This window comes from Denticeps clupeoides, chromosome 7, assembly GCF_900700375.1.
Source record: "Denticeps clupeoides chromosome 7, fDenClu1.1, whole genome shotgun sequence".
Taxonomy (NCBI): domain Eukaryota; kingdom Metazoa; phylum Chordata; class Actinopteri; order Clupeiformes; family Denticipitidae; genus Denticeps; species Denticeps clupeoides.
Window position 1 is genome coordinate 19,330,289 of NC_041713.1, and position 72,089 is coordinate 19,402,377.

Here is a 72,089-nt window from a genome sequence, read left to right on the forward strand (position 1 = left end):
CGCTTGATTGTTCGATGACTTTTCTGAGCCTGTCAAGTCCTTCTTTTGACCCATTTTGCCAAAGGAAAGGAAGTTGCCTAATAATTATGCACACCTGATATAGGGTGTTGATGTCATTAGACCACACCCCTTCTCATTACAGAGATGCACATCACCTAATATGCTTAATTGGTAGTAGGCTTTCGAGCCTATACAGCTTGGAGAAAGACAACATGCATGAAGAGGATGATGTGGACTCATTTGCCTAATAATTCTGCACTCCCTGTATAGATCTAACTATATCTTTATTTCTTTTTATTTCTGAAACATATTTTTGGTCTGTAAGGCTAAATTGCAAACTGCTGAGCAGTTATTAGATGCCGCTCCAGCCAGAATATCCTACCACCCCCTCCCTCTGTGGCAAGCAGCAGACGCACCTTGCCAAATGAGGGCATCTTTACTCCCCACAAATGACAAAAAATCTAATTATGCTTTTTTTTTTGCAATGGGAAGAGAAGGTGAAGTAAGCAGTCTGATTTTTAGACAAGTAGGGGCAGGGAGGAACCTAAATGAACAACTACACTTCAGAATCAAAACAAAATAAACACAACTAATGGTTCCTGAAACAATAAAATAATAATAAGCAAATGTAACAGTGGCATCCAAAGACGTGGAAAGATTCTCTTCACTCTATTGGAAGTACACCAACACCCAAATCTCTTTATTAATACTAACCTAGTGCTATTACTGAGTTAAGAATTTTGGCACGATGTTCAGTCTGACATCTACAGTGACATCTTCATTAATCTCTGTCTGCCTCAATGTTTCACCCTTGTGGTTCTGTTTTAACAGATATGCATGCTGATGAAGTACAAAACATATCTCTATCACATCACATCTGGTGTGATTAAACCAATTCAGATAATGTGGCCTATCACATATGAAAATGCTAAATTTGGTCCCGTAAATATATATTCTTCACAACGTAGCTTTGTAGTCTGAATGTGATAATGAACCGCTGTTGTTATATTTAGCTTTGGACAGCTGACAGCATTCTTCAGTATAACAAAGTTGGATGTGTTTTCAGCTGCAGTGATTTATTTTTTTTGTAAGTGCTTCTGAGCACCTTTTGTCTCAGAGGCCCGAGTCTTAGAGCCGCCAGGCACTTTGAACTCTTTCACCATGTGAGCCTAAAATGGCCAGAACTAGAGCTTCATCCTTGAGGGGTTCTACGCCTTTAACATAGCCCTTTGGAATGAAATAAGGAGTGAAATGTGTTTGAATTATTGATCAGTTTGTGATTACAACAGGCACAGCAGTTTCACACTGAGTAACGAGCAGCAGAAAAGCATTGTCGTTACATAACAGTGTTTTTTCTTTTGGCTGCATTATGAGACTCTTCTGATAAAGACTGAATATAAAGCCCCCTGACCCCACCACCAATGTTGCGTTCCAGGTTATTGGGCAGCATGTATGCCATTCTGGTATTACTAAGGTCAGAAACATAATGTGCAGAAACAGCCATAATCCAAAAAAAAAATAAAAAATCGCCCTCTTTCCCTCTTGTAAAAAGCTAAAGGGCCTCTAAAAATAAACTACACCCTTGAGATGTGATCCTTCTAATCAGCATTGGCTTTTTGTGACAAGATAGACCTCGCTGCACTGAAACGTAATAACTCTCATTTTGTCTGTTTATCAGCTCTGCCAAATGGGGTAAAAGTGGAATATCAAGGTGAATTTTACTCTGGTACCTGAGAGACCTTCCTTTGTCTCTGAATAGTCCCATATTTTTAATCTCCTATTGCAGGAGGTCTATAGAGGAGGTTTGTAAAGCTTCTGAGAATGGCTTTAATAAAAAAAACTCACATTTTTAGATGATCACTTCTTTAAATCAAGAGTTCTGTTGTTGGAGCAACGGAACAGTCAACTGTGATGTGCAGAGTAATATCTTAGTAATGTTCCCTTTTAGTCAATTCACTCAGTACAACACAAGAAGTATGGGATAACCCCGCCTCTGTGTGCCCCACTGAAGACACCTTTAATCTCGCCTATAGACAGGAGATGGGGCAACATGAGGGCAACAATAAAACCACCATATCCCCTTCAGTTCTTACGGTCTTCACCTTGCTAAGAACACTTTTATCAAAATGAGTTTAGCTACTGGTAACAGTTTTGGATTTAATGACTCAAGGTTTTACCTGTGTCAGCAAGTGGTTCCAAAAAAGGTTTTGAGAGACAACAGCCTCTCCTGGGTGAGTAATTTTTCTGAGGAGTGCTGATTTCTGGGAAATTCTACAACAATGTCTGTTTATGTTCCTGTAGTGAAAGGGAAGTCCACTATTTGTCCCTGTCCTCAGGGCTGTGGCTTCTCTATCCACTATAAAGATCGCCATGAGGCATGCCTGGTCTGTCTTGGAATTGTCCATGATCGCTAGACTGGTGCTGTCCTTGCCAGAGTTTACTTTACTTTACTTTATTTAGCAGACGATTTGATCCAAAGCGACTTACAAGAGGAAGACACCAGCAATTCTCGTTCGATTTCTATAGAATTTGAGTTTACAAACTAAGAGCCCTGATAAGGCTCAACTTGTCAGCGAAGAGATTGTTAAGTGCTAGACAAAGAAAAAATTATAATGTATAATATATTTTGTATTGTTTTGTGCAATGTGTACACATGTGCGTATGTAAGTGTTAGATTTGTCTGTAATACTTTTTGAACAAGAGGGTTTTCACCTGCTTCTTTAAAGTGGTGATAGTCTCGGCTAGTCGTGTGGAGGAGGGCAGGTTGTTCCACCAGCCAGGGACAACAACGGAGAACAGAGTTGATTGGAATCGGAGACCCCGTGAAGAAGGAATTTTCAGTCTCATTTCATTTGCTGATCTGAGAGAGGAGTGTAGCTAGGCAGTATTGTGTTGATGTAGGAGGGTGCAGTTCCATTTACAGCCCTGTAGGCAGCATCAAGGATTTGAACTCAATGCGAGCAGCTACTGAGAGCCAGTGGAGAGAGGTAAGAGGAGGTGTAACATGGGTGTATTTTGGCTGATTGAAGATGAGACAGGCTGACATATTTTGGATCATCTGGAGTGGTTTTATGGTGACTGCAGAGGCTCCAGCCAGGAGAGAGTTACAATAGTCGAGTTTGGAGATGACCATTGCCTGGACGAGGAGCTGCGTAGCCTGTTGCAAGAGAAAAGGTCTAATCTTGCGAATGTTGTAGAGAGTGAACCTGCAGGATCTGGAGATCGCAGCAACGTGATGGTTCAAACTCAGTTTGTCATCTATCCAAACTCCAAGGCTTTTTGCAGATGCCGTGGGTGTTAACAGTAGCGAGCCAATTTGAATTGAAAGGTTTTGCTGAGGGGAGTGGCTGCCTAGTGGTTAAGGAAGCGGCCCCGTAATCAGAAGGTTGCTGGTTCGAATCCCGATCTGCCAAGTTACCACTGAGGTGCCACTGAGCAAAGCACCGTCCCCACACACTGCTCCCCGGGCGCCTGTCATGGCTGCCCACTGCTCACCAAGGGTGATGGGTTAAATGCAGAGGACAAATTTCACTGTGTGCTGTGCTGCTGTGTATCACGTGTGACAATCACTTCAATTTCAATTGTTGCCCGGAAAGATCTGAATCTCGGTTTTGGATAGGTTGATTTGGAGGTGTCGCTCAGACATCCATGCCGATATGTCTGAGAGACAGGCCGAAATTTTTGTTGCTATAGTAGCATCTTCTGGTGGGAATGACAAATAGAGCTGGGTGTCATCAGCATAAGAGTGATAGGAGAAGCCATGTGATTGGATGATGTGACCAAGTGAGCGAATGTATATTGAGAATAGAAGGGGGCCAAGGACAGAGCCTTGTGGAACCCCTGTGGTTACCCTAGAGAGGACAGATGTCTCACCACCCCATGATACCTTGAAAGACCTGTCATGAAGATAAGAGGTGAACCAATTTAGTACGGTTCCTGTAACTCCTAAATCTGAGAGTGTGGTAAGAAGAATTTCATTGTTAACTGTGTCGAAGGCAGCAGATAGATCAAGTAGGATAAGGACAGATGATCTGCGGGCAGCTCTTGCAGCAAGGTCATCCATCATTGCCAAGAGGGAGGTTTCAGTTGAATGCCCTTTCCTGAAACCAGACTGAAAAGGGTCGAGAAGATCATGCTCGTGGAGAAATGAGGAAAGTTGTGCCAGGACTGCTCTTTCAAGAATTTTTGAAAGAAAAGGAAGGTTGGAGACTGGGCGGTAGCTGTCCAATAGAGATGGGTTTAATGTGGGTTTTTTGAGCAGGGGAGCAATGACAGCCTGTTTGAAAGCAGTGGGAAATGTTCCTGTTGTGAGTGAGGAGTTTAAGACGTGTGTCAGAGCATATACTATGGTGGGCTGGATGGACTGAAGGAGGTGTGAGGGGATTGGATCCAGGGAGCAAGTGGTGGGGTGACTAGACTGGAGAAGTTTAGATGCGTCCGATTCAGAGAGGGGAGTAAAGGAAGACAGTGTCCAGGTTTCGGAGGTAACAGCAGGATGGGGTCTGGGGTTAGGAGGTGAGAATTGTTTGCTAATGTCAGCCACCTTCTCTGTAAAGAAGGTAGCAAAGCCTTCAGATGAGTGAGAAGTGGAGGGGGGAGGGGGTGGAGGATTCAGGAGGCAGTTAAAAGTAGAGAATAGTTTGCGGGAGTCTTTGCAGTTGCTTACTTTGTCCTGGAAGTATCTGGTCTTTGCTGTAGTGACAGCAGCAGAGAAGGATTTCAGGAGAGATTGATACTTATTAAGTTGAAGCGGGCACTTGGATTTTCTCCACTGTCTTTCAGCTGCTCTAAGATGGGTCCTGTGGCGGCAAACCTCCTCAGAGATCCACGGTGAGGGTGGAGTCGCACGTGTCAGTTTTGAGGTTAGAGACCAGAGTCTCTCGAGGCAAGAGGTTAGTGTGGAGCAGAGGATGTATGTGGCACAGTTAGGGTCCTGTATAGAGAGGATGTCTAGGGGGGAGAGCTCAGAGGAAACAGCAGAAGACAGTCGAGTAGGGCAGAGGGTGCGGAGATTACGGCGAAATTGTGTTAAGTGTGAGGTGGGTGTGGTGCGTGCCAGGGGGGATAGTCTGAAGTGAATAAAAGAGTGATCGGATAGATGTAGAGAAATGACAGATGTGTTGGCTGTGGAGCATTTGCGTGTGAGTACGAGATCTAGTTGTTTTCCAGCTCTGTGCGTTGCGGGCGTGCAGAGAAGTGTGAAGTTGGAAGCAGAGATGAAATGTTGGAAGTCTGCTGTTTGTGGCTTTAGGAGATCGAGGTTGAAGTCTCCTAGTAGCACAAGGGGCAGTTCCTCATCTATAATGGTGGAGTTGTGCGAGTTTTGTAACCAGCATGGACAGTTGACGCTGGAACAACGTGTGACTTTTGTCAAGCTGGTAATGGGGCTAGTCGCAATGGAGATCAGTAACCACCTGCTCTCCAGCTCTATTGGGCCTTTCCAGGCTGAGCAGGAAGGAACTGCTGCTCCGGAGGGGCATCTGGATCGGGCCAAGCCCATGGCGATGTGTGAGATGGAGGCTTCGCCCTGTCTCGCGGCCTCGGCCCAATGGGCCTCTTTTCAAGGAACACCTTCTGAAACTGGACTTCAACAAGCTTGAGTCTTCTGATGAGGAGGACATGTAGGCCGCTCAGCCGACCCCTGGTGTTTCAGGGGTTTGTCAGAATGCTTCATTGCCCTGTTTTATGGAGTGTCCGCTAAGTTGGAGGTGGAGTGGCCTCCCTCCCCAACTGCACAAAAGCCGACATGGTTTGTGGGTTTTTTCTGTCCCCTGCTCTGACGTCCACATGATATTGTTTCCGTTGTTTTCAGACTTAGTTACAGAGCTCACCTTGTCCTCCATCCACCCACACCACAGCTCCGAGTTCTTCGCAGTTCCTGGACCTGGATGGAGCGGAAATACCAGGCCTGGTCATTCTCCCTACAGTAGAGCCTTCACTGGCCACCTATCTCACTCCGAGCCATAATCAGGGGGTTTCGGGTGCTGCCGCGCCTCCTCCAAACATAGTTGTTTCTCTCCGCACAGCTGGAGAAGATATCGGTTTTAGGTGAGTGTTACTCGTGTGTTAAGTTCAGTCACACTGCTGCATACCTACCAGGCAACGTGCTTGTCTGACCTGGGCAAAACACACCCTCACGGCACTCATCATAATCTACTGTGATTTACTTTCTCTGCATATTACCCTGCATAGCGGTCTCGTTTGGACAGGGCATGGCTGCTAGCGGTGGCTCAGCGGTATCTTTGTCTGACTGTCAGACATGCCAGACTGCGATTGGGTCTTTTCTCGGTGGGTTTATTTGGCCAGTCACTTGATGCCATTTTGCCCAAGTTCGAGTTGTGGAAGAAACAGACAGAGGCTCTTCGCTGCTCCTTCCCAGAAGTGATGACAAGCCAATTACATCTGTGAAAGTGAAGTAATTGACATTGTGATACACAGCAAGGACAACACATGGTGAACACAATGACATTTGTCCTCTGCATTTAACCCATCACCTTGGTGAGCAGTGGGCAGCCGTGACAGGCGCCTGGGGAGCAGTGTTTGGGGAAGGTCCTTTGCTCAGTGGCACCTTGGCGGTTTGTGATTTGAACCAGCAACCTTCAGATTATGGGTCCACTTCTTTACCCACTAGGCTACCATTGCCTTGGTCTAAAATCAGTCGACTATCAGGCGGCCTGGAGCACAGGTCCCCCACCCCCTTGTTTTATGCTCCATTTCTTGTTCCAGGACAAAGGGATGAGATTCTCATGTCCCTTCCCCCTGTTGCCCCATATTCTGCCGATAGGTGAGATTATCATGCTATTAGACCTTTAATTCAAGGGATGAAGATGAGAAGTACTGGGAGCTCCTTCGTTCAAGCACCTTAGACTCAGAGTGTGAGCTGCATAAATTGTTGGTCTAGTTTGGATCTGCATGACAAAGTGGGCACTGCTAAGTTGCTAAGGGAGGACTGTCATTTTAGAACCCACCTCTTACCGCTGTGGGTAGGACCCACAGACATTATTGAGGGGTGGGTGGTAACACCTATGTGGGGAAGTTGCTTGGTCCCCATCAAGATTGTCATCCCAACTAAAAGGATGGTGGTGCTGTGGCAGAACACCAAGGTAGCAGATATCTTGCCCTGTGTAGCTGCAGAACCTCTTCCTATTACCCAGGGTGTGAGTTGGCTGCGGGACAGCCAGACACAGCATCTAACTCAGATACTGTACCTGACCCTCGGCAGCAGCTCTGTGGACTGTACATTGACCTTGAAAGCTGTGAGGTGGGGTACAAATGGAAGCCTCAATTAGCTAAGCTTGAGATCACTTACCAGTTATGTCTTTTCCTTGGAATGGTTATGTATTGTAAAATTAGAAATTCCTGGTCCATAGCATGTTATGCTTTTTATCCTTAATGTATATTTATCAGACAAGCCGTCTCCCCCAAGTAAGCAAGGACAGGTGAGTGCTGTTCAGTGATGGAGATTATTGCATGTGATTTCAAGGCGTTTTGCTAATTGCTGTTTTAGCTGTACACTATCTTTCCCTAAAGTCCCATAGGGGCTCGGGGGCATGTTCCTGTTAAACATTTTCTGTGTCACAATATCAGGTATTGTGTTATGTATGTACCATGCCATATGTATGTAATGCCCTTTGTCCACCTGAGATCTGCCTGAGATCCATCCCCGCCCAGAGCTGTGGAAGCTCTATGGAAGAGGAACGAGGTAGTTGGGCAGTGGTGGCCTAGCGGGTAAGGAAGCAGACCTGTAATCAGAAGGTTACTGGTCCGAATCCCAAACTGGTGGCACTGAGCAAAGTATCGTCCCCACACACTGTCCCCCAGGCACCTTTCATGACTTCCCACTTCTCCCTCATGCTGATGGGTTAAATGCAGAGACCACATTTCATTGTGTGCACTGGGTGCTGTGCTGTGGTGTGTCACATGTCAGAGTATATCACTTCACACATACAACACTATGTTGCCCCACTGCTTAGCTCGTCAAAGAGTGGTTCTGAACTGAAAAGGATATGGCAATATCTTATCCCATCTCCTACCTATAGGTGTGTGGTGGCCTAGCCGTTAAGGAAGTGGCCCCATAATCAGAAGGTTGCCAGTTCGATTCCCAATCCGCCAAGGTATGAGCAAAGCACCGTCACCACACACTGCTCCCCGGGTGCCTGTCATGGCTACCCACTGCTCACCAAGGGTGATGGTTAAAAGCAGAGGACACATTCTGTTGTGTGCACCCATGCACTGTTCTGCAGGGCAAGCAGAGGCGAGGTTATCCCATACTTCTTGTGTTAAACCTCGTTCCTCTTCCTCAGAGAACAGTGCTTTTATGCATAATCTGATGTTTCTTTATATTGACATTTTATGAAGTTCTGATTTGGTGTCTGAAATTCACATGCAGATTCAATGCATATCATTATTATTATATAATATTTTCAGTTTTAAGACAAAAAGGGAACAATCTGTCTTTTATACTACCTGATTTAGCATTTAAATAAAAAAGGTTGGTCACAATGGAAGCAGTGTCATGATCAGCATACGTAACATAATGATCTACTTCTGAATAAAATACAGCTTTTATTCTTAAGTAGGTCTAGACAAGGTCATAATGTTCAGTCTTAGACAAAGAAAGCTAAACCTGGTGATTTAAAAAGAAAAAAAAAAAGCTTTAAAATTCCGCAAAATTACCCAACATCTTTCCAGAAGTGGCAGTGATAAAGCTGTGGCTAATCTTCGAGAGGGTATTCATGTCGAGCAATTATCAGGATCCTTCTTCAGAGTCAACAGCAGGCAGTGATCAGAGGATTCAGTCAGTCCATACTCTCTCTCTCTCTCTCTCTCTCTCTCTCGCACACACACATGTATATATACACATACACACACATGTGTGTGTGTGAGTTTCAGATTTTCAAACATTCTGGTAAATTAGAAGGTTCATTAATTGTGCCTTTCATTCCTTCTTTTTATGAAAGGATAAATAAATCCACAATGTGAGCTTTCTGCCTCCTTTTTTGGGGCCGAGTGTCTTCCGATCCTCATTTCCCTCACGCCTTACTGGAATGATTGGATTATCCATACACATTTCATCGGCAGCACACTCCCATTGCCATGCAATTAGTCACTCAGAGAGAGTCAGCGAGAGAAATAAAACCAGCAAGCAGCCATGACTGGAGTCGCGCTTATCACCGGAGTCACACCACTGCAATCTGCAGAGCTGGGGGTCCTGCTTAGCTTTGTGCTAAAGGGAAACAATGGCTTTTAGTTGTCTCGACAATTAGAGGGGAGAGCGTGAACTGGGTCTGGTTTTGATTGCCTGAAGTTATTAGCCGCTGGTAATTAAGTTTTCATTATTCTCTCCTGACACCGGTGCGGCTTCTGCAGTCATCTGTCTTCTGTAATTGCGGACGGGGCCACAATTCTCTCTGTGATCCAACACCAAGGGACACGCAGGCCCAGTTACAGCTAACCTTTCACTACATGGGCTGAAAGGCACTCAGCCCTACAGAGAGGGGGAAAACGACCAAGGGAACAGGTTGAGTCATGCAGAGCAAATTTGAAGCAGCGTTCTGCAACTCTGGATTAAGAACACTGACCTGTTTTTTGGGGTGGTGGAGGAAGGCTAAGGACCCTTGTTGCTTGTTAGAGCACCAGTACATGGCAGTTTTGATTTAAACTCAAATTGCTGCTTGGATTCTAAATGTTATTTAAGTGGCTGTTTTTTTCCCCTAAATTCATACCAATGAGTAATGAATGCATTGCTTGATAGTATTCTTTGTTTCCTTTCTTTTTTTAAGTAAAATAAATCTCACTGTCATGATTACAATCAGAGCCAAAGACCCCTTAAGCCTGCTGCTGGACACAGGTCAGAATTGCCACCATAACTGGTCTGCACTGCGATGCACTGTTCGTTCTTTCTGTCAGGGCCAGTATGAACTTTTCTTGGCTACAGTAGATTCTATTCTATTGCCACCCATGACCCTGTTGCTGGTTCACAGATTTTCCATCCTTGGACCACTTTCCTTCCTTGGATCAAGTCCTGACCACTGCAGAGCTGGAGGATGCCTTGAGAGCTGCAGGTTCGGAGATGCTTTGACCCAGCAGTCTTGCATCATAATTTGTTTCTTGTCACATTCGTTCACTTTCGGGTACCATTTAAACAAGACAATTGATGATATTCACAAATCTAAAGTTTCTCTTGCTGCTTGTTTTGTTTGTTGCAACATACATGAATGAATATTTATTATTATTATTATTACTATTATTATTATGGTGCTACTACGTTTTCAGTAATCTGCTTCTGACCACAGCACTTTCTTAATTCTCTGTATAATGTAATATCATATGCTTTGAAGTCTCATGGACAGAGAACTAGTGTACAGACCGTTATTCATCATCATGGTGGTGACATAGGCTGCAGTTAATGTCAGTGACACAACCTAGAACAAACATTGCATCATACACTTCAAAGGGTCCTGGGATGCCACAGCACACCCCCATGGAGGCCTTATTAATTTCCCTGCCGGCCTCATTCAGCAGTCTTCATGGCATTAACGTATTGTTACAATGAGGTCATATACTTTTTGTGAGCATTTATTAATGACCATATTGGTTCATGTTTTATTGCAAATGTTTTTAACATTATCCTAATTATTATTATAATTTGCAAATTTTGGTCCACTGAATGTATTTTAAAGGTTTGTCTTGGTAAGATTAACTTTTTATGTTTTCTGTGCAGAGCCAAGAGAGCCAGAGCATTTCTATTTGGCAATAATAGTATTAATAAAAATAATCTGGCAATAAACTTGAACTTGAAGAATGGAGGCACTTGGTATTCTGTTTTTCTCTTTTTTGGGCTCCTTTCCGCGAGTTGTGTTGTTATCATCATGGTGTTATGACCATCGCAAAATTGTGACTGTTGCTCTAATCTGCATAAGCATTGCGGCCCCTATTGTGCTGCAGTAATTAGACAGGGCGAGCGGATACCCTTTAGCATTTCTCCTAGGCCAGCCTGTTCTACTAGGGTTCTGTTTGCAGAGCAAAAGTTCCTTGCTGCTGCAGAATTCTCAGCACACCCATGGGTCACTTCCTACTTTTTTTTGCCCCAAAGCTAATCATAATCGACTGAAGTTTATCTGCTCTTCACATGCAATTCCTATTGTTTGTGCTGTTCCGGGTTCTGCGTCAGAGAAATAATAGCTTTTCCTGAACAATACTGACAGTCCGGCAGGCCCTGCTTAGTGAGGACTGACAGAATAAATTTTGCTTTTACACACACACACACACACACACACACAATGAAAGTCCTACTATTCCTCAGGACAAGAGCCCTGTGTACTTACATGAACATTTGTGGCATTTGGTAGACGCCCTTATCCAGTGCAACGTTCTTTCATGTTACCATCAATGAAGTAATCAGTTTACTAAGACCCCAACATGAAAATAATCATTTAATTCACTCGGTTGTAGTTTTCCTTACATAAGTCAAACTATAAAAAAGTTACAGAAATTCTATAAAGAGGAAAGTCATCTTTATGGCATCTTAAGTTCTGACCTCAAAGGGAAGTTCATTCCACCGCCTAGGGGCCAAGACAGAGAAGAGTCTAGATGAGTGTCTTCCTTGTACCTTCGGAGGTGGAGGTACCAGATGAGCAGTAATGGAGACTCAGAGAATGCGAGGTGCAGTGCGAGGTATAATAAGAGCTGTGATGTAGGATGGTGCTACCCCATGTTTGGCTTTGTAGGACAGCATCAGCATTTTTGAATCTGATGCAGGCAGCTACTGGAAGGTAGTGGAGGGAGCATGGCAGTGGGGTGGTGTGAGAGAATTTGAAAGGTTGAAATCAAGTTGTGCTGCGGCATTCTGTATTCAGATTCCTGTCCCATATAAAGAGTCAGTACCATCAAAATTTCAAATATCTTTCTCAATTGATTTGGCTTATTTGCATTCACTTAGTGCTGTTGCATTAAGCACAATACCATGTATCACCTGTGAAAGCTTGTATCTCTCCCAAAACAGTTCACCAATGTGTCAAAACGAAATTCCTTTCTCATAGTAAAAGGTCAGTGCCCCCAAAATGCATTGTCGCTATGGCATTGTATAAGCACTGCAAGTCTAGATGTTGTGTAACCATGGTACAGATCTGGCTGAATGTCCAAAACTGAAGACAAAATTATTTTATGGTCAGAGCAGCCTCCAAAGTTTGACATCACACACACTTCACTCATACTCACACTTCACTTACAGTACATAAAAAGAAAATGTATACAACATTTTACAATATGAACAAAATAGAAACACAAGCAATATATATGACCTAAATATATATATGACCTCACAACTACAGCAACATTTTCACTGGTTGCTGTCGTCACCCTTCTTCTCCTGGCCACCATCCTCATCCTCCTGGCCATCCATGTGCTGCGCTCTTGGCCATAGATTTTCATCCACATTGCAGACAAAATTTTCCATTTCAATCCAGCGAGGGAAGAAATGTCTCAACCATCCCCTACATCGATCCCATGTTATGACCTCATACGCAGCATACAGGTCTTTAACCCAAAGTTCATATGCACTCCGCCTCCAAGAGGAAAAAACTCCTCAATCGGATTGAGGAAAGCAGAGTTTAGTGGTAGTGGCTCATGCTTGGATGGTAGTAAACCAGGCCCTGATGAGCAGTGGATATTCAGCAGAATGACCATCACCTGCCCCCCAAGGGAACCCAAAACTATCACCGATTGACCATGAGTAAGCTAATGCTAGCACAATACTTAATAATACTGCACATTACACTATCTACCTTTGGTAAACGCCACACAATTGTTAGACCTAGGCAATGCTACTGTTTACAGACAGTAACCAAAGGCTAGATTCCTACCTTTCCAGAAGAGATCGATACAAAGATGGATTTGAAGCACTACTTTCACTGGTGCCAAATTTTAAAGAAATTGAACACATAAGAGATATGAGATACGGATAAGAAATTTTACCATAGCAACCTGTATCGTTCAAGGTTGCTTTAAACGTAGATAGACAGACAGATACTTTATTAATACCAGAGGAAAACTCACATGCCATTTTGTCGTTTTTGAGAGGTCTTGTTTGATCATATGCATAGGCCAGTTTTGTTTTCTCATTTCATTTGTTTTACACATATCAGAGTGCTTACCTGCAGAGTTAGGTTAAATATCTAATTTCATTCAGTCATTTGCTCTTAGGGAGGGTAAATGTCTTCAGTGAAATTGCTCTTCATGTCAAACTGTGATCCACTGAAATGAAAGGTATTGTTTGGAAGTGGGGGCAGGTCCATTTTGGGGAAAAAAAACATTACCTAAATTACAAAACGGTTTTACATATATCATCTGTTTGGTTTCTTGAATAGACTGTAAATTATACTACTTAATCAGTCCAAAAATCTTCATTTCTGTTTGGTTCTGAATATTAATTTTTCATGTACACATACAAATGTTTTTAAATGAATCAGATAGATGTCTATTATAAACAGAATATAGCGATCAAGGTGCAAACATTTCTGACTGGCTCTGTTATCTAATGGGCTAAGAAAACTGAATAAATTATATTTTCTTTTATTCCTCCTCAACCAAGTTTTAAAATCTCCCAAGTCTACGCCACTCTGATGATTTATAATTAATGACAGCTTCTGGTCTATGGCTGAAAGGGTTTTCATTAATGTAACAATGGGCTCAATCTTCTAACTCTAGTCCTTCACTGTAGTCATCAGGCCTGTCTTTTAGTGAAAGTAGATTTAAAATTGCATTACATCACTTCACCCACAACCCAGCATGGCAGGACTCGAGACCAGACCTAAACAACTTTTACCTGGAAGGTCGAAGAGTCCGACTCTGTACTGGACAATTTGTAACACAGCATATTACATGAATTTGAAGGCCAATAAAATTGTGACCTTTCAGCCATTGGCAAACACCTCTACTGGCTACATGTTATTTAATTTAATTGATTTTTAATTCCCTGTGTTTCAATTTTTAGTTGGATATTTTTATTTCTCTGTGATTTTAGTTTTAAATATGCCTGTAGTTTTGGTTGTATTTGGTTTAATTTGGTGCCTGAATTATTTTAGATCTACTTTCAAACAAGGATGTTCCTTATTTCATTTTTTCAAATTAAAAGATGTGAGAGTGGTTACTATGGGGTACTCCAGATCTGTGTTGGTGTTGTCCAGCAGTGGTGCATTATTGCACAATGCAGCATTGTGATGGAAACCTTTGATGGGACGGTCGGCCATAACTAAAATACGGGCTGCAACTTCCCTAAGGCAATAATGGCACTGACTTTTATGCCACACTACCAGGCTTAGTCTGGTTTATGGTTTATGGTGGCTCGTGCCTGGAAAAGGAAAATGTTGCATTACAGGGACTGCACTCATCTTAGTTCCCCATGTCAGCAAAAGGTTACGTTTAAGAGAAAGTAAAGAGCGCTGGAGTAAGTCAAATCCCACCTGTGTCATAAGGATGAGTAGTCCCTGTGGCCACTATAGTTCTCATTGGAACAAATTAGACTTAAAACTGGGCTATACGATGTAAACTTCCTTAAAAACGTACGTGTGGACAAGACCTAAGAGTTCTGCATTAGATCACCAATATGCTACCACTATACTGGAATATATCTTCCCCTGCTCTTTCTGGGCACTGGGTGAACAATGTCCATGCCCAACTGATCTTTTGGCATCAATAATGATAATAATAAATGAAATAAAATAGCATACTTTTTTCCTGAGGAAAAGAGCAGCCCCAGAAGAAAGCAGCTACAGAGAGCCATGCTGATGATCTAGCTTTCTCATTTTTAAACATACCTAGAGGGTGATCATGAAGGAATTCACAGTTGCCTGAAGAGACTCATTTGAGAAATCCAGAGAGAGCAGAAGCAATAAGCCAGCGTTGCAGTCCAGTACCTGAGAACAGAACATTAATAGCAAGGGGCCAATATGGTTTTAAACAACATACAGACTAATTACAGTAATTACATAAGAATAATAAATATGGCAAAGAAACAGCATTGTGAATATGAAGCCCTGTCCATAGGTACAACTGTACTGTGGGGAATTTTGTATTTCTTCTATCCATTTGAAAATACCTGTGCACACGTGGAGTATAAAGTATAAAAATGTGTCAAGTGTCAAAAAAAGTGTCTTCTTTAATAAACATAAGCAAGTCAGTGGGGCATTCTAGTAGTATTCCAAATACAAGAGGTAATACTGCTAGAAAATAAAAATAATTGATTCTGGTAATTCAGAATAATAAAACAGCCTGAAAAGCGAGAGCCACCAAAATCCGCACAGTACAGATGACTCAGGGACTCCCCGAGTCATCACAAGGTATGAAAATATAATTTCTTACACATATGCATTATCATGAAGTGAAATATATCTCTATAACGGTAATATATTGCTTTAGCCCAGAGAAAGCCTGAAGAGAAATTACTGACATAATGGTCCTATATTCCCCATTATTTATATTTCCCATTTTCAAGCACAGTTCATCCAGAGAAATGGCAACGTGTCAAGCACAGTACAAACATTAAACCAATCCCTTGAGTCTTTTATGTGGACCTGAGAACCATTTCATAATTCATCTTCACCTGAAAATGTCCTTATTAAAAAATTACATCACCTTCAAAGGTGTCTTTAGACCCATGAAAAATCCTCACACCTCCAATTTGCAGGTACTAACGACAGCAGGAAGAGAAGAAAGGCCAAACAGCCTTCCATGCCTTAAGAGCGGAGTGTCGGCTCCAGGCCTGATCACGCCCGGAGGACAAATACAGAATGTATCGTATTTAACAGTACTACACTGAGTAATTGTGCAGGACATTAAGAGGGCTTTTTCCTCTGTGGTGCAGGGTGAGATAAGTAGCCCTGCCATACCTACCTGTCACTGGGGTAAGTGTGAGCGATGACCACTGTGGCAAACGGCTCTGGAGCATCTCCTTCACCCCTGCCTCTGTCCTTACCACTGAGTCCTGGCACTGTGAACAATGGCCTGGATTGGCTTGCCTAGTTTCGCTTTTTCTTTTTTTTTTTTTTTAGCAGCGTCCACAGCGACAAAAGCAGGCATGACATGAATAAACGTTTGCATTACATGCATGGGCCAGTCCAGCAATCCATCATGTTGTTGTTTAAATATTAAATAAACAAATGTCTGTTCTAATCAGCAATATTTTCAAGCAGAAAGAAATATATATATACAATTTACAGTTACGATTTTAGTTACAATTTACAGTTACTATTACAATTTTCATACTCCTCTCCCATGTTGAATGTTGAATGTGAGGTTGAAAATTTGCGTCTAATCTCAATAGACCAAACAACATAAAACCAAAAGCAATCTGATGCCAACAAAAGTAGGACAAAGAACAAAATCGCTTCAATTGACTTCCATAGGTATTTACACAGAAATGAACCTAATGCATTTTTAATAAGTGTTTACAGAATACCAGAGTAACTGTTGATACAAGTCAACCAGTTTTACTTCATGATTTATTCACATGAGCTAATTAATTCTTCTGTCAATTGTTGTAGGGGGGTGGGCGGTGCCCTTTATTGACTGCTATCGGAACTCACCAACGCGGCATGTTTCTTAGACCTCAGTGGAGATCAGAGAGGCGTTTGTAATAAATGACAGGAAAGTTAAGCTTGGTGAACTCTGTAAGGGCTGACGCTCGATCTGACTCTGTAATTTGAGGCAATTAAAAGGCTTTGATGAGCCAGTCCTCCTTCGGCTGTCATTGAGGGCCAGATAATGGTTCAAATTTCTGTTTACTGCTTGGCCTACTGGAGGCAAACCACTCCTCCCCATCCCCAACACTATCACGTTTCACAGCATCCCTTTCTTTTCCTCTCTTTTTTCCCGGCACTTTCCCCAGGCATGAAGCCCCTCTGTTTTTGAGCTTGTTTTTGATACACTTGGAATGAATGGCTCACACCTCTGTACACACAACCGTCCCTTGGAGGTGCAAGAAATAATCAGGGAAGGATAAAGAGTGACAGATGGACTGCTTCACAAAGCGATCGCACCTATTCCAGTGGTCCTCTGTACACCAGACCTCGGTGCACTCACCGCCGCGGCGAGAGCACAGCTTCGGCAACAAAGCATGCCTAATATGGGAAGGAAAAGAGGAGGAAAGGGTTTAAATGAGCCAGAAAATGTAATGCATCTGCCCCGGCCACTCTGATGGGAGTCCATAGACTCGGATATTAATGTGAGGATTTATGCAGCCATTTATGTACGCTGCGTCACAGACGAGGAAGCAATGCTGTGTTCAATTACATGGGTTAACACTTTGGGAGAGCTCACCTGAGACCTGCAGGATTCTTTTTTTCCTCTCTCTTTGTACACTGTCTTATCCACTCCGGGCTCTTATACTCTGCTGTGTCTGCTGAGTGGCTCGGCTGTCTGCAGTAATATGATCGTATTATCCATGCTAATTTAAATCACCCAGGCACAAGCAAGCAATGGATCATTTTACAGGAACTGTGCATCTCTCATTGAGCTACAATATAAAGAGCATAACGGAATTTTGTTTCGATTGGAATTTGTTCTCATACTGAACCATGTGTAAATGTTCATTAATGTGTCAGAAGGTTCATGACTGCCAAGGATGGGTAGTTGTTAAATGTAATCCACAGATAGTCTATTTGCATATGGGCAATAAGCATGATGTTATTACAGAGGAGAATGTCTTTCTCATCGTGATCTCATCGTGATCTTTGAACTGCAGATATTTCACAGGGATTCAACAGACCATTTTCTCCATATTAACAAAATATTGAGATAAGAAAAGCCGAGTAAAAACCATAAGTGATTCCATATATCATTCAGGAAGATCCAAACTATTAAATTAGATAGTTTATTTATTTACTACATCAATATTTTATTTAACATATATTACTATCTATTAATGCAAGTAAAGGCCACAGTGCTGGGAAGTGCATAGATAGGTTTTTACAAATCACAGAGGCTGAAAAAGCACTACTACAGTACTTGCCTATCATCCTCAATGTATGTATTCTTTTGCAATTATCAAGCTGCAGCGAAACACTAGAAGGCCTAATGAGTTACAGCATAAGCAGATTTTTCAGAGCCAGCTCATTTCTTTGCAAAGGGATGAAAACAAGCGTTAAATTGGGTTTTTCTAAAAGACACGAGCACGATTAATTACCAAACTTCTGGTAAAAAAAAAAAAAGAAAAAGAGTTTCAGAACTCAGCAAGCTGGACAGTTGGCACTGAGGACCAGTGTCGAAGTAGCTGTATCTCGGTTAAGGTGAGAAATCTAGCCGGACTCCAGGAAAAAAAAGAGAAACTGCACAGGGTACTAAAGGGGTTGCAGCTAAGAGAACAGATTGCTCCAATTATAGCAAACCTCACGCACAGAGGTCCCCCAGACGCCTGCATGCATGTGCTGGTGTGGGATTTGGGAGTGCGGCAAGTTGTTCTGGAGCACCCGGGGCCATCGGATCCCCGCGTCAATCTGTATTCCGCGTGAACCCGGCGAGCGCTGCTCTCCACTCGTTTCAGATTCAGCACAGAATGGGCATCCGTACATGCCTGTCCAGGTGATTGGCACCCTCTTCGTGAATTTAGAACAAAATCAATTCTGTGACAGCGTCCCACGCCACAGCAGTCTGAGGGAGAAGCAGTAGTCCCCCTTTTTTTTTTTTCTTTTTTTTTTTTACGATTCATGCTACGAATCCCTGGGTGCTCCGGCAAATATAGTCTCGGAGCAGTGTCACTGTCTCTTCCTTTAATTGCCGCCATCAACTAATGCGTCACATGTTAGGGAACTGGCAGTGCTGGGAATCGTTGTGTTAATTGTGGGCCACAGTTGGGCAATTGACTAATTGATCAAGGCCTTTCCAGGGTTGCTAATGCAGGGCAGCAGTGGTGTGGAGGAAGGGTCTTGTCAGACATGATTCATGTGTCTCTTGGAGGAGAGGTTGTCTGCACAGGCTTTTTGGTTGTTGTTCAGCAGACCTGGCATTAGAGGGGATTGTATCGCCGCCAAACTCTGCCCGGCCCCTCCATTTTACCCCCCGGCTAAATCAGCATTAGAGAGGTGAGCCCAGTGTTGATAGGTTGCCACAAATGATACAGTGTGCACGTCTTCGAGCTTCCCTGGATGAAGGCAGCGCTCCCTGTACACTGCAGACACGCATGGAAGATGTATGACCCTGCTTTAATGAAGGCGAGGAGAGACCCTCAGCCACTGAGGAAATGTCTCTGTTGCGCAGGTAGTGTAGTAATCATGCCCTTGTGTGAGGGGTGTGTGAGAACACACCTAAAGCTCAGGAGAAAATGAACCTGCACTATGCAAAGCGCCACGAGTCCATTACTCCATTAACTCTGTCAAACAGTTCCCTGGAAGGAAACATGGAATCGCCCTGAGGGACTTCCCAGTTTATTGCAAATTTACAATTGTATGCACTGTAAAAAAATGTGACTAATGGTTACTTAAATTATGGCAACAAAGTAATATAATTGAATAAATTTGAACTTAATAGATTTCACTTAATTAATTAAGTATTTTAATTATATTTTGACAATGTGTTAGAAATAGCATGCAAAATTTCTATCTCAAAAATATTAAGTAAATAATTATTTTAACAATTCACTAATTATCTGAGTATTTGTGCTTACTAAAATATAGTATATATTTATATATATACATATATATACACACACACACACACACACACACAGTGGGTATGGAAAGTATTCAAACCCCCTTATATGTTCCTTGTTAATGTACACACCCCATATTAACAGAAACATTATTGCGAATGTATTAACAAAGAAAAACCGAAAAATCACAAATATAGTATTTAGCACACTTTTGATCGAATACAAGTTTTTCGCACCTGGATTCCTCCTTACAGATCTTCTCCAGTTCTAGCAGGTTGGATGGTAAATGTTCCTTCATTATTTTAGGTGTGTGCTTAGCGTCATTGTCTTGTTGGAAGGTAAACCTTCAGCCTAGTCTGAGGTCCTGAGCACTCTGGAGAAAGTTTTCGTCCAGGATATCCCTGTACTTGGCCGCATTCATCTTTCCCTTGATTGCGACCCGTCGTCCTGTCCCTGCAGCTTCAAAACACTCCACAGCATGATGCTGCCACCACCATGCTTCACTGTTGGGACTGTACTGGACAGGTGGAGAGCCGTGCCTGGTTTTCTACACACATACCACCTAGAATCAAAACCAAAAAGTTCTATCTTGGTCTTAAGTTAATCTTATTTCTCAGTATCTTAGAGTCCTTCAGGTGTTTTTAGAATGCAGGCTTTCATGTGTCTTGCATGTGTCTTCCCTCAGGCCACTCTTCCATAAACCCACAAAAATATATGTCAATATCTGGGAGAAACTGATATATATTTACTGCAGAAAACCAGTACTGCAACAGGTTTATTCAGAATAAATGTCTAAATAAAGTAAATTCACTAAATAAAGTAAATTACATATATATCCGTAATTTGACACACATATTTTTTCTGTTCCTGAACTATATGAGTGTCAAGGGTAACTGGTATTGAGAGGTCAAAGGATCACCATGTATAAAAAGAATGCGGCATACATATTTATTTATGTACCCCTTGTTTATTGAAACTTACCATGTTTATCATATATAGTTTACCATGATCTTACCATGCTTATTTAACTAAAATATGTTTTTTTATTTCCACTACGTGTTTGAAACATGTCATAACTGGATAGAATTATTCTATTAAATTATATCTCAACTATAATATATAACCACTGTCTGTCCCATTGCAAAGTCAAAAACATGAACATAAATGTATGAATTGGAATGCTTTAACACACATTTAGGTTCTCTTAACCCATGTGATCATTGTTGAGTCATTCTCCATTGGTATATTTTCTTTTGCTTAGTGAAAGACAATTGTTCTGAACAGTAAGGCAGTCTTGTTAAGCCATTATCTTATTTTTGAGGCTTGGAAGTTGGGTCTGTAGAGGTTCAAATGTAAAGAATTTACTCTTGGGGACACTGGGCACTTTTTTTTTCTTTCCTTTGGGAACTTGGGGGTTTTCCCTCCAGTTTCTGGGCATTTTCCTCTACCTATTTTTCTCCTGGACCACAACCTCTCTGTAGCTTGGCTCCTGGCTGTTCTCTATCTTTCTCCTTTCTTTTATTTTGGGTTTTTCTGTAACATTGGTGCCTTTTTACATAAAATATTTACATGTAACTGCAATAGTAATCTACTGGTGTTAATAAATTAGAAACTGTTTTTTCTTTTAACCTCTACTGTGCCATGTCTTTTTCTACCAGGGAACATCAGATTGGAGTGTTTTAATACAGTGCTTTGGGTAGAGTGTTTTTACTTCTTTTTACAGGTTGTTCAATTTTGGGACGATCTTGAACAATCCAGCAGTTTTGCTGGAGTTTCACCTTGAGATAGGCAAGATGTCAGGGCATACGCCAGCTTCATGCATTCGCTCGCTAGTAAAAAATAAGCGCCGCTGTCCACTATGGTCTTTTACCAGACCATTTTATATCATGTCTATTTGTGTCTGTTTGTGCAGGGTGACCAGATTAAAATGTGACTCGACACAAGTTAAAATGGGAATGTCTTAATAGTCCATAACCAGCAGGTAAACGTGCAGCAGCAATCGCCCACGTCATGCTAACTTGCTTGATTCCTTGTCGCAGAGTCTTTGGCCCAGCATGATAAGTCGCGTTTATGTATTTATAAAAGAAATGCATTCATGTTTAAAAGAAGGCGCCATGATACATAAACTAAACCGGTCAACAGGACTCGCACAGATTGTAATGGCGTTCCTGAAACCTGAAAGTGTTCAGACTAGCCTGGAAAGACAGTCTTGCCAAACATCGAAAAGCCAGAGGTGTGGACTCAAGTTACATGACTTGGACTCGAGTCAGACTCGAGTCATTAATTTGATGACTTTAGACTCGACTTGACAAAATGTAAAGAGACTTGCAACTCGACTTGGACTTTAACATCATTGACTCGTGACTTCACTTGGACTTGACAAGACTTGCTGTTTCCCAGAAAACCCAAATTTTAAAACGTATGTTATTACCGAACGCTCTGTATCTTTCAATATCAATGTATATGTGCGTCTCGGCAAGACATCCAATCAAATTAGATCCACGTTGTTTTGAGCCAACAGCATCCATCCAATCAAATTACAGGACAACCAACGCAGTGGAACTCTCAAATAAAGCGCCAGTTAGACAAAATGATACCAAAGATAGTTTAGTTCGGATATAAAAACTACGAGGTGGTCAACAAAAAACGAATAGCAGTATGCAAAACATGCGGGTCGAAGATTACAGACGGAGAGGCAACAACTTCCAACTTCGTTCGACATTTGAAGTTGCACAAAGAACGGTAAGTTCTGAGTGAATGCTAACGCTTATTTGCTAACTTTTCTTTGCTGTGTAGTTAAATCAGTGAGGCTGTAAACTCACTGTTAACGTTGCAAACTGGAAAACTGTCCACTGCAAGTTCACTCTCTTAATTCGTACCCTTATTAAAGTGATTTTTTTTAAACCTGGTAGGATGAGGTACTTATACATAACATTAGTCAATGTACAGTATCGCACACAGTAGACGGCGGTCAGCAGCAACGTGTATTTTAGCCACCAACAAAGACATACAATACATACATATTAGTGGTGGGCCATTATCGCTGTTAACGTGCTATGTGAGACTCTTATCAGGCGATAAAAACGTGCTGCGTTAACATGAGACTCTTATCGGGCAATAAAAAAAATATTGCCGTTAATCTATTCACAAAGTTGGGTTGGGAGCTGGGTCTATACTACGCAAGCTATTGTGCCGGAGTTAAATGGTTAGATTTATAAGTATATTTCTTCTTTCTTGTGTCTTTTATGTTCTTATTTTGTAAAGACTTTTATTTTGTTTTTGAGACCCGGTTTAGTTCTCTTGGACACATGGCGGGAGTTGTGAGGTGCGTCGGGTTTGTGTGCAAAAAGTTATTTCTTTCATTTTAATTTTTTGCATGTGTGTTATTTTGTGAATATTTTTTTTATGTTCTTTTAATACTGTATATTGTAGAGAGAGGTGCAGAAAGACGCAATGTTCTGACGCGACCTTGCTTTTTGCACAGAATACACTTTGCACAGAAAATCTCTTGGGTGTCAGCTCATCATTTGTGGTTCAAGAAATGAAATCAAAAAGTTACACAACGCAGAAGAAGAACCGCAACACTATGATGACTATGTTCATGTATTTGTTACAGGACAGGACAAACTGCTGTGGAAGTAATTGAAATGCAATATGTCATGGAAATACAATGTTAGAACTTTTTGTTCAAATAATTACAGTTGCACTTGTTTTTTCAGATGCGTTTATTCTGTAAAGCAGTGGTTTAAATTGAAGAATATTAAAAAACATGAGTTAAATGTTAAAAATGAAGTTAATAGTGCAATGTCAGCACTATTTATTTCTGCAGTTTCAATTGCACTTGTTTTAATAAAACAATAGATTTTACACGATCGGTGAAAATATATTATTATTTTGCAGTTGAAAAGACCTGAAAGGACTCGAAACTCAAACTGCAGGACTTAAGACTTGACTTGAGACTTATCAGTCTTGACTTTGGACTTGACTCGACACTTGCCTGTCTTGACTTGGCACTTGACTTGGGACTTGAGGGCAAAGACTTGAGACTTACTTGTGACTTGAAAAGCAATGTCTTTGTCCTACTTCTGCGAAAAGCTCTTTCCTCTGATAGTGCTGCTCATCTGCCATTTTTGATTGAAGGAAACAAAAACAATCCTTGATTTTTATTTGACACCATTGCTAGACTAACAAGACCTAATGAGCATTCCAACAACGGCAATAAGCAGCAGCACTTTTATGGATTACTTTGACAATAAGATCAATCAGATGAGAAAGAACATCTTAGGTATGTGGCTGAGCGGTAGTAGCCTAGAGGGTAACACACTCGCCTATGAACCAAAAGACCCAGGTTCAAATCCCACTTACTGCCATTGTGTCCCTGAGCAAGACACTTAACCTTAAATTGCTCCAGGGGTGACTGTCCCTGTAAGTACTGATTGTAAGTCGCTCTGGATAAGGGAGTCTGAAAAATGCTGTAAATGCAATATGTATTTTCCTGAGGACCTCACGGATTAGTCTGCACCTTAACTTGATTTTTTTGCCCTAATTACACTCTTGTCTAACTTGGTCTCCTCAACTAAGCAATCAACCTGTATTCTTGACCCAATACCTACTAGATTACTGAAGGAGCTACTACCAGCTTTAGGGCTTAACCAACTCATCCATTAAAGTGTGAAGTGATTGTCACTTGTGATACACAGCAGCACAGCACACGGTGCACACAGTGAAATTTGTCCTCTGCATTTAACCCATCACCCTGAGCGAGCAGTGGGCAGCCATGACCCGGCACCTGGGGAGCAGAGGACACATTTCATTGTGTCACCATGTGCTGTGCTGCAGTGTTTCAAAATGACAATCACTTCACTTTCACTTCATGCTTTCACTTTGTTGGTTTGGGAAGCAATTACTCTGCCAAAACAGAGTGAATTACAGGGTTCTGTACTGGGCCCTTTGTTATTTCATTGTAGATGCTGCCACTTGGTCATGGGGTAAATTTAAATTTTTATGCAGATGACACCCAAGTGTACATCTCAGTCAAGTGGGAAATTCACCACCTCCCTGAACTAGAAAATTGTCTGAAGTACATCAGAGACTGGATGACCCACAATTTCCTCATGCTCAACATGGATAAGACAGTAGCTCCTCTGCTTTTAACCATCACCCTTGGTGAGCAGTAGGCAGCAATGACAATTGCCAGGGAGCAGTGTGTGGTCATGGTGCTTTGCTCAGTGGCACCTCAAAATTCTAAATTATAATTTTATTTTTCATATTTTATTTGTCCTTAATTCCCCAAATACCTTGTTAAATACTGTACAGTACCTGTAATTCTGATATTATTGTATCTCATCACCATTACTGATGGCTTGGTACCAGATACCACAGCGGAGTCCAGGTCAGTGGTCATTATATTGCTGAACAGTATAAAAAGGCTGATATGGGCATATTGGTGTAAGTTTGTGATTTGCCTGAACCTGTGCGGGGTGGGGCAGAGGCAATGCTAAAATCACTATTAATTCCATGCCCCTGTCTGCTAATTTCCATTTCAGTTTGATCTCCTTCACACACACTGAGCACCCCGTCAGATAAGATTGTTTGACATGTCTGTGGAGACAAAATGGAGTCCTGTTACTTGCTGAGATGCGTTGCCACAGTGGTTTAAAGGCACAAGCCTGTAGTCCACACGGACAGATTCGAGAGATAGGATAGAACTGAAGTCATGCTCTGTAAATCTGTTTTCTTTTGCCTTTTTTTTTACGTTTCCCTGTAAGACTGTAAGGGAAGACATCGGGAGGAAAACCGACAGAGCTTGCCATTTTTTCTGCTTTATTGTGGGAGGATACAAATTGTTCTGGCTGGAGAGAACTTATATTACACATTTAAATAAATTTCTGGATTCAGTCTGAAAAGCACAGCTTCATAGTCACCCACAATCCCAGCTGCTATCAGATGTGTTAATATTATGGCTTTTAAATTCCCCAATGCCACCCTGCTTTCTTCTTAACTTTTCTTCGGGTCTATCCTCGCAGACCTTTTAACAGCTTCCTGACAAGCAACACCCGGGTCCAACTGCTCGTGCATCGTCACACTGTAGCAGCAGAGGGAAGAACAGATTGCAAACCGTTGTGTCAGGAAAGCATGACAGATAAAATATATCCCCTCACAGGCCCTCCTCAGGCACCCTGAAATTACAAAGGAAGGTGTTGATTAGTCAGTTGGCCCCAGGCATTGGAAGAAACACTGTACAAATAGCAGCATTTCGAGACGCGAAGGAAACATGTTTCTCTCAGAAAACAATATTTCTATCATTATTTTTCGGGGTATTTTTTTTTAATGTGACTTGCTAATTTAAACTTAGTGTAATTATAGCACATACTAGTTTAGCTGGTTGTGTATGTACACTAAAGTTTCGATTTAGAAATGACTTCATTGTTTTGTGCATTAAAAGTACATTGTAAAAAAAATCTACACAGACATACAGTACAGGCCAAACGTTTGGACACATCTTCTCATTTAATGTGTTTTCTTTATTTTCATGACAATTTACGTTAGTAGATTCTCACTGAAGGCATCAAAACTGTGAATGAACACATGTGGAGTTATGTACTTAACAAAAAAAGGTGAAATAAGGGAAAACATGTTTTATATTCTAGTTTCTTCACCCTTTGCTCTGATTACTGCTTTGCACACTCTTGGCATTCTCTCGATGAGCTTCAAGAGGTCGTCACCTGAAATGCTTCTCCAACAGTCTTGAAGGAGTTCCCAGAGGTGTTTAGCACTTGTTGGCCCCTTTGCCTTCACTCTGCGGTCCAGCTCACCCCAAACCATCTGGATTGGGTTCAGGTCCGGTGACTGTGGAGGTCAGGTCTCCACTTTTTGTTAAGTACATAACTCCACATGTGTTCATTCATAGTTTTGATGCCTTCAGTGAGAATCTACCAATGTAAATGGTCATGAAAATAAAGAAAACACATTGGATGAGAAGGTGTGTCCAAACTTTTGACCTGTACTCTAACTATCGCAGTTGTTGGTGTCATGCTGATGATGATATCTGCATGAAATCATAGAGAGACCCGTTGTTAGCGTCCATTAGTCTTTAGTTTCAATGGAATGCTGTTTTCACTAATGCATATCTGTCACTTTAAAAGCTTGGTTAATTGTTAGAAAACCCTTTTTTGATGATCTTTCATCCATGAACAGTTGCATCGGTTAAAGAGGCCATTAGAGCCATTGAGGCTTGGTACATAAGCAAATTTCTTTCTTTTTTTTTTTTTATTCCGTTAACCTGGTCATTTAGTTGTTTTTTTGTGAGACGCTGTAGTTGCCTTGTTTTCTTCAGAACTTGAAGCTCTAATGTAAAAAAAAAAAAGAAGAGAATCAATCAGCTGAACAACTCCAAACACCGACAGTCTGCCAAAGGCAACTTTCCTCTACAGTAGAAACTAGAAAATAATTAAGTTTTTTTTTACGTTTTTGGGGGTGAGGGAAGGATGTAAGAAGCTTACAGAGCACTGCCGTCTGTCAGCCAGTTCAATTATGTTTCTTACCCGTCACCATACTTCATTTGTGACGTTTTTTTTTTTTTTTTTCACAGTTGAGCATGGGCATAAGTCTCTTAACAACATGGAGTCCCTAAGCCTCCATGGAGAAATGCATCCCTTTTGTTCTCGCTCTGTGCTACGGATTGAGCCATTTCAACAGTCATTGTTAGGATACAAGAACAGTCCCGTAAAAAAATCCATGAAGGTCTTAGCAGTCAGGTGACCAGACCAGAACACACATTGTCTGGAACCTTTGAAAAACTGCAGAACGTCACACATTATTCTGTATACAAATAAGTCATTGTATACTGTACACAGTGTGTCGACATCTGCATGTTTATTGGATGGTTGCATGGTATAAATATGCATTTATGCTTAAGCAAGATCTATGAAATTTAAATGATGTCTTGTTTACAGATTGTAATTCAGCCTGTTCGTGTTATAAACGACCAATTTTTAAATTCTTACTCTCGTTGTTGCCTAGGTTACCACACATAAGCTTTTATTATCTAAAATTCTGATGGGAGAAGCTGGGAAGAAGTCACAATGTCAGTGCTGCAGAACTTTTCTTTCTTTTTTCCAGATATACTTGACCTTTAGAAAGTAGCATCTCCTTATTAAAAAAAAGTGGGTTTTTTTTAATGTGACTTTTTACTTTTTTTGTTTATGGCCATCAGGAAAGATTTGGGATCAGCATTTCTCCCCTCTTTTCTTTGCTCTTTTTGTCAAAAGTGATTTGTTTCAGGTCTAATGGTCCTTTGATAACTGCAGATTGGGCAAATATGCAGATAGGCTCAGATCACTCTGGGCTATGGTGCATATCTCAAGAGATCTGATGAAATCTTAATCCAGCAGAATTAACTGAAGTAAAAGTGCACACTAGTCAATACAGAATGAGAATTCAATTTCATTTGACTGTTTACTGTAATTACTTTCTTCATGCCAAACAATGACAACAAAGACATAATTATTACTAATTATACAACATAGAAGCATGTATGCAGAGTTCAGCAGTTTACTGGAATTGTGGGTGGTAATGATTCTTCAGTGGCAATTAAAAGCAATCCATTACGATCTTGAGGGCACGAAGTAGCAACATCAGACAAGCTAGAGTGATGTCTGAGTGGTGGTGCTCAGGGCGTGATTTTCAGAGAGGGGAAGGATATGACGTCACACACTCATCAAGAAAAAAATCGTTCAGATACGACATTTTGAACGAGCTCGGTCACGTGACAGGGAGGTTGCGACCCTCACAAGCGTTTGATGTCACCAGGCAGTTGGTGTAGGTGACAGGGGGACCGGCAGAAGGTCACAGGTGCCCGAGGAATTACCAATCCCTCGCTCTCACCAAGAAACAAGATACGCTGCTTTCCCCGCGTACAGGGGAGCGCGGCGACGCATTCGCCATGGGCATGCGGTTCTTTAACTGAAGCAAAGAGGCAGCCGCCTCCTCATGAGCAGAAAGGACCGGCTGACCCGCGTGGAGAAAGGGAAGGGGTCACAAGGCCGCACGCCCACCCAGCCACGGGGTTCTGTTGGTTTGCCTGCTGCCAGAGCCTGGCCTTTGTAGTCTTCCCACGGCGCCAGGTGTGAACGGAAAGGCGAAATGATGGCATCAACAGGCAGAGCGAGTGCCGCTGTGGGTTGTGCCGGGTACGTGGGGGAGGTTTTGCATCGTTCACGTTTCATTTACTTCAAATGCTTAAGTACCTGAGGAGTGATGGATTTGCCCAGTACAGTAGCCACATAGATAAAGCCGCCAGTGGACTGCGTGTAAAGATAACGGGGCGCTGTCGTTAGCTGTTGCCTGTTTCATAACCGTATGCAGTGTAAGAGAGTCCTTGGGGCTTTTATTCAAGGCGAGCTCGCCACCAGTTCAGCCCTCCCAGAATGCTCTGTTCAAGGAAATGTCAGGGAAAGGAGACAAAACGAAAAGAAAAAAACAGGTTAGAATTGTCTTTCCGATTGATATTAATATTAAAGGCATTTATTAGACACTGGAGTGAGTCCTTTCAGTCCCTTCACCCACGTGACGGCCCTGCAGGCTGCTGGCGCATGTGGCACCGCTGCCACACCAGTGCCCTCTGCTGGACCTTCTCACAACTCGGCCGTTAAGAGCTGCTGCAGTCCACGAAGTAGTGAACAGGCTTATAAAGCATTATGGGCTGGAGTGAAATTCATTTCAGAGGTCGTACTTGGCACCTTTTGTCTCCTGTTTGGTGCATAAACGTGCAGATAGCAAAAAAAAATAGAATATCTGCATCCCCACTCCTGCTGAGATCACAGAAGTTTAGTATTTTTTATTCTTTTTTATATATATGTGTGTACGTGCAGCCTTGCTGAAGAGCTTAATTCAAGAGAGTCTCTGGGATGCAGACAGAGGTAGGACCTGACAGCCCACCGCCGCCTTTCTTAAGGCACATCAAAGCCAGCTGAAACTGTCCCATCTCCTGACAGTCCCTGAGGGACGTCCCCCGCTGTTGCAGTGAGTATGGAGAGGTTCCCGCCATGGATTCCATTTTCCTCCCATCAGGCGCTGTGAGCCAAGTGACTCTTCATCGACAGGCACTGCCAAGACTCCCTCTCCTCCCTCGCCACACACTGCAGTGTGCAAATGTGTCACAAGTAATATGCTCCCGGCCGCGGGACCGGGTCCCATCTCCCGTCTCCCCGCCTTTTAGACGCTGCTACCGGACGTGGGAGAAGCCAACAGCTGACAAAAAAGCTGCTCGCCACAATCTGGTTAACCCGCAGAAACCTGCCTGTAATGTCACTCTAACATCATTAGAGAGGCCCAGATTCCCACCCCCACCGGGTCCCTGAGCGCCGCGCGCCCCCTCGCTCGGCTTCCGATGCTCTAATGACGGAGGCGACAGTCGAGTGTCACTGGCGTCGCCATTCAAAGGCGCGGTTTTGGGTCGGCGGCAAGGCGGCGGCCGCTGGTCTCCCAGGTCCCCGCAGAAACAGCTGTTTTAGCTCTAATTAAAGGGATGGAGCAGGTGTCACCTGGGTCCCAGCGGTGGGGACACACCTGGCTGGACGAATTTGATTCAAAGAGGCTGCGACAGACAGAGCTGCCTGCGCCCCGGCGTGCCACGTGAACCGCTCGTCGCACATTAGGCCGCCAGGAAAAGGGAACACCTGCCCGGGCCGAGTGGCAGCAGCGCCTGGCAGGACTTCATCATCTGACCGGCCGCGGGGACGTTTTCTAGCTCGGCCACACCAATAAGCGCCGTCCTCTCGGCTACTGCGTCGGCAACAGCTGTAACCAGTGGGGTTGTCACTCATTTTCACTCAACAGCTTCAGATCTGGTTTGAGTACTCACTTGTACTCAAAGTTGCTGGAAGAATGAAGAAACGCGATCTTTAATGAATTATTGTGCATGTGGCTTATTGACGCATGCTGGTTTAAATCGTCCAGAGTGAGTAGCGTGTCCATCATCGGGCTCGCATTTCATTTAACCGTCATTAAAGATCATGTTCCAGGTGACAAATAAACACCTACAAATGCTAATAAGATTTTTTTCTTGAAGATAGCCATTTTACATATATTTATGTAAATTATCAAGATGCCTTTTTATTTACCCTGGTGAACAAGCCCCACCCCCACAGTGCCCAAAGACTGCGTAAGGGTCAAGGTCAAGCCCACAGCGACCTCACGTCCTTGTGAACTTGATCCATGAAGTCTTCGGTGGCACTCAACAGTGAACCAGTGAGATTTTGGTGGAAAAAGGTCACTGATGGTTGTCTGCTGGGTTTGGGGATGGTAACAAGCTGATTGGCTGCACGCTCATTATATAAACAAATATATGCAGATGGAAACTGAGCAGCCCAGCAGAGGTGTTGTTCTACGGTCATGTAGCCAGGACTAAGTGCACTTGTAACATGTTTCATTTCACTTTAAACCCCTCATCTGACGTGCTGATTGTGTGGCCAGCGCCCGGTGTCCATTATTAGCACCCTTTAGATCTTAGCTGCCCGTAACCTTTAATAGTTTTATGCATGCATAAACCGCTGCTGCGATGCACAGGGACATTGCAGTGGTCATTTTTTACGCTGACAGGCTGCAGCTGGGGTAGAATACAAGACCACAGGGAAGCAGCATTGCAGTGCTGGCCAGGGCTGCTCCGTCTGAAGCGCTCACGCAGCCCTTATGAGCGCACTCCATCAGGGTCTCTTATTAGACGGATGTTGGGTGTTGAACATGAATTCACCCCGTGGTAAAGAAATCTGCCGCAGCACAGAAAAATGGGACCGTCAATTTACCCAGGCCGCTGTCTAATAGCAGATTCTGTATGAATGTCCCCCCTTTTCCTCCAACGGTGCCGAATCAGTTAAACATCTGCCAGGTAAGTAGTTGTGTCAATTTAACCGGATGCTGCCTGGAGGAATCCCAATCATTTTAGAGCATGAGTTTCTTTGTAGCCCAACAATTCATTAATTTCATGAGTCAACAGGCTATGACTGGAAGCTTATGTAGAACTAAACAGTGTTTAATTGGATTCCGATTCTGTGCTACACAAGCCGCAGGATTCTGTTCATTTCTGTTTTATTTTTTTTTTCTCGAGCACCTGGAGCGCAATGGCAGTGATCACTTCGCCAAGACTGCACCTTGGTGACTCGCTGTTCTGGACCCCTGGGAATCCGCTGTTTGCTGTCATGCTCTGCGGTACCCTGATGCCCTGGCTGAGGTCTCTGGCAGCTCCGGAGAACCCCTGTGTCACTTACCCTGTTGCTGCTGCCGCCACGCTGGGGAAGACAAGGCTGCCACTGCTAGGATTAACCTTAAGTGATTCTTTCCACAGAGATTACTCCCTGCTGTGGTAAAAGGCTCTGAGAAGACGGCAGCTGATTTAAAGCACAGAAATCACCACAAGAACAATATTTGGACATTTTTAAGAGCCGTTGCTTTTATTTTCAGCATGAATGACGATCATTGTATTATATATGCAAGACCAAAATCCAGTTAAAAACAATAATGCACAATAATAATAGTAATTAGAAACATAAATTTTGATTGGCCTGTCGCAGGAGCAGGTGTCAGCCGAAGAAGAAGGTGGTCATAATAAAGTGGCCGAAGGAGCAGGTGGTCGTAATAAAATGACCACAGGAGCAGGTGGTCGTAATAAAGTGACCAAAGGAGCAGGTGGTCATAATAAAGTGGCCGAAGGAGCAGGAGGGTCTTAATAATGTGACTGATGGAGCAGGCGGTCCTAATGATGTGGCTCAAGCAGCAGGCTTCCTGCCTGGTCATGTAGTGAACCTGTGTGCTCCCTCAGGTGGCATGGTTGGGCTATCATAATTAGTAGTTAAGATATCAAATTATGATAATTAGCCCAATTTTTATCTTGCCTCTGTTCTGCCACATACGTCTAACAGTATGGCTGTGAAGTGCGAAAAAGACCATTTTATACTAGAATAACAAATGTGTGCGCCTCGAAAGTCCCACTGAGGCAAGCCATATGTCAAACACTGAAGAAAGGAAAGCTCTACAACTTGGCTCAAAAGACGAGTTTGTGCGCTCAACTGTGTCAGTGCAAATCCCCAAAATCCAGTTTATTTTCCCACTTTTCCAAAGTTGTTCCCGATTTGTGGCCGACCCGTAGGCCCCAAAGAAGCATCCAATATATCAGACCATGTGTTGAATCCTCTTATCGTGGTGGTCTTGAATGTAACACAGGGTTTTTTGGGTATTTTTTTCATGTTTATTCAGGGTTTTCTGGATTTTCTCGACCCCCATTGGCGGCACCTCGCCTTGACTGCTACCTGCAGGGAGCCGAAAACATGTTCCCAGCACTATAGTAAATGGGCTGTCATACTGACAGGAGCCAAATATTAATGTTTCTATTATTAGTCTTTGAGCCTACATAGGCTCCAGAAAAATCTTTCACAACTAAACATTTTATAAAATAGTTCTGAGAGTGGAGCCAAAGCTGCCAACACTTTGCAGATGTGTCTGTGTTGTGTTGTTTACTCCCTCATTTATGCAAATATGCCTTAAGGATTCTCCCCTTATTATCATAATTCACTGCAGCCAATTACTCATCCCCGTCCCCCATGGTACAAACCTTATGTCAATTTGCAAAGGCAAGGACTAGAACATCTTTGATAGGCATGAAACTTCTTCTCAATTATTCAACCACAAATTACTGCAAGCTGATCTCGGTCTGAGTGAAACTGCAAAAAATGTCACGTGAAATCTTTTAAATAAAATATCAAAGGCAAAATGCATACATTTTATATGTACTGTATTTGTTTAATACATCGACATAGATTGCATTTTACATTGTGGAGTGTCTTAAATTTTTTAATTAGTGCTGTAAAGGTATAAGTAAATAATTATCTACAGCGCATCCGGAAAGTATTTAGAGTGCATAAACTTTTCCACATTTTGTTATTTTACGGTCTTATTCCAAAATGGGTTCAATTTTGACTCGACCAAGGATGGAATGGAAACAATGAATATCGAGGCTAGGGGAAATGGAACACAATTTATTGGGAAACATACCGGGAATGTCAATGGGATTAAACAATCCAACATGTCTTGCACTGAAACAGTGTCCCACCATGACACGGTGGCAGTCCTTCAGGGGACTAACAGAAATTTGCACTACCCATTAATAATGGGCTCTCACTATTCCTCACTATTTCTAATATAAAAAAAAAAACTAAAAATGGGTTGGCATAGTTGAAAAAAGGATGCGGCTCACAGCATAAACTTTCCCTTTGTTAGCTGTGGGGTGGAAAGTGAATAAGATTTACTTTGTGTCTGCAACAGACAGACTGACAGTGGTGCTTGTGGGATTGAGAAAGTAACACTGTGCAATTTTTCCTGGTCATTTCCTTTCATGGGGTAAACACCCAGCACAAACAGTACAAATAAATTGCATGTGAAAAAACAAAACCATAGTGATGCTGAACATAGCAAAACATGCTGCTTTGGCCATTTTGTGTGCAGAAAATGAAAAAAAAAGGCCTTTAGAAAGGGGGGTTCTAAAAATGTATTTGATTTACTACAATAAATAGCTTTTCTTCCTGGTGCGCCAGTCATGATAAGTAGGCGAGACCACATTGAAAAGGTTTTGCTTGCGTCAGAGCTGAACGAGCCAAGATTCCATGTGCTGCTCAACACAGGCGACCAGCCATCTCAGGAGGGGTGAATTGTCGACCGTACATCATGTACACTGTATGATGTACGACCAGGCTGCGATTTGGCCGGACTCAAGGAATTATCTCACAAGTGCAAAATCGGCTCTAAAACCGCACAGTGTATAATCCTCAGCTGGGCGTGAACAGAGCTAGCTCCTCAGATGCATCTGCAACCCCTGTGGCGTCCAGGGGACTCTAAACCTCACAATGTTTTTCGTGAATTTTTACACCCAATAATGACAACATTAAAAAAAGTTTACTTGAGTTTTAGGCAAATTTGTTAAAAAAAAGTTTTATAAAGTAAAAAAGAAAAAACATAAAGCACAGGTACTTAAGTATTCACAGCTTTTGCCATTAAGCTCACAATCCTCTTTCCCCTGATCATCCTTCAGATGTTTCTGCAGCTTAACTGGCCAACTGGGGAAAAAACAGGTCACTGGACATGATTTGGAAAGCCACACCTGTTGTCAACAGTTGATATAAGGTCCAACAGTTGACAGTTTTGCGGGTAGTGATGGGTGGAGCGGGTAAGGAATCGAGCCCATAATCGGAAGGTTGCCGAATCCCAAATCACCAAGGTGCCACTGAGGTGCCACTTACCAGAGCCCTGTCCCCACCCACTGTTCCCCGGGCGCCTGTCATGGCTGCCCACTGCTCACCAAGGGTGATGGTTAAAAGCAGACACATTTCATTGTGTCAACGTGTGCTGTGATGCAGTGTTTCATGATGACAATCATTTATTTCACTACACTTGACAGTTCATGGACGAGCACAAACCAATCGCGAAGTCAAAGGAAATGTCTGTAGGCCTTGGAGACAGGATTGTCTTGAGGCACAAATCTGGTGAAGCTTACAGAAATATTTCTGCTGCTTTGAAATTTCCAATGAGCACAGTGGCCTCCATCATCTGTAAGTGGAAGAACTTCAAAACCACCAGGACTCTTCCTAGTGCCGGTCCGCCAGCTAAACTGAGTGAGGACATTAGTCAGGGAGGTGACCAAGAACCCGATGGTCACTCAGAGCTCCACAGGTCCTCTGTGGACAGAGGAGAACCTTCTAGAAAGACCAACATCTCTGCAAAAATCAGGCCTGTATGGTAAAGTGGCCAGAACTAAGCCACACCTTAGTTAAAGGCAGATGGCAGCCCACCTAGATTGTGCCAAAAGGCACCTGAAGGACTCTCAGACCATGACAAACTAAATTCTCTGGTCTGATGAGACTAAGATTGTGTTTGGTGTGAATGCCAGGTGTCATGTCAACTGAGAGGCTAGTCAGGATAGAGGGAAAGATGACTGCAGTTATGTACAGACATCCGCTGTTTCTGTTTGTTTTTCTCCGAGACACGGAATCAAGCACCCAGACTACTGGCAGACCCCAGTGAAGAGACCAGAAAATAAATCCTGGTTCCTGACAACTGCTTAACAAGGACATACCATGAAACAAACCAGAGGGTCACCACAGCCACCACCACCGTTACAACTACAGCTTCAGGGATCTTCAAATGGACCAGTAACATCATTATGGACACGTAATCTAGACCATGACTCTGACTACATCCTGGACTTCTCCAACCGTACAACTGTAGGACTTATTATTATATCACTGCACTGACACCATTTGCAGGCTCACTCTACCCTGGAAGGTGGTCCCTCTCTGTATCACTCCTTCCCAAGGTTTATTCCTTTCTTTTTTTCTCTCTCCTAGAGGTTTTTTTGTGTGGAGTTTTTCCTTGTGTGCAGAAGGGTCAAGTGTGGGGGGTGTCAACTGTAGGGCCTGTCAAAGCCCATTGAGACATACTGTATGTGATTTTGGGCTATATAAGAAAGAAATGTTGTTGTTGTTGTTATCCTGCATGAAAACCTGCTCCAGAGCGCTATTGAAAACAGACTGAAATGAGTGGCTTTAGGAAAACTATGTGAATGTCCTTGAGTGACCCAGCTAGAACCCAGACTTGCATCTGATTGAACATCTGGAGAGATCTTAAAATGGCTGTGCACCAGTATTTCCCATCCAACTTGATGGAGCTTAAGAGGAATGGGCAAAACTGGCCAAGGATCGGTGTGCCAAGCTTGTGGCATCATATTCAAAAAGACTTGAGGCTGTAATTGCTGCCAAAGGTGCATCGACAAAGTATTGAGCAAAGGCTGTGAATACTTATGTACATGTGATTTCTCAGTTTTTTTTATTTTTAATAAATTTGCAACAACTTCAAGTAAACTTTTTTCATGGTGTCATTGTAGGGTGTTGTGTGTAGAATTCTGAAATAAAGTGATTATCATTTTGAAACACAGCACAGCACACAGTGGCACAACAAAATGTCCTCTGCTTTTAACCACCACCCTAAGTGAGCAGTGGGCAGCCATGACAGGCGCCCGGGGAGCAGTGTGTGGATCTGTGGCACCTTGGCGGTTCGGGGATTTGAACCGGCAACCTTCTGATTACGTGTCTGCTTCCTTACCCACTAGGCCAGCACTGCTCCATTGTATATATGTGTATATATGCAATTATATGTAACGTTATGATTCACACATGCTCGCTACTGTTAACACATACAGCGTCTGCAAAAAGCTTTGGAGTTTGTACCAAAAAAATGCCTTGGAGTTTTGGTCCAAAATGTGGCTGCCCGCCTCATCTTCAATCAGCCAACACACACCCATGTCACGCCTCTTCTCGCCTCTCTCCACTGTCTCCCGGTAGCTGCTCGCATTGAGTTTAAATCCTTGATGCTGCCTACAGGGCTGTAAATGGAAGTGCACCCTCTTATATCAACACACTACTACCTACACTCCTGCACGCCCTCTCAGATCTGCAAGTGAAATGAGACTGGAAATTCCCTCTTCACGGGGTCTCCGATCCCAATCGACTCTGTTCTCCTTTGTTGTCCCTGCCTGGTGGAACAACTTGCCCTCCTCCATTCGACCAGTCGAGACTACCACCTTTAAGAAGCAGTTGAAAAGCCACTTGTTCAAAAAGTACTTCAGACAAGTCTAACACTAACACATGCACACACACTGCACAAAATTTTAAAAATCTAAATAAAAAATTCATCTAGCACTTAATTTCCTAGCATGTGCTTTTTCTGATAAGTTAGGCCTTATCAGGGCTCATAGTTTTGCAACTCAATGAGAATTGAGAAACCGAATGAGAATAGCTGGTGTCTTCCACTTCTAAATCGCATTGGATAAAAGCATCTGCTAAGTAAAGTAAAGCAAAGCTGGTCATGAGGAGGATTTATAAAATGGCCAATTGTTAACATGGTTGTTTGATCCTATAGCTAAAATTCCCGAATAGTTTCATGCTGGTTTTGACAGAAAGGTGTCAGAACAAACAATGCATTGTGGTTTTTTGAGTGTGGTGTCGCATAGCTCTCCTCATTCTCACCAGTGTACCAAAATAAGTGCCTACAATTATTTTTACATTTGCAACTATGGCATTTGGCAGACATTCTATTCCAGAGAGACTTGAGTGACGGTAGGACTAGTTGAGCACTGCTGGAGTATAGGAGGGAGCACGGTGCAGTGTGCGGTGTGGTAAGAGCTCTGAGGTAGGAGGGTGCCAAGTTCAGTATTTTGATTCTGACGTGGGAAGCACCTAGAAGCCAGTAGAGGGATGGGGTGATATGGGAGAACCTGGAGAGATTCACCGGAGAGGCTATGGGTGGCTATGTCTTCTCCGTTTCCCTTTGTTCTTTGCACTTCTAATTGTGATGCCAGGGCAGCCCTGGGCCACTCACATACATACAAGGGTTCTGGTGTGGGTGATATGGGGGTTTTCTCCCTCACCCCTTGCTCCTGTATTGACATGGTAACCTTCTTTGTGTTTCTTGATGTCAGTCACATGCTCCTGTTTGGTCTTTTGCATTGGGCCATCGTGCCTGTGTTCATTTTTCTTATTAAAGATGTTTGTGTTCAGAACGTTGAGCTTTTGCACCCCCTCACTTGGCATGACACCGAATGGCATGACACTAATGCTCTCCACACCCACTACGAAACCAATCATGCAGATAGATTATGATGAAGTTAAGTGATTGTCATTGTAAATCAGAAAACTTTATTAATCCCAAAGGAAATTGCCTAAACACTGCAGCACAGCACATAATGAAATGTGTCCTCTACTTTTAACCCATCACCCTAAGTGAGCAGTGAGCAACCTTGACAGGCACCCGGGGAGCAGCGTGTGGGGACGGTGCTTTTCTCAGTGGCACCTCAGTGGATTGTGGATTCGAACCAGCAACCTTCTGATTATGGGGGGGTGCTTCCTTACCCGCTAAGCCACCACTGCCCCCAGGTAGTGCAAAATAGTAAATGTGACATTAATGAAAACACCCCACGTCATATCATACTGTATATAGCTGGAAAAATATGGCCCTAAGTAGAAAGTGAAAACGGGCTTCCTGCTGCAGTCAGGGGACAGCGTTTTGAGGGAGGGTGCAAACGGAAAAATATTTTTCCTACTGATTTACACTGGAAAATGTTCAGAGAATTACTATAGGGGGTGAAATGAGCTGATAAACATATCTCATGCTAGTGTGGAATAGCGATCATTGAATCATTCATTTGGAAGTCATATGTTTTGGTCTTAGCCAACTACACAACAAATAAACCAAAACAATTATCAGAGTAACTAACGAGTCCCTCGACCTACCAGGATCCTGGAGCCCCACCGCCCCGTACATGAACCGGAGAAAGGTCAGCCACCCCTGCTGATGAGTGCTTGGGAAGACAGCCAGCTAGTGATGTCAGCGTTGACAGCCCAGGGAGGAGCAGCATCGCTGGGCCTCTGACCTTCATCGTGTACCCCCGCTCCAATCACCGCACTCCCCAAACACACACACACACACACACACACACACCTCCCGCCCAGCGTGAGCGGCATTTGAATAATGCATTCTACCACCTCCACCAGAGCAAGGGGTAAACATACACGGCCATCGTATCTCAGAGTGAGTGTCTCCCACAGCACCCCTCTCCCCACACACGGACACACACGCACACACACTCACAGACAGACATCATGCCGCCCAGTCCTAATCCTCCTTCAGTTGACTTTTTTTTTTTTGTCTCCTCCACCCAACTGGCTTAAAACAAATTGACGAAAGTGACAAAAGAAGTAGTCCACATGAATGCATGACAGTCTCATTTTATGTTTCAATTTATTCAATTGAGAGAATATGGACTATTTTATTTCATAAATTACGGTAATCTAAGGTATACTTTAATGTCCCCCAAAAAGGGAAATAAACAAAATTCAAAGTTTTTTTTCCTTAAAATATATCTGCACTATACAAAATGGCAATATAGAAAACACCTGTAGCCACAACAAAACATTTATCACTGCACATATAATCTATACAACTGATGTTGCATGGGAAACAAACTACCATCCCTTTAATATTCACCAACCACAAGCATCCTTTACTTGTTTTAAGCGCAAGTAAAGCCGCACTTGTTTACAGCGCTCTTTATCTCAGCTTGTGTGCTTCCATTGGGAGAAAGGGAATGTTAAATCCTTTTCCAACTAGTGATGACTTTGCATTGAGGTTATACATTCAAGGTGCAACTTAATTATGTAGCATGAGTTGAATATTATAACCCTGTGTTGACATGCTGTTGAACTGTTTTATTGAACTAATTTATTGTAGTATACTTGGTTATATAGTGTATATAGAATTATTGATGTTTCAATGAAGTAAGAGCAGTTTCATTACCGTTTGCTGCCATTCACAGTCAGTGTCATTATGACCAAGAGGAAAGGTGGCAGTGACATTTTTTGTGGGAAGCCTCAGAAAAAAGACTCAGTTCCAGTCAGACAATAGAAGCACACGCAATGGCACAAAAAAACAAAAGAATTCATATTGTATAAAGCGAATTAAGGAATTGTTGAATTAATGAATTATTGATTGTGCGGCTACAGCCTTTTGGAGCATCCATACATCCACAGAGAATGTGACCATGTAAAAAACTGTACATGGCACAGGTTTCAATAATGGTACGAGTAGATGAGGCAAACTGAAAGCAAATAATAAAATGTCACTCGATCATTTGTATTATCGTGTTTAATGACTGTCTCATAAAAATGAAAGCACAATATGCATTTGGTCTATTTTTTACGATGAGCATCACCTCTGAAAACGGTTGGGCCTAAGAGCACAGCCATTTTGACCAGCACAGTCACCTTTACACAGGAGAAAACTCTATTTCTAATATGAATATTAGTGCTCTCACAGACTTGCGGTGTACCAGTAGAGGGAGCCTGAGAACCAAGATCTACTCCATTAAACTTTAGCTGTCTGCTATGTGTTCTGCAAACCATACCAGAACCAGCCGCCTCACACAACCTCAGACCAGGTTTTATGGAATTGCTAAACTTTATACATTGTGCAGTAAAATGATGCTCACAACAGATACAGGAACATAAACAAGTGTCCAGGCGCAGCATGAAATCCAAATGAGTGTGGAATAAATCATGAGGCAGCTCCGGAATCTAAAACAGATGGGAACAAAACACTCGGCTCCACAAAGCTTCACAGGAGACGACAAAAAAATAAAAAAATCTTGCATGCAAATTTCCCTAAATAACACACATAGCGCTTTTCTCACGAAGCAATGAGCAGAACGCTGCTGGGCGTTATTTTTTTTTTGCATTCAGTACTTGGGAATCGAAATGGAATATAGCAGCTTTCTCGCAGGTTGTATTCTGCATCAATCGTAGCGTCATTAATCCACTTTTATCCACAGGAATCAGCAGCACAAACAAAAGAGCAGAATTCTGTGTTTTGTCACAGGGTGGGAAACTGTTAACTTAAACGAGATTTTGACGGCACTGAGAGGGGAAAAAGCACATATTTTGCATAATTAATAAACGACATAATTACGACCCATGCCCACTGTGCATAGACATGGTTTTTTTTTTACGTCTTCCCAACGTCCAGTACTTACGTCCTCAGGAGTTCCGTATGAGGCCGACTTCTAGTCCAAATGAGGTCGTTGTTTACGTCTTTTCTACGTAACATTTAAACTCATTTTAGACATCTTTTTTTACAGGCCTACTGTTTCTCGGCTCTGTGCATAACCGTAGTGCCATTTCAGGAGGTGGTGTACTGTTCCAGTTCATTTTCTACAGCTTCATTCGACTGTATCAGCAGCAGATTTTAACTGGAAATGGATATGCAAATGCATTTTAAACGTAGTTCCTCCACCTTCTGGAAATACAATTATACAGTTATACAAACCTTGCTTAACACAAAAAAATGGCCAGTCATTTGTTAAAATTTTTATTAATTCCATCCACCAACTCTATCCAATATATATGTACAATACAAAACAACAGTTGAGAGATTCAGTCCTGAGAGATGGCTGTGTGGCCTCCACATCTTTGGGGTTCACGCTTCAAATGCTCTGAAGCACACACCCTTATAGAGCCCTCTGTGGCTGTCCCGTCAAATGTCATGACTCCATCTGCACGAGTAGAAAAAGGCAAGTGATTAGAAATTTGAAGGCATTCTGCAGCATATCCCCGAATATACTAGATTAATACAAAACCATGCCTGACTACAATTATCCCTTATACATACGTCCTACAGACGTAAATTCTGGACATTCGGAAGACGTAAAAAAAAAATCATGTCATCTGGCGTCACAGCAGCGGCATGGGAATATCCATTAATAATGTGTTTGACGTCCCCATGAGGTTCAAAAAAGTTACCGGGTTTGACTGAACATTGACGTCCAAGTCAGGTCATAGTTAGATGTCAAAATAGCATCCGTTGTGTAAAAGTCCAGAATTGGCCTTGGACCGACGGACGCAATATAGTCATAATCTGTAAGACATGATAATGTTAAGTGGGTGATAATACATAAATCAGGCAGTGACACAGGCTTGCCAGCCAATGGCCCTTCACAGGCACTGCCAGGTAAATGATGGACATCTGAGTCTGAACACATCAACGCCGGCGTTGCTCCTAAAATAAATTATAATGGCCTTGCAACTCAGAAATCCCGGAGGGCAAAATGTGTTTCTGTGAAGCAAGTATAAAGAGTCATAAAAAAGTACAAAAGATACTTCAAAATAAGTACTACTGTCTTCATTTTAAAGCGGTGTCAAGTAGCTACAATAAAAAAAAATGATTGGGGGGGAGCACGCTATCCCACATCTAATATAATGACTTTACCACTGAGTCCCATGAGTGAAGCTTTCATCTGGTTTGTCCAACGTGAAAACGCTAGGAGTGAATTCATGCTGTGCAACGCTCCCCCTGCAGCAAAGACTCGCTCTTTCAAAGACGCAGACACAGTCAGTGGGAGTGGAGGGCCGCTTTTCACACCAAGGTTGGCACCGCGCTGTTTCTCTGACTTTATTTGAAGTGTTCCATTTGTCAAATGCAGGCCTACATTTGCGGCGGGTGTGAGCTGTGTTTTTCTGTTTGCCAGAGTGTGCAAAATCGATTTGAAGAAAGCTGTGGTACTGGCTGCTTTTACATGTTTGCTGCACTGTACACATAATTAAAACTGATTACGCCTATAAGAGTTGATACGTCAATATTCAATAGACTTATTATTCTCTCATTTACTCATTTGCTGCTAGATCTAAAGCCGTGGTTCAAGTAGAACTTACAAAGCATCGATGGGATCTTATTGTTGAGAAGAATTAGTCAGGACATACATGGAACACACTGAAGAAGTAGAAAACAAAAAACACTGATGCTGCCAAGAACTGGACATCCAATAAAAAACTAGATGAAAACAGGTCATGAGGCTGCCAAGAGACCTACAGAAACGCTAAAGGAACTGCAGGGATTTCTAGAAAGTACTGATTGTCTACTACATGTGACAACACGATCCCACATTCTCCATATATCTGGACAATGGGAGTAGGGTTACAAGGAGAAAGTCTTTTGATCATCAAGGTCCTAAAGAGCATGTGGGATGAAACCAAGGTTGAACTTTTTGGCTACAGTTCTGAAAAGTACGTTTGGCTCAAAAGCATGCAAAGGAACATCTGGCACCAAAAGACCACTGTGCACATTATAAAGCATGGTGGTGGCAGTGTCATGCTTTGGGACTGCTTTTCTTAAGCTGGAACTGGGGAAGGTGGATTTGAATAGTTCCAAATATCAGTCTGTTTTGGCCCAAAAAAAGTTGTGCGTTTCGTATGGAAACTGATGATGAAGAAGAATTTCACCTTTCAACATAACCCCAAGCATACATCCAAATGAACAGAAGAATGGCTTCACCAGAACAAAGTTGTGGCATGGCCCTATCAATGCCCAGACCTATATACAACACAACCAGAATTCCAGAAAAGTAGGGATGTTCGTTACATTTGAATTTAATGAAAACTAAAAGGCTTTCATATAACATGAGCTAACATTTTATTTACAACCGAACATAGATACACCTTCAACCACTAAATTTGATGCTTCAGATTTAGCTGAGAAAACATCTAACAACTAATTAAATTAGTTGATATTAGGTCTGTAACGTGATTAGCTATTAAAGGGATGTCTTAGTCTCTAAGAAGTAAAGATGGCCAGAGGCTGTCCAATCTATAGAAGAGTCCATAACAAAGGATCACGGAGGCACCATTTACAGTGCCTAACACCATCAAAAGATTGAGAGAAATTGTAGACGTCTCTAAGGAACAAGGCTGAAGACTTTTATTGAATGACTGTGGTCTTCAGGCCCGTAAATGACACTGCATCACTCGTGTGTCATTGACATTACTTCCAGAAACCACTTTTGGTAAACACAGATGCCATCTAAATCATGCAAAAATGAAGCCATATTTGAAGATGGTCCTGAAATGTTGGCCTGTGGGTCAAACGTGAGATTTTCTGTGGTCAAACAAGATTTAAATTTTTTTGTTGGTAATCATGGATGCTGTGTGCTCCAGGATAAAAAAGGAGGGAGACATGTTATCAGTGTTCAGTGGAGAAGCGTAAGTGCCTATGGTTTTGGCAGCTGACGTGTTGGAAGGAACTATGAATGCTGAAATGTATATAAAAGGTTTTAGAGCAACATATGCTCCCCTCCAGACATTGTCTAATTCAGGGAAGGCCTTGTGTATTTCAGAAGCACAATGCAGAACCAGAGCTATTACAACCCCGGGTGCTGAACTGGCCTGCCTGCGGTTCAAATCTTTCAACTCAAAAAAAAATTTAGTGCATCATTAAACAAACAAAAAAAAAATACATCAAAGACGACCACAAACTCTTCAGCGCAAACCAATTTCAGGCAAGAACAGGAAAAAGAATTCAACATCAAAACTGCAGAAACTCATAAGCTCTATGCCCAGACACCTTTTAACATGGTACAGTAATAATGAAATATACTGTGAAATATAGGCTCTCTACGATTTAACATACTTTTTGTCTAATTTGAGTGGTTCAGTTCCTTCTATTATTTGTTAGATATATAATTACAAGCATGATTGCCTTATTTTGCTGAGAAGTGAATTTGTCTGACTGTGCAATAAATTAGTTTTTATTGATTGGACAAAATAAGACTGTTCTAAACGTTTACGATTTTACCATTTGTAGTTTAAGCAAGAACAGTCACATTTAAATTCTATATATAAGCTTACATTTGCAGAACATACACTCACCCACCCCAACCAGCCCATCATCAGCATAATCCTTCACAGATCATCTACCTGCACCAACATCTCGCAGTATTTTAGCAGCTGGCTCATTTCCATGGAACCGTCAACCGAATAACCAAGGGAGGAATTAACAGTGAATTAAAGACTAAACAAATGCTGCCATTTCACAGGACACATTAAACCGATGATGCAGATAAAGCTCCTTCGCCCTGTTGTGTCCCGCCCGTGTTTACTTAACATTGTGTTACGTGTCAGTTCATAAATACAGTACGGGCCAAAAGTTTGGACACACCTTCTCATTCAATGTGTTTTCTTTATTTTCATGACCATTTACATTGATAGATTCTCACTTAAGGCATCAAAACTATGAATGAACACGTGGAGTTATGTTCTTTAACAGATTAAATAACTGAAAACATGTTTTATATTCTAGTTTCTTTGCTCTGATTACTCCTTTGCACACTCTTGGCATTCTCTCGATGAAATGGTTTTCCAACAGTCTTGAAGGAGTTCCCAGAGGTGTTCAGCACCCCAAGCTGGACTGTGACTGTGGAGGCCAGGTCTCCACTTTTTGTTAAGTACATAACTCCACATGTGTTCATTCATAGTTTTGATGCCTTCAGTGAGAATCTACCAACGTAAATGGTCATGAAAACAAAGAAAACACATATAATGAGAAGGTGGGTCCAAACTTTTGGCCTGTACTGTATTTTTTTAGAGATATTGATTAGGAATGTGGGGGGTGAGTCAGAAAACTAGTTTCCTTGTGGCCCTGTGTTTGTAAGGAGGTCTGTTGACAGTCATCAGGGTTTATTTAGAACACAGAAAACAGGGGAAATTTATGTTTTTCCTGTTTTTTTTTTTCAAAGCATCTTATTATGCATCTGAACTTATATTTATCTTTAACTGTAGAACCTGAATCTAATACTGTGGCGAATGAACTCAACCATCGATCAGTCAATGCAAACTATTATTGAGGGATCAGTCAACCCAGAGTGCTTAATAAAAGATTTTGAATAGTTATATTTAGAGCAGTTTTCCTGTTAATATGAGACTGTTATTACCATACCAGGAGTCACCAACTGGTCCTGGAATCTTTCTTAGATCCTATGTTCCACCACACCTCATTCAACCCAAGAACTGGGTGACGACGAGTACAGAAGTCGAATCGGGTGTGATAAATGAAGGTAAACGCAAATAAATGTGCACAAGAGCCGCCGAGGACCAGGTTTGGTGTCCCCTGCTCTAAACTAAAAGCGACGTAACACCGCCATCTTGTGGCACTTTTGTTTTTTGACAAATGTTTTTTTTTTTTTTTGACGAAAATGAAATGGAAAAAAATCATTACGTTGACATTTTTGTTTTACGTATTGCAATTCGAAATCTGGTATTTTAAAGTATTTCACTTTGAGTGTTGCTGAGTATTACAAAAGGAACCGTTTATGTACAAGCCTGGTTTCGAGACGGACGTGTTTTAATGTGGCACGCGGGTAAAGACCTGGAAACACATCGTTTTAAGAATGGTGTGCTTTAGCTAATGAAGGTTGTTTGCGTGACAGAAAGAAGTGTATTAAAATACATAACGTGGTTTATTCAGCTCGCTTCCTGAAGTGGCGCATGGCCGACGTGTGGCGCGACGTGCGCTCGCTCCTGCCCGCGGCCGAGAGCGACTTTCCGCTGGAGTTCGGCGAGGACGTGGACCCCGGCCTGGTGGCCGTCATGGCGCGGGCCAGGCGGCGGCTGTACGTCGCGGCGTCGCCGAGCCGCGACCCCTGGGCGCGGGTCGTCCTCGACTTCTCCTGGGAGAAGCTCAACGCGGGCACGTGGCGCGACGTGGGCGCCGAGTGGAGACGCGTGTACGCGTACGGCTGCCTGTTCGAGGCCGGCGGCCTGTGCCGCGGGGACCCCACGCCGGCCAGGGTGCGGGAGGCCATCCGGGCCTGCGACATGGGGCTGCTGATGGGCGCGCCGATCATGGGCGACGTGCTGCACAGGCTCGTCGGCGTCCTGCGGAAGAAGCTTGACGCGTGTCGGCCCGAGCAGGCGCACCACACGGAGGAGCCACGCGTGAAGGTACGTTCTGTGCGTTATTCTATTATTCTGTTTAAGCGTTTATTTCTACCTGCGTGTTTATTTTAGAGACCCAAAAAAGACTCCGATCGCATGCCTGTTATCAGCGAAGCGAAGTCGGTCCGCAGGATGCGCTGTCCGTCCCTGGAGCGCTTTAGGTCCGAGTTTCTTGACACGCGGGAGCCGGTCATATTAGAAGGGACCACGGATCACTGGCCGGCTTTTAAGGATCACGAATGGAGGTACGGAAGGAAGGAAGGAAGGAGTTCTTACAACCAAAGGCACGTTTTTCGGCTGCAATTGAGCATCTTGCGTTCCATTTTCCACAAGCATAGACTACCTCCGAACTGTGGCAGGGTGTCGCACGGTGCCTGTGGAAGTGGGCTCCAGGTACACCGATGAGGACTGGTCCCAGACGCTCATTACGCTCAACGATTTCATCGACCACTACGTTCTCGGAGAGGTAAGAATACATACGTGCGACTCCTCACCCTTTGTTTCGTTCATTGTTAACTTCAGGATGTCTCACACATGGAAGTGAAGTGATTGTCATTGCACTGCAGCACAGCACACAGCGACATAACAAAACGTGTCCATCACCCTTGCTGAGCAGTGGGCAGCTGTGACAGGCGCCCAGGGGGCAGTGTGTGGGGACGGTGCTTTGCTCAGTGGCACCGTGCCGGATCAGGATTCGAACCAGCAACCTTCTGATTACGGGGCCTTATTTTTACAGCATTTATCAGACACATTTATCCAGAGCAACTTACATACTGTAGTTACAGGGACAGTCCCCCCTGGAGACACTCAGGGTTAAATGTCTTGCTCAGGGACACAGTGGTAGTAAGTGGGATTTGAACATGGGTCTTCTGGCGTGCAGGGCGAGTGAGTTTGTTGCCCAATGGGCTACTAGCACCTCACATCGATACTTTAATGTGAGTGTGAGATTTACAGTCAACATGCTCTGAAGCAAGCTACACAAGTGAACCTGACACAACTTAATAACATATAAGTTGCATGTGATGTATTTTTTTAAGGTTTCAGGATTTCTTGTTGTGTTCATGAGCGTTGCCCACTGACTTTGTGTAACTCGTTTAGCAGGACGGGACGGGGACCGGTTATCTGGCTCAGCATCAGCTCTTTGATCAGGTAGGGATTTGACTGACCACGTTTTCCGTAAAGGGAAATCCTTTTAGGCCCCAGCATATGCTGTTTTTATAAAGAGCATAAATATTCTACCAGTGGGTTTTCTTGCATCATCGCTGAGAGGAATTCTTTGTTTGTGGAGGTTCCTGAGCTTAAAGAAGACATCCGTATCCCTGACTACTGTTGCCTTGGAGAAGGAGCGGAGGACGACATCACCATTAATGCATGGTTTGGCCCCGTAGGCACGGTCTCACCTCTTCATCAGGACCCACAGCAAAACTTCCTAGCCCAGGTATCCAGCATGCACTGCTTCATGGAAACCATCACTAACCACCTAACCCCCCGCCAAACACAACTGCTCTCTGCACCTTTTGGCACAGGTGGTTGGGAGAAAGTTTGTCCGTTTATACTCGCCAGAGGAGAGCAAGAACCTCTACCCTCACCAGTCTGAGCTTCTGCACAACACCAGCCAGGTGGAGATCAGCCTGCTATTGCGGCCTTATTAAAAACCGGAACCCCAGCAGCTAACACGATTCAACTCGATCTGCTGCAGGTGGACGTGGAGGATCCGGACGCTGAGCGTTTCCCAGACTTCCTGAAGGCCCCCTATCAGGAGTGCGTGCTGCAGCCTGGCGACGTCCTCTTCATCCCTGTAAAGCACTGGCATTACATCCGCTCCCTGGATCTGAGCTTCTCCGTCAGCTTCTGGTGGTCGTGATGTGAACGTGCAGCACCAGTTAAAAAGCGCTTTTTGTAAATGAGAATGTAAACTCAAATTACAGGTTGATTGCAGTAACCATGACTCCCGTTTTTAATTTAAACTACATTTTAATCTACCCGAATTCTTCAGGGAACAACTGAGGTAGAGAAGACGTTTCGGGACCTGAGCCCACAATGTCTGCTAGAAATACTGCAAGTCGAATGATGTAAATTAAAAAACAGATTTTTATAATATTTTTTTATTTATTATTTTAGAAAAAATATCTATATTACAAAATGTAACCTTTTATTTAAAAGTTCTGTTTATAAGAGTATAAACAGAACTGTGAAGAGTAAATGTAACAGGATCAGATGCTGTAATGAATTTTGAATCGATTGAATTCTGCATTGAACTGGTCATCTGCGGGGCCTGCGAGACTGAGAGGTGGAAGGACGACCTGAGGTCGATGGTGCTGCATTCTCAGATAAGCGCTGGTGCTGAGAAGAGGGAGGCCTTTGGATTTCTGACAACAGAAAGCAGCATTTAATAGGTAAATGGAAATTATTCTTTATATAAAATTAATATTAGTTATTGAGAGAAGAAAAAAAAAATCAAACCTGGTATCTCGTGAGGCCAGAAATCTTTGCACTCAGGGCAGTGTGGGTCACTGTTTCCCTTGAAAAATCTGGCCACACAGGGGATATGTATTCTGATGCCACACATCGGATTGTCACAAATTTGGCTCTGCAACAGGGGCAACCACATCAACACGATGCACGTTTCACACAAAACCAACCATTCAAACCGATATCCTAATAATGACAACAGTAAACTGCTGTATGATCTGCAGTGTGTTAATCCTGCACCCCTACCTACACATGAATACGGATTTCCCCACTCAGGATACATACATAAACCAATTTGATTGGCTGACACTTAGGCCTCGTTTACACTGTGAGTCTATATCCAATTTTTTGGACCTTCTGTTTACACGGTTTTGTTAATTGTGACCCATATCAATTCGCTTGTTCACGCTTGCTAGAGCAAAGGGGGGTTGTTACACCACACAGTAGCCAAGGTGGACAAACGCTTAATTCTAGCTCTGCGATATACGCAAAATTCACTAAATAATACAATGATTTTGAGGAGAAGGAAGAAAATGGCAATTATTGCAGCCTGCGCATATGCTTCAGTTATTATGGCCTCGACCATTCAGTCTGGGTGCGTGAGAGATCTCAGGATTGGTGGGAGAATATTGTGGTGGCCTTTGGCGAGTAGCACTGGGTCCGAAACTTTAGAATGAGCAAGCCAACCGTGTCAACGTTTCTCCGCATTCCTCTCTTACAATGACACGGCATTTCGCCAGGCCATCCCTATGCAGACGTGCGTCGGGGTCGCTCTGTGGTGGCTTGCAACAGGTGCGGGATCAGCGAATCAGTGTGCCTGATAGCCTGTGGGGAGATGAGTCCGTTCAAGATAAAAGTTGCTGACTAACAGGGCCGTAACTTCAGCCGTCAACCACTGCACGGCACTTTGTTGTTGTTTGACGTTTGCGCGCTTCCACACGTACTTCCCACACGACGTCATTAAACCGCGATGAAGTACTAAATTATCGCAGGTTTAATGACGTACAGAATGGAATGCCTAGGAATAGTGCTGCCCAATTAATGTAATCGCAATCGCGATGTCAGTCTGTGCGATTACATGAACGCAAAAAGCTGCAATTTAAATGATTAGTACATGGATTGAATCGGCAACATATCCATTCTCAAAGTTTGCGAGCTGACTGAAGTCTCACTTCAGTCGGATGTGACGTGTTTGGTCACATGACTTTCGATTCGGAGACATATGGGTAGACGCGGCATGATGCGCTGCATCGTACGTCGCCGCCATATTGCGAGAGGCTCTGCTGTGGCGTGAAGCATATACATGTCTATCAAGAGAAGTGCATAAAAATGCCTCACTCTTGTGCTGCTTGGGGCTGTACAAACCGCTGTACGCCCCAAACCAGATCCCGGGGGATTAAATTTCATAGGTAAGGCTGGACAATTGTTTTGAATATATTTGGCCATTATAAAATCCCGTTTTGTAAGTCTTAACCTTAGCTAAACTAGGCTAAGCTAGCGAAGCTATGCATTCCTGTGTTCAAGTCAGCCTCCAAACAACGTTTTGGCTAAACGTAGGCATTAACTATTTAGACTGTTCTTAGCTGTTTAGTTAACTTTTCTCAAACTTTGAAGGTTTCCTAAAGAAATTCACCTCAGTTTAGAAATATTAACCTTAGCTAAGCTAGAAAAGCTATGCTTCCCTGTGTTCAAGTCAGCCTCCAAACAACGTTTTGGTTAAGCGTAAGAACTATAATACGGGATTTTATAATATCCAAATATAATCAAAACAGTTGTTTAGCCTTACCAGGGTTTGTCATTCGACAGTTATGTTTTTTTAAAGTAAAGACATTTTTGTGATTTATTTAATTTAGTAGAATATTGTATTTTGAAAGCACTGGGCATTTCAAGTTGTTATAAGTAGTTTGTATGTTTCACTTTGAAATTAAACATTTCACTATTAGTATGCGACTTTTCATTGATATACAAGCAAGTGCCCTTTATCATATTGCAATCGCATATCGCAATATTGATCTCAATAATCGCAATATGTCTTTTTCCCCAAATCGTGCAGCCCTACCTAGGAAAATCCGATCTGCCTGTTTACATAAAAAAGTTGTGCTCATTTTTACATCCAATCACCGAGCAACTGCAGTGCTTCACATGACAGTCGGGGGAGTTCCTTTTTTAGGGGAGGGGTGGGAAATTCTCTGGTATGGACAAAGCATGAGAAACAGGAGGTGACCTTTCCTCTTATGAAGCCATAAGGGGACAAATTCCAGACCCAACCGTCTGAGCTACTGCTCTCTGAACGGCGAAACAGAACGGCGAAAGCACTATTTACACCCATCTGCTTTATATCTCTCCCGTTCTCAACGTATTTTCCCAGCATCCTGCCAGCATTAGTCCCACAAGTGGGAAATTTATGATGCTGCAAATATCACATTAACAAACACAACCCCAGGACCCCCATCTTATCCAGCACTGGACAAAATACAGACCAGAGTGTTGATCCATGTCAGATGTTAAGAGAAATTAAAGAATGAATACAGAAAATGTGTGCATGTGTTTACCTGTAATGCTATGTTGTTGCATACGTGACAGACTTTGAGGTCTTGGTAGGTGTTACGGAGATATTGATCCATCTCTATAATGCATCGAGTGCTCAGAGAATACGATCCATGTTTCTAAAGAAATTTAAAAGCAAAAAAAAAAAAAAAAGTACAGTGGTGTGAAAAACTGTCCCCTGTCAGAATTCTTACTCTTTTTCCATGTCACATTTACATGTTTCAGACAATCAAAAAATTAATACATATTACTCAAACACAGAAAAACACATTTGGTGTTTACTTAAGGTTGGGTCTGGATTTCATTATTAAGGGAGAGACAAAATAATACAAATGGCCTAAAACACTTCATGCCTCAGTGTTCATTTCTCCACCAGAAGAAAAAAAGTAGTAAAAATGCCCTGACGAAGAGTGCAAAGACAAAAAAAAAAAAGATTAAGGCTCATCTCAATTTTGCCAGAAAACATCTTGATGTTCCCCAAGACTTTTGGAAAATAACTAAAGTTGAACTTTTTGGAAGGTGTGTGTCCTATTACATCCGACGTAAAAGTAACACCACATTTCAGAAAAAAGAACATAGTACCAACAATAAAATGTGGTGGTACTGTGATGGTCTGGGGCTGTTATGCACCTTCAGGACCTGGAAGACTTGCTGTGAAAAATGGAACCATGAATTCTGCTCTCTACCAAAAAATCCGGCCATTTACTGCTCTTTCTCCTTACTGCTCTTTCTTTTATGGCTCTTTCTTCTTTCTTAAACATTGTAAAAAAAACTGTAACTCATTTGCACACCTTCACCCTACCAGTTACACATATTTTATGTTAAAGACGTAAAAGTGTAATACTTGGTTATGTTTGCAATATTTGCATATTGGTTCACTGTTTACTTGCAACATTTGCAATACTGTGGTCTGTAGCAGTTGCAGAAAGCATTTCACTGCACATCATACCGTGTATGACTGTGTATGTGACAAATAAAATTTGAATTTGATTTGTTTGTGACCTCAACCGGAAACAAACTTGGGTTCTGCAGAAGGACAATGATTCAAAACACACAAGCAAGTCCATTTCTGAATGACTGAACAGACTTTGCAGTGGCCTAGTCCTGACCTGAATCCTAATAAGATGCTGTGGCATGACCTTAAAAAGGCAGTTTGTGCTCAAAAAACCCTCCAACGTGGCTGAACTACAGGGATAAGTGGGCTAAACCTCCTCCACAGCGGTTTAGAAGACTCCTTGCAAGTTATTGCAAAAGATTGATTGCAGTATTTGCTTATTATTTTTTTCTGCCTTTATAATGAAATATTTTTTGTCTTTACTTGTGTTGCATTTGACTAATATTTAAATTTTACATTTGTTTCATGAAATGAAACATTTAAAAAATAAATCAGAGGTAGAGTGTGTGTGTGTGTGTGTGTGTGTGTGTGTGTGTGTGTGTGTGTGTGTGTGTGTGTATATAGTACATAGTAATTTACGGAGTTACTTTTGAAGAAAACGAGCAAGAAAAGAACGTACTTCATTGAGCCACTTATCCTGGACAAACTTCTGCAAGACGAGCTCCGCCTCCTTCTTTTTCAGCTTTCTGGTCAGGAGGGTGTCCGCAGAATTCAAAATATCCATGGAAGACGCTGACCCACTCTCAGACTCTACGATCAGGTCCATCTTTAAAGATAATTATTAAAAGCATTATTAGATATTATAAGTAGTTAACTTTCATATATAAAATCTGGCATTTAGGAAGACACAAATTAATAAGGCTTTTTATATTGTTGATAACCATATGATTAGAGAGGGGGGGGAATCAATCCCATGTCCAATATAAATCCAATATAAATGTTCCATGGAACCTCATTAACAACATTTTAAAAATTAAATGAGATAAAAGTAACTATATTTCACAGCTAGCGAAATTTTGTCAAAATTTCACAACTGAAATTCCTGTGCAAATGTGAAAAAAAAGAAACACAAGAAGTCAAACCTACCAGAAAAATGTTAAACTGAACTTAAACAAGTGTTTCTTCCTTCCAAGTTTGTGCATAGATTTTTACTTTTTTGTGTGTGAACTGTATAGAAATCAAAGTGCTTTTACGGTTTTGCGGAAGAGCTCCAATTCATTTTCCGCGTAATCAGAAGACAGCCTGGTCACGTCCGTCTCTGCCATGTTCACCTAGTTGCAAGCAGCACCACAACCTGCATCAGTGGATTGCGGAACACAGACACTGTCATTTAATGGGCGCCCAACCCACCAGCGCACGATACTGGAAACCATCCTCCTCCGAGTTCCCCGTTCTGATCTGTATGAACACGGGCTGCAGCTGCACATTAATGGCACCGATGAAGTCATCCAACGATCTTTGGTCATAATTTACTTAAAAAAAAAAGATCGAGAAAACAACATGATGAAAATGTCACGCCTGAAGATTAGTGATAAAGGCGCATTTGGCTGTTAATGAAGCTGTCGGCCTGCGTGGTCCCGTCATCGTACCACCGTGCTGTTCGCAGCAGCTTCTGTGCAGCGCGTTGGCCTGCGATTCGTCCACGATGCCGAGGCTCATGATCGCCTGCAGGAACCTCCGGTGACTGTCGCCCATCGGCTGCGCCATGCCGAGGGAGAGGGCGGCGGGAACGGCGAGGAGGCACCGGCTGGGAAGTCGCGGTCAGTTACAACTCGCAGCTAATTTCGAGGCGCTAAGAAGCGCTCTACCACAAGGCTACGCTAACTAGCCGAGATGCATGAAGTCTGTCGGCGTTCCGATCACGCAACTTATGCTGGAGGTATTAAATGTGTTAAATTACAAAACGTGTGATGTGCTACAAATCTCCGCTTCTGATTCGGAGGCTACGACGAGCGTGAAAACCCCCTTCAGATCCTCCCTGATCCCCACGTTCACGTTCCGTGTCCGAGTCTCGCGATAGTTGGAAGCAGCGCGAGAGGAACTAAGGAAAGCGACGTAGATCAAAAAGGTGTGCAACGCTCGGGGCGGGAATCGATTCAGTTTCAAATTCGCGATTCGAGTTGTTGATTTGTTTAAGAACACTGTTTCAAACACCATGTGTATGAAATACGCTTTTAGAATACTGATCACGCCCTGCAGCCTCAGTACATGTTATAGCCGGATATACATTTAACCAACCCGGAGAACTGTTACCCAAGGGTGTGAGTTGCCTGTAACTGATAACCATCCTGAAAATTAACATATTTGAAAGGTTTTCAATTGTTGCATAGAACCAAAAAATACGACCACATCACACCGGTCTTACAATCACTGCACTGGCTACTCATCAAATTTAGGATTTAGGACAAAATCCTTCTTTTGCCCTATAAAGCTCTAAATGGTCTCGCTCCACCTTACCTGAGTAAACTTTTAGTTATTTACGAGCCGCCATGCCCCCTGCGATCAACGGGTGCAGGGTCACTACTGGTACCCAAAGTACAGAAGGTCACATCTGGGAGCAGATCCTTCTCATATATACCACCGTAACAACTAAAGTTTCAGGGATCTTCAAATAGACCAGTAGCATCATAATGGACACTCGGAAGGGAAATTATGTTAAAATGCTTTTCATTGACTACAGTTCAGCATTTAACACAATAATCCCTTCCACACTCACCACCAAGCTGGAGCACCTGGCACTCAGCTCATCTCTCTGTCAGTGGATCTCCAACCGGGAGACCACAGGCAGTAAGGATGGGTGGACATGTCTCAGCCTCCATCACTCTCAGCACTGGAGCCCCCCAGGGCTGTGTTTTGAGCCCCCTGCTGTACTCCCTGTACACATACGACTGTACAGCCACTACTAACTCCACCACCATCATCAAGTTTGCTGACAACACTGTCGTAGTTGGCCTGATCTCTGACAACGATGAGACGACCTACCTGGAGGAGGTTGGAAATCTGGTGAACTGGTGCCAGAGGAACAATCTCCACCTGAATGTCAGCAAGACAAAGGAGTTAATAGTGGACTTCAGTACCAAGCAGGAGAGGATCTACCAGACCCCTGTCATCAACAGGAGCCCAGTGGAGAGAGAGGACAGCTTCCGTTACCTCGGTGTTAACATCACGCAGGACCTGTCATAGTCCTGTCACATCAACACCGTGGTGAAAAAGGCCCGGCAGCGTCTCTACCACCTCAGACGCCTGAGAGACTTCAGACTGCCCTCCAAGGTGCTCAGGAACTTCTACTCCTGCACCATAGAGAGCATCCTGATGGGAAACATCTTAATCTGGTACGGGAACAGCACCATGAAGGACAGGGAGTCCTACAGAGGGTGGTTCTATCAGCCGAACACATCATCTGTACCAAGCTCCCTGACCTTCAATCTATCTACAGCAAACGGTGCTGCACCAGGGCCAGGAAGATAGTGAAGGACCTCAGCCACCCCAACAATGGACTCTTCTCTCTGCTGCGATCAGGGAAGCGCTTTCACTCCATGAAGTCCAACACAGAGAGAATGAGAAGGAGCCTCTTTTGCACAAAATCACTCTGTGCTTTTTACTTTACTGCTCTTTTTTTATGGCTCTTTTCTCTTTTCTTTCAACATTGTCTGTAACTCATTTGCACACCTTCACCCTACCAGTTACACATATTTTATGTTAAAGACGTAAAAGTGTAATATTTGGTTATGTTTGCAATATTTGCATATTGGTTCATTGTATACTTGCAACATTTGCAATACTGTGGTCTGTAGTAGTCGCAAAAAGCATTTCACTGCATATCATACCGTGTATGACTATGTATGTGACAAATAAAATTTGAATTTGAATTTGATTTATTGTACACCATGACACTGGACTAAAACCTACTGTGCACTGTCCAGGACCTCCAAACATGGACAGATGCTCTTTACTACACTTCGGACTTTTCCACCTCTTTATATGTTGGACTTTTTTCTTTTCTTGGACAAATCATCACCAACCCTGCACTGACACCAATTACAGGCTCTCTCTACCCTGGAAGGGCGACCCTCTCTGTATCACTCCTTCCCAACGTTTCTTCCTTTCTTTATTTCCTCTATCTTAGTTTTTGTGCAGAAGGGTCAAGTGTAGTGGTGTCAACTGTAGGGTCTGTCAAACCCCTTTGAGACATACTGTATGTGATCAATGGCTATATAAGAAATAAACGTTGTTAATGATGTTAAAGCTATTTTTCTTTTTTAAATTATTATATAACATGCCAATGTGTAATAATGTTTGCATTGCAGAAGACAGGTAATAATCACTCACTACATGCGTGCAAACAAAAAACAGGAACCTTCTTCAGTAGGAACGTTTTCAAGGAAACATGAAAATGGCGCTGAGGAGAATCCAAATAAAATTAATTTCAATAAAAAACACTCTGAACACGTTAGTATAAGCTAAGTGAGCTTTTAACCAATGGCTGCCATTAGCAGTGGACGATTTCTAGCTCCGAGCGACCAGATTGTGGAAGTTCAATTCCCCTTCACTTCAATGTTAACAAATAAATTCATATTAAAGAGAATCCTCAACAGATTAATGTAAAAAGAAATTACTAAACTGGTCAGAGTGACTAAAATGATGTCGCTATGATAAAGTGGTGTGAAATACATGAACATATGATGAACATTGACAAAAGTGGCCCCATGTTATGTTATGGAGAAAATTTTATATTCAAAAAATAATTAAGTACACAGTCAAAACCAAGGGCTTCAGAGGGAATGAAGCACAAATGTTGGACATTGCGGACATTGGGAACAATGGACACGGCACGTGGGCTAAAAACAGAGAAAAGGGACAACAAAATCAAACCCACAGGCGTGTGCCGATTGCCAGAACAGAAAGCCAACCGCAACTGCAGTGTAAGGTAAGTCTCTGTTACACATTCATGTAGGCGAGTAGTCCTGCGCTTGCTCTCTGTATTTAACAGGTCCTAATCGTCCTTGCTCAATAAGCTTCATGTGGGAGTGATTGGGACCAGCCGATCGGCCGTGTGATCACGCTCCGAGGCAACCAAGCTCCTTCAGCTGGCTCTGGAGGACCCAGAACCTCCGGCTGACCCTCTGCTCTCTGTCTCCATGGCGGCGCCGGCCCCTCAGGCAGCCTTCACAGTGAAATCAGGGCAGATCCCAGTGTCTCTCCTTGCCGCGGAGGCGGTCCCGGACCCTCCAGTGACTGCACGTCCCTCCTGGTGTCTCCAGCATCCCTCCCTGCGTCCTTTCACCGTACCACAGGGCCGAACCTTCCGGGCCTGTGCAGCCCCTGCCGCTGCACATCTCTGCCTCCAGTAGAGTGAGAGACATGCAGGTCCTCTCCCTATCAATTATGTTGATATTACAGGCTGGAACAAGCATACAAGAGCATTTGGATTCAGTCACTCAGCGTGAGCAACCTTCTCAGCATGGGGGCCAAAAAGACACTGCATCAATTCCTGCTTCATCGTAGTGGACAAACACACATTAACATGCACGGCTACCTGCGCATTTGATGAACTCTTCCTGGCCTATTTTGCTTTTGGGACATCGTACCACTGATGGTAGACCTGTACACAGTGCCCGGCTGCTCACTTCCGTCTGGCTCCTTTTCCTGGTTTAGGAAGCACTTTAAAAAGGCTCATGGAGGTTGTTCTGAATCTGTATTCAAGTACTCACAGAGACTGTTAACAGCCCTACAACGTTCTGAAGATTATACTGCAGAGGTCGCTTCCGGATGTAGCTCGAGTCATGTTGCTTCAGATTGTTCTAAAGGCATTGCAAATAACCGTGAATCAGTGATAGCTCAGTTAAAAGCAGCAGGGTCGGGTCAAGCGGCAGTGCAAAGCGACTTTGGTACGTCAGCGAGATACACGATCAGGTTAAAGAATCTGTAATGAAGGGCCTTTCATCTCAGGAAGCAGAAATAGCTGCTCAAATTCCACACTGTTAGAAGATCCATTCGGTCTGCTAAACTATACTTTTACTTGTATTGCACTTTTCAGACACCGTTTTCCAGAATGCCTACAATCAGTAGTTACAGGGACAGTCCCCCCCGGAGACACTCAGGGTTAAGTGTCTTGCTCAGGGACACAATGGTAGTTTGAAGTGGGGTTTGAACCTGGGTCTTCTGGGTCATAGGCGAGTGTCTTACCCACTGCCTTACTACTGCCCTGAAGCCCACCCTGAAACAGTTTCATTCTGAAGCTAAAATGTGGAAGTATTTCACAGAGAAGTGGAGCATGTGTTGGGTCCAAGGTTTGAAAAGACGAGGTGAAGTCTCTCGGGAACACTCTCAGGTGGTAGCGGCAAATACATTTGTGTATGTGCCGATTTTCCCAACATTGCGATCAGTTTTGAGTAGTGGGTAGTGACTGTGTGTGAAGTGTGAAGTGGTCATGATTGGCTGGAGCGCTGTTAGACCTTGGGGGAGGTGGCGCATTTCGGCGGAGCTTCTGAGCATCTGATAAGAGAGCTGCGGGAAGCCCGGACTGTTTATCTATTTATTAACAGACTATGGATTGGAAGGTGCTGGTTTCTCGGCTGCTCCTATTACATCAGTGTGACCTTTGATGCTGATCTGCTTTTCTAAAAAAAAAAACGGCATACAAAAACATTGTGAGGGTTAGTATTTTGTGGAATTTTTATGAACTAGAGGAAGTCTATGAAAAAATTTCAGGAGTGCAATTCACACAAAGACAGTGCTTAAAACAAAACAGGTAGCTAAACTCACTGGATATTGGATTACTGATATATAAATTATATTTAAGTGTCGATCGATCATTTTCACCTTTAATGCAGGGTACATGCAATCGGCTGTTTCAAACACAAATTCAACAAATCCAGAGATGTCCAGCAATAATTTAGAAAATAATTAGAATTTAGTGGTGTATTCTCATATGTAACCAGCAGGTGGTAGTGCAGCATCGCTTTTTGGGAGGGTCTTAAAGACAATTATAAACGCTTTAGATGTCACATAAGATGTGAGATTCTGCTTGTATTATTGCAAATGTCATCGCCCTTAAACAGTTTTGCTGTTGCATTTGTATTTAAGCAGTCGTGATTTGTTGGTCTTTTCGCTGCTGAGAACAAGTCTAGACACTATTTATCTGTCTGGCCCGCTGAGAACGTCTCGAGCACGTCTTCCTTCTCATTCCCAGGAGAGCTGCATTCCTTCTGACCATTTAAACACGCCGGGCTGTCCTTATGCAACGGGTCGATGGCCTGATTTCAGAAAGGCATTCTTTCTGATTGTGTGAGCCATCTTGACTGGAATTTCCTGCCATTTTTGTAGTCTTCGTGGCACTCCCGGCTAATGAGATTGGCAGGCGTCCTGCTTTCATTTGAACAACTAACTGCATCTTTTTTTCAATGTCGGAACTAAGTCTGGATCGCTTTGTACGGCCGATGCTCCGAGGTTTGTTGTGGGCGGTGATTCGCTGGTAAACATGCCCTGATTCTGTGTTTCACATCTCGGCACAGAGATGTCTATAAGGCCTCCTCTGACTTCCTGTCGAACTCAATACATCCTTGACAAGCAAAGTCACGATCCACAAGAATGAATTATTGCACATATGCTAGTGTGTTGTGTATAAGTTTGCATGATATGGTAACCATATTTTTCCAGTCAGATGCTCGGTGCAAGGCAGGGGCTGCTCTGATCGGCATCCCTGATTACAGTCGCCTTCATACATGCCTGCCTGGGAAAAATCCAGTCTTCCCAGGGTGTCCATGTGCATGAAACTCTGTGTTTCTGTCCATGTGCAGAAGTCTTCAGGGATAGAAAGATAGATATATACACACACACACACACACACACACGCGCGCGCACTGTAAATATCGGAGCAGGGGTTTTCTCCGTCTGCTTAAGTAATCAGGGGAACACTGACTGCGTGTCAGAATGCGTGTGTGTTTATGGTTGGGGAATTCGATGAGCAGATTCAGCATTTTCACAGCACTGAAACAGAACATTTCAGAGCGTTGGATGAGGATGAGGATGAGGATGAATAAGAGTAAACCTCAAGGCAGATAACATCATGACTGAATGGTCGGTTAAACTTGAACTGACATAAAAAATGTTTCCATAAGAACCTCAGTGTGGGCGCGTTTGTTATTTGTTCTGTGGATTATTTTTTATATCATTCAGAAGAAAAGTTCAAGCAGGGATCGTCGGTGGCATTTGTAGAGATGCAAAGTTTAGACTGACTGATGATGCCATCATGCGTCATCCACCTCCCCAGAGGTCCCAACTCCTGGCCTTCAGGGCCTCTGGGTTCCACAGGTCAGATTTGTGTAAACGCTCCCTGAGTTCCAGGAAGTCCAGAGAGGGAACAGTGTCATGGGAAATGTCCTCATTCAGGCCTCAAGGAGGACTCCTTGTATTTTTTTTCCTGTTGCTGTACTCTGTATGCTCTATCGTCCAACTTACATTTCAAACTGTGAGTTCGTCCTGTTCTGTTCCTGGATATTCTAAATGGATTCTGCCGTTTGTAGGATGGTTTTGAAAGAAGTTTCCATTTTGCTATCAGCTGCATGCTGGAAACCAGACGACAATTTTAAACAACTGGCTGCAGCATCCACTATTCTGATTCTGAACCACATGCCGACACTGTAAAATCGGCCTTCTTCCAGGACAACTCTTCTCACTGGAACACCTTAAATGACAACAGAACAGATTATGCTTTTTTGGGCGACTGATCCATTTCTAAACACTTCTTCGGATTTAGTGATGACAAGACTGTAGCTCCTACAATCAATCATAGCTACACTGGCCTCACCGCTGCCACTGGCTGCATTGTCACCTCATGTTCTGGCCCTCATGGTTGCTTGCAGAGCACGTCACAGTACCCCGAAGAAAAGTACATTTTCTGTTCTTCAGTATATAGGAGTACTTAACCCTGCCAAGAAGATGAAGGGATTACGGAACCCAAATGCAGTCCGAACCACCAAGGTGCCGTTGAGGTGCCACTGAGCAAAGCTCCGTCCCCACACACTTCTCCCCGGGTGCCTGTCATGGCTGCCCACTAAAAGCAGTGGAAACATTTTTGTTCTCCCTCGTACCATCTGGCAGGTACCTGCCAGACACTGCAAGAGCTTCTTCCCCCAAGCAGTCAGAGCTCTCAATGCACCGCCATCACCAGAACACTGATAAACTCAACAATCAATACACTTCCAGCCTTATGCACCTGATAACATACTGCTCTTTTTGCACATGTTTGTCTTGTCTTGTGTGTCCTGTTTGAAATATCCAACATATCCACTTACACACATCCTACATGATGTTGTTCAGTTTGTCCTGTTCATTGTACAGAAATGTTTTGTTTTTCTTTTATAGAGATCTGTACAGTATTTAGTTTTAGTTTTAGCCAGTATAGTTTAATCTCAATACAAGCTGCACAATTCCCAAAGAAACTGAAACACTGTAGTGGACTGAAATTCACCTCTACAAGGCTTGGGAAGAATGTTGGGTCCAGGGTGATCCATCGTAGAGGAAGGACAGGCAGACACCGAGGTGGACCAGAATAAAAACTTTGGCCATCCCGTACAGCTCTAGTCTATAAAGCATGCAGCATTGTGCAGAGAATTGATTATCTGTTATTGGGATTTTATACAGTTTGTAATTTTTTTTATACAAATCTAATTTTGGCAACCTCAACGTGGACTGAATTATGCCCTTGAATCTACATTAGAGGAGCTGGGGGGTGACCCTGGTCTTTGACCAACAAAAAGGTCTCATCTCATCCTTGAGTTGAATGCTTAGAGACCTTGACCTTCGACCACCAAACACTGATCTAATTCATGAATGTTGATGCATTCCTGAATGTTATGAGATTCTGAAACACTCACACACACCCATCAAATGCACTTTGCCTATCAAAGCACTATCACAGCTATCATTATGCGGTGCTCTATTTTTTTGGAAACAAAGTGGATCTGTGGAGAAGATGGTAGTGGTGGGGGTGGCTGAGGTAATCACTGGAGGCACAGCCCTGACCTGCAAAGATACGGTTATTTCGGTCTTCTGGCTCGGATCGGGACACGTTATGTAAGCTTATTATAGCCACCTACTCCACTTTAATGAGACTGTGCAGCGGGTTTCTGAAATCGTCCAACTGTACCCCGAATCTTTACCCCGAACCCAGACGAGAAGAAAGTTAAACGCAATAAAAGCCATGAGAAAATAAACAGCCTGGGTGTTTTTAATTTTTTTGGTACATGACCCTGTGCTGTTAACAGGTTTTCTTTTTTTTTTTTTATTGGCCTGCCCTTATTCAAAGACCCGTTTTGCAAAAAAACATAAAAACATTACATAATGGGACAACACGATACCTGAAATCTCTCTCAGATTCCGTGACTCCTCCACGCCTTGTCGCTGTGATGGCCCTGGGTGGAGTTCATGCCTGAATAGCCCCAGTTTTTTACTCTTGGAAATCAACTCTTCAGTACTTTGAGGATAGGATTACTTTCCTACTTTCTTGAATTACATGAATTCCACTGAACTACACCATATGTCATATATATATGACACCATGAGATCTATATGATCCTACAAAAGGAATTTTTTAACCCAAGCCATGACTCAATGATTCCATTAAGTTCCAGGCTCATGTTCTAATCCTGATAATTACCTAAAGTTTCAGCTATTCAAAAGGGTGTCACTGCCAAAACATGTCACCCAACCAGATTTTTTACATGCCTGTACACAAACTAAGAACATTCTGCTCCCACATTTCTCTTCCTCATTGTAGTTCACTGGAAAACATGCAGTGCAATTCACAAGGTAATACTAATAAAAGTAATACTATTTCAATAATATCAAGTTATATATACACACACACATACACAGTCCCTGACAAAAGTCTTGTTGCCTGTGTACAAATTGACCTCAAGTGCTGCTGAAATATATTTCTAATCAAGATTTTTTTTTTACAAGAAATGGCTAATTTCTTTTGTAATAATGTTTCAGTGCAAAACGAAACTGTCAGAAAGTATTCTAATATTCAAAGCTTGGTAAAACCCATTGAGTTCATTTTTGCAAAGACATAAATGTTGTCGCCTTGTCATATGAGCTTCACCTGTGACTAATAATGGATCAATGAGGTCTCATGTTGCCTCCATAGTCGAATCAGTGCCCAGAAGCCAGCACTAAACTAAAGACAATTGAAAAACCACGTGGCATTTGCCAAGGCCCACAGCCTGCTGGGAATGAACACATGTGGAGTTCTGTGCTTAACATAAAAGGTGAAATAAGTGAAAACATGTTTTATATTCTAGTTTCTTTGCTCTGATTACTGCTTTGCACACTCTTGGCATTCTCTCGATGAGCTTCAAGAGGTCATCACCTGAAATGCTTTTCCAACAGTCTTGAAGGAGTTCCCAGAGGTGTTTAGCACTTGTTGGTCCAGCTCACCCCAAACCATCTGAATTGGGTTCAGGTCCGGTAACTGTGGAGTCCAGGTCTCCACTTTTTGTTAAGAACATAACTCCACATGTGTTCATTCATAATTTTGAATCTACCAATGGTCATGAAAATAAAGAAAACACATTGAATGAGGAGGTATGTCCAAACATTTGGCCTGTACTGTGTGTGTGTGTGTGTGTGTGTGTGCGCATGTATATACGATAATATACGATATATTTATAATCCTGCATGGTATATAGACTACAGCTGTAAAGCTTGTCCATCCTAAAAATCTTCATACTCAATTTCTGTCATTTTAGTCGTGCTTGGGTCGGTCAGCAAAAATGAACTTTGTGTCTATAGTACTGTCAGGAGGAAGGCTGGAGGACCAGGAAGACCACTTGGGCTGAAGTGAAGAATGTTACATGGTCTTAATGTTATGGCAGATCTATGGCACATGGTGCAGCAGGGGGGGAAACAATGGAGATGCAATGGAAGCAGAAAGTAGCACTGTCGTGTGTGTGTGTGTATATATATGTATATGTGTGTGTGTGTGTCTAGTTATCTGGTTTTGTCCAGATAACTAATCATTGGCAATTATGATTTTTACATAAAAGAGATGCAGTTAAATGTTATTTATTATATTAATAATTTATGAAAATGTGAAAGGCTCTGTTCATTACATCCAGTCATTAATGTACATACTGTCCAGGTCAAAACAGTGTGTTTGAGTGTCTTCTGAGATCACCTGAACATAAAGTAACAGGGTAAACCTCAGAATGGTTTAATGTTTTTTAATGTTTTTTCTTTTACCTTGGGTCTCTCACTTGACATACTTGAATTAAGTGGCCACCCTGTCTAGGTTGTCTGTCACCCTGGCCTTGGTTTACTGGGTTTAGGAAAAGCACAGACAGGACTATCCTGTTAAAAAAAAAAAATGCTGGGTTTATCATCCAACATGCATTTGGACTTTGTTGAACCTTGTCCTTTACATCCATCAGTTGTTTTTAGGCCAAGTTACATATTGAGATGAGTGATCTACAGGGATCAGGTCTACAATAGATACAGAATTGGAAGTTCAGTTCCTGTGTATAGAGCATTTCTATGGCATTTTTTACTTTAATTTTAGTCCCATCATGTGTCATCATCAAAAATAGCTTTGCTTTGGCCTCAAAGCACCTACACGTGTGTGTGTGTCTTGTGAGAACTGAAAAGCCCTCTGAAAGGCTTCCACGTGCTTAGGCCATCCAGTGTTTATGTAATATCTGCTTTAGATAGTGCTTTTGAGACCGTTATGACACATAAACTATGACTTTAAAAAGATCATATTTCATAAATGGAAACATTTACATCCATTTATGCGGGATATATTTTTGGACAAAGATTAAAACAATTCAATAATTGTTTCTCTATATGGGGGGGAAAAATCATATTGGCATTAAAAAAGATTAAACAGAATACAGAGAACCTGCCACTAACAGGCAATTCTTTATGTATTACAATAAGCTGAAAATGCAACTACTGAAGGCCAACACTCTGAACATCTGTGAGATGACTTTAACAGACCACATCTAACTTGATGGAGCAAAAGCAGGTTTCCAAAAACAGTGGACAGAAATTCCAGGGACAAGATGTGCAGTGCTGATAAAGACCCAAATGAGACCCGCAGGCGGAACAGGGCCAACAGAGATTCTACTGAGAGTTAACGCTAAAAAAAAACCACTTTGGCCATCAATTTTGAGAGGGATGAGCTTTACAGTTTGAGCTGGCAGGATGGTACGGTGTGCAAAGGACAGTACTTAAAACACATGACATGACAATATGGTGAGCAGCTCCTGGTAATCATTTCCTCTTGTCTTTGTTCACATCATTTTGGAGGTATCGTCACCATCAGCATAAAGGTAAAAAGTCAACATGGAGAAGTTAAAGCAAAGTCACGTCATTTTTTATTTAGAATTGCAGCCTTGAAATCATATATTCGTAGTCTAGTCGGTGATTAAGTTGCTTATTTCAAACTTGAACACAGCACTTACAAACAGGAGTAGGAAGTAGTCCTCATCATTACACAAATCATTACACAGTGGTAGAAAATACCGTCAGAAATGCAGCTATGATAGTATCATAGTAATTCTTTAATCGTTGCATGTAGTTCAAATTGATTAGTTCCTTCAAATCTCTCACTCTACAGAACATTGTTCCTTTTTTGTATGTTGCCTTGCCTTAAAGCACAATGTCACACAGTGAAATGTGTGTTTAGAACACAAGAGGTATTTACACAGAATGCGGGTAAGAATAGCATTAGGATAACATCAACGGAAATATTATCTCAAATCTGGCCCTTTTGTCTGATCACGAAAAGCTCCAGAAATAACAAACTCATTGCTACTTATTTTATGTTCTTATGGGAAAAAATGCATTGTAACATGCGTCTAGTGTGCTTTTCCAGAACATTCCAAAGAGACATCTGGGTCTTATCTTTAGCAGCATCTACCCATGGAAAAAAAAAAAACTTGAGTTGAGTACTCTGTACATGCATGCGTGTGTTTTTGTACTTGCCTGGCCATCTGCTTGTATTAACATCCTTGTAATTGTTTGCATGAACTGAACTCATTTACAAGCCCCCACATGCAAATTTATTCACAAGCTGAAGTTTAAGCAACTAGCAAAGATGACTTCAGAAACCAAGGTAGACTTCAGAAACCAAGGTAGGTATACATAAAGGTCTGGTTCAGATCATGTTCTAAATGCCATGTATTACCAGTATGTAGTGTTGAGCACCAACCTATAGTTGGCTCTTTGAAGCATGTGGGAGTGAAGATGGGAGTGGGAGGGAAAGTGGGAGTGGGGCAGTGGTGGCCTAGCGGGTAAGGAGCGAATTGCAGTTTATTGTGTATGTGGCACTGTGGCTGCAGACCAGTCAGAGTTGCCATACTGACCCCTGGACACCACCAAAAGCGCAAACGTTGGGCATGTGGGCATGAGAACAACAGGAAGTCTGAGGAATCATGTTTTCATTTACATGGATGGTCAGGTGCTTGTGTGTTGTTTATGCAGGGGGGATATGGCACAAGGATGCATTATGGGAAAACAAACTGCTGGAGTCTGTGTGATGAGCTGGACAGTGTAGGTCGTCATGGAAATGGTATTCCCTGTTGACGATGACATCTTTCAACAGGATGATGCAAACAAGGCTCAAACTGTCTTGCTTATTTATTTATTTTCTATTCTGCTGAAATTCTATGTGTTTCCACATTCTATGTGTGAGGGTTTGGCCAGCAACTGCAGACATTCTGCCTTTGTGTCTTGTTGTAACCTTTGACCTCTTCTATGGCCCCCCTATATTTTTATTAATTAAAAAAAATTAAACCATTTTGTCCGTCTTTGACCATGTATTCTTTATTTTCTTAACTTCCCCTGACAATTCTCAGTCCTTTCAACTCCACCTTGATGTCTGTGCTGGGAGTATTGGGCCATTCTCATCTACAGCCATTAACCATTGGTCTGAGACATGGAGCTTAGACTGAAGCTACATCTTCAAGAATATATCAATAGAGGATCCACTTCTGGACAGGCAACCAACCCTGACCAGAGACAGAAGCCAACATAAATTTACCAGGGCATGGTGTAAAAACTCCTGAGCAGTCATGAAAACCATGTCATGACCATGATGACAACATTGAGCAGGAACTAATGTTCAATAGATTTGGTCATTGATTTCCAATAAAAAATTAAAGAATTACTGAATACAAAATAGTACTTTATTGCAAAGGGGATTTCTAATAATCAATAAACCTTTTAAAGTGACAGACTTGCAATTGGCAAACACATCTTTTCTTTGGGATTTAAGACTAATTGTTGCTGATAGTGGGCTTTTCTACATTTATTCAGATGTTCCATTCATTCTGTTCCATTGCCAAAGATATGCACATCTCTTAAGTTCTAATAAGCGCCTCGGGTTTGGTTACTAATTTATTTGTACCTTTTCCCTTTAAGTGTATTTTTGTCCATTGTGCTCTGGTATGTCTGTGATTAGTGTCCCATGACTCTTCATCGTCTCAGTAGAGCTCTAATGTGTTCCTGAAATAGAAATGCCTCCAAGAATCCAATTTTATTCATCACATGTAGGGAAATCTGGCACACAACATCATTTTCTACTTAAAATATAAAAAAACAAACATTTTCTGTCCTTATGTGTATATGTTCCTCTTTATGTGCTCACACAGTCAGACATCTGCCAGTTAAAGCTGCTGAAATGCAGTTGTGGGGTCCAACTGATGTGATTTACAAGCAAGAGGAAATGCTGCATGTGAAATGGTTCCATGACAGATCATTTTGCAGATGTTTCAGTGCACATAGAAAGAAACAATGCAGGAAGACAAATGTTTCATCATTGAATTTGGGCCGAATCAGTTTGTGAATCAGTTCACAGTTCAGCAGCTTTGGGTCTAAAGCCCAAATTTAGTCTTGTTTTCTTTCAATGACATTTTTTGGGCAGATCATCGTTTAGTGTTGGCGAAAGATTGTGCCAAATTAATCTAATCTGAATTACAATTATGGTATTTGGCAAATGCCCTTGTCCATAGCTACTTACCATGTTAGGAAATGCTCTTGAGGTCACACTGACTCACAGTGCAAAGCATTGTGGGTTTCATGCTGCTGTTGCAGTTCAATCGCCCCACCAATTTTAATTCCTTTTACAACCAAAACCATACTACAAAAGACATATTAAAAATGTGATGTCTGGAAAGTTAAGCAGTCAGAGTGGTTTGTTTGCTTACTTTGTTTTCAGTTTGTTCTGGTGACCCTTACATGATGATTACAGCACACAGAACTCTATGCTGTGTTATCCTTAAAGTTCAAACCCCACAACTATCATTGTGTCCCTGAGCAAGACACTTAACCCTGAGTGTCTCCAGGGGGGACTGTCCCTGTAACTACTGATTGTAAGTCGCTCTGGATAAGGGCATTTGATAAATGCTGTAAATGTAAAATGTAAATCTAACCTGTACTACTATCACTACTATCTATCTAAATCTTTTTCAACAAATTTTTTTGAAGTGATGAAAACAATGAGATTCTGGTTATGTGATGATACCTATAACTAAATATATTGTGAAATATTGTTGATGAATATGAAATGGGTTTGACTAAAATACTTTTTTTTTTTATCTGTTCTTTTAACAATCCTCCCTGGCGTCCTGCGTAAACTGAGCGTGATTACCGTGCAAGTCCCGCCCCTTTCTGATTCCCTGCACCTGGTTTCCCTCCTTTATAGGAGTACCTGCACCAGAGTTCTGAGTCTGGAATTACAAACCATCTGTCACTGTGTGTCAGCATAATGTGAGTGTGAGTATGGGGTGTTGAGTGTGTATTGTGTGTGTGGTCGGCAGGCTGGCTGCCCACGTGTCATGTCAGAGCTGGTGTGACTCTGAGTGTCTGGGCAGTGGGCTGGCAGGGCTGTCAGGCAGACCCTGAGTGGCCCCACCCATGAGTCTTGATGGAGTCAGTGTGATTCCGAAGAGTCTATATGTAGGTAAAGTGTGTGTGTGTGTGCGCACGTGAGTTTGTGCAGTGTGAGTGTGTGTATGTTCCCCGAGTGAGTGTAACCTTTTACTTTTCCCCGTGTCCTTCCCATTTGCCCCAAGTACAGCCCTATATGTTTGTCCAGTTTAAATAAAAGTTTACTTTGGTGATGTGACAGTTCGACTAGGTCCTTGTTAAAGACTGGGATAAATATCATTGCGTTACTAAAAAAAAAAAAGGGATTTAAAATACAAATTTCATTGACTAAAATGCCATCAGTTTTTGTTGATTAAAAATAGACCAAGATGTTCAGAACTAAATAATAATTCTGAACTAAAATATGACACATGCTCCACTGAATGTTTCGACTGAAACTTGACTAGACTGTAATGAGTATGGATGTGACTAAGGCTAACAAAAAAGGACCAAAATGACAGCTTGACACAACGGATTTACACACAAATTTTAATTGAAATAGACCGCCAACAACAACTATACTAGCTAACAATATGACGCAATTTATTTACAGTAGACAATCTTCACACATTTTACTCTTCACCACTTTACAGTAGAAACAAGAGCAAAGGCCAGTTGTTTGCTGGAAATGTTGGTGTATGATGGCTCACACTGTCACCTGATGGCCTCTTTGCCAGTTAGCCCATTAGCCAGCTGATGCCGGGACATTCCACTGTGTTGGGGACTCAGCTGAGGGAATTCCTGAAGGTGTTTTGTTTGGAGCGCTGCATTCCACAAGTTGTCCGGGGGGGTCACGTGACCTGCGTCCTTGCAGAAACCCAAACCGAGCATGTTAGACTGCTGAGGAAAGGGGGGGGTGAAACGGTGAGGACAAGTAAAAGGAGGGTCGGTGAGGTCAGGTCTGAGGTCGGTGGGGTGTGTGTGAGACGCATGAACAGCGCATCACGCTCACATGCATCAAATGAAGGGGGAATTGACCTTTATTGTGTGCAAGATAAGTCTTACGACATATAATGAAAGGGAAAAAAAACTATTGTGATGACTAACATTTCTTGTGGAACCCTTACAGGAGAAACCCTGGTGGGTTTACAGACGTTACTTGCTGCAAAAAGCCGAAAGCCGCCTTCCCCAAACCCTGACGTCAGCGTTCACGTTATCTTTAACTGGGGAAAAGATGCAGAAATGTTTTCCCACGTTAGCATGCACAAGTAAGTGAGCCTGAATCCCGTTGGGGACTCTGTGTCTGTGGCCGGGGTGGGACGGTCCCTCTGAGACAGGGAGACAGTGTTTTATAGCCCTGTTGAGTTGCTATTGTCCCACACAGAGCTGAATGAATGTGGTGGGAAAATTCCCGTACATCTGCTCATCACCTCCACTGCCAGTGGTGCAACGTAACGAAGTTCATGTACTTCATTACTGTATTTAACTACATTTTTGTATTACGCCATTATGTCTGCCAAACAATGTGTGTACTTTCTCATTCACTTTTTAAACTACAGTGCATTGATTTGAAATAAAAGGTATTATAATCCCTAACCATTTATTAATTCATTATTATTTTTCTTTGTCACCTACAACGGCAAAAAAAAACTAATAATTGATATGTAAATGTTCAGTGTTCTTTATTAAAATGGCACGGTGGTTTTAGTATATAAAAGCAAGTACATACAAACCTTTTCTTAAGAAGGAAGGTTATTATGGTATTTTTATGTTTAACATTTTTTTTAATGTTAATCCATTGTTTTTGGAGCAGAATCCTGAACCACCAGACGGACCGCAGTTAAATAATCTTCAGCAGTTCAGGCCTGGGTTCCACCGTTTTGTTCTGTTTGGATGGCAATAAAAGTGTGACATGATGAGAAACCCATAATCCCCTCCAGTGCTTTGTTCCTCAGCCCCTCACTGTTGGGAGCAGCTCTAGTTGGGAGAGCTTCAGAATTCCCTTCCACAGCTCTGGTGCAGCAAAGGAAATCCAGGAAATTCCTGACAAGACGGCAGTGCTCAGTGTGGGAGCAGTGATTGTTAATTGTTGGGGAGGTCAACCACTTGCAAAATACTAATACATGTTAAGTGCGTTTAAATTTTTTATTGGACACATACACATTCTCACTCTATATATTGTACCCATGCCTCGGTGGGCCTGGGCTTTTAATGATATTCTGAGATTTTAAAAAATGGAATAATCCCTTGCCACAAATGGATTTAAAAAGGTTTTAGTGCAAGACATTTGAAACAATACACAGTTTGT

General features: G+C 42.5%; 2 protein-coding genes across 3 annotated transcripts; one reads left to right on the plus strand and one right to left on the minus strand.

Annotated features, from left to right (window-relative positions):
* Positions 1-46,271: 46,271 nt before the first annotated feature.
* kdm8 (lysine (K)-specific demethylase 8) lies at positions 46,272-48,937 on the plus strand. 2 transcript variants are annotated; one of them, XM_028987507.1, is made up of 7 exons: positions 46,272-47,001; positions 47,068-47,240; positions 47,329-47,461; positions 48,094-48,144; positions 48,284-48,433; positions 48,522-48,614; positions 48,695-48,937. In XM_028987507.1, exons 1-7 carry the CDS (start codon positions 46,546-46,548, stop codon positions 48,857-48,859), a joined length of 1,221 nt encoding a protein of 406 aa, XP_028843340.1. In that variant the 5' UTR covers positions 46,272-46,545; the 3' UTR covers positions 48,860-48,937. The 2 variants fall into 2 exon arrangements, with proteins under 2 accessions (XP_028843340.1, XP_028843341.1); XM_028987508.1 differs by having other exon boundaries at positions 48,097-48,144.
* Positions 48,938-49,090: 153 nt separating this feature from the next.
* On the minus strand, positions 49,091-54,919 carry nsmce1 (NSE1 component of SMC5/6 complex). The gene is made up of 7 exons (XM_028987509.1): positions 54,499-54,919; positions 54,260-54,381; positions 54,103-54,180; positions 53,529-53,675; positions 52,020-52,133; positions 49,459-49,585; positions 49,091-49,364 (listed from the first exon to the last, which is right to left on the minus strand). The coding sequence occupies exons 1-7, from the start codon at positions 54,614-54,616 to the stop codon at positions 49,258-49,260; spliced, it is 813 nt and encodes a 270-aa protein (XP_028843342.1). The 5' UTR covers positions 54,617-54,919; the 3' UTR covers positions 49,091-49,257.
* Positions 54,920-72,089: the final 17,170 nt, after the last annotated feature.

Bases quoted from the DNA above. Each gene is read 5' to 3' on its own strand.
- kdm8 (XM_028987507.1), top strand. From the start codon at position 46,546: ATGGCCGACGTGTGGCGCGACGTGCGCTCGCTCCTGCCCGCGGCCGAG. The intron at 48,145-48,283 runs GTAGGGATTTGA...TTGTTTGTGGAG, and splicing joins AGCATCAGCTCTTTGATCAG to GTTCCTGAGCTTAAAGAAGA. The intron at 48,434-48,521 runs GTATCCAGCATG...CTTTTGGCACAG, and splicing joins AGCAAAACTTCCTAGCCCAG to GTGGTTGGGAGAAAGTTTGT.
- nsmce1 (XM_028987509.1), bottom strand. From the start codon at position 54,616: ATGGCGCAGCCGATGGGCGACAGTCACCGGAGGTTCCTGCAGGCGATC. The intron at 54,382-54,498 runs GTACGATGACGG...TTTTTTTTTAAG, and splicing joins CTGCTGCGAACAGCACGGTG to TAAATTATGACCAAAGATCG. The intron at 54,181-54,259 runs GTGGGTTGGGCG...GCTTGCAACTAG, and splicing joins GTTTCCAGTATCGTGCGCTG to GTGAACATGGCAGAGACGGA.